At 57.5% G+C, this 69365-nt stretch overlaps 1 protein-coding gene and 1 long non-coding RNA gene across 7 annotated transcripts; one reads left to right on the top strand and one right to left on the bottom strand.

Moving 5' to 3' along the window:
* Positions 1-24928: 24928 nt before the first annotated feature.
* CTBP1 (C-terminal binding protein 1) lies at positions 24929-48386 on the bottom strand. 6 transcript variants are annotated; one of them, XM_027545241.1, is made up of 10 exons: positions 48283-48385; positions 41080-41272; positions 39820-39974; positions 31383-31527; positions 30083-30289; positions 28375-28589; positions 27356-27486; positions 26687-26814; positions 26027-26144; positions 24929-25829 (listed from the first exon to the last, which is right to left on the bottom strand). In XM_027545241.1, exons 2-10 carry the CDS (start codon positions 41084-41086, stop codon positions 25643-25645), a joined length of 1293 nt encoding a protein of 430 aa, XP_027401042.1. In that variant the 5' UTR covers positions 41087-41272; positions 48283-48385; the 3' UTR covers positions 24929-25642. The 6 variants fall into 6 exon arrangements, with proteins under 6 accessions (XP_027401042.1, XP_027401043.1, XP_027401044.1 ...); XM_027545242.1 differs by lacking the exon at positions 48283-48385 and adding an exon at positions 47665-47910; XM_027545243.1 differs by lacking the exon at positions 48283-48385 and adding an exon at positions 46417-46581 and having other exon boundaries at positions 24929-25826.
* A 409-nt stretch (positions 48387-48795) lies between these two features.
* On the top strand, positions 48796-51936 carry LOC113894591. Its single transcript, XR_003511627.1, has 2 exons — positions 48796-49357; positions 50176-51936. It is a non-coding gene; the product is annotated as an uncharacterized LOC113894591 (long non-coding RNA).
* Positions 51937-69365: the final 17429 nt, after the last annotated feature.

Genomic DNA, 69365 nt, shown 5'->3' with positions numbered 1-69365 from the left:
TGCTTTGCGGCTCCCTCTGCCTGGGCAGCTCGTCCCCTCCTGACAGGGCCCCTGCCTGGATTATAGCCAGGGCTCCTGCACAGAGGTCAGTCTGCCCAACATGCAGGGATTTGTCATGAGAGTCCTAGAGCTCGCCACTGGCTTCCCCCGGGACCACCCCCGTCTACTCCATCCTGGGTGCAGACTTCTCAGCACTTCTGGTTGGTGGGCCTGTGCCAGGTCAGGGAATGCTGGGTCCAGGGTATAACTTCAGGGCCTCTGTGGACCCAGCGGGCACTGGAATGGGTGCTGGGTGAGCTGAGCCCCTGAGAGCAGCCGGCTCCCCTCGCTCCTGCAGGGAGGCCCTGGGGGGCCTTGCCGCTGCTCAGCCTCAGGGGGTGTCACCCCTGTGAGCGAGCATGCCTTGCAGGAGGCTTCATCTTCCCGGGGGAGGCCCCGCGGCTGCCCGCAGGCCTCAAGAGACCTCCGCCTCCGTCTGGTTGGAAACCGGACTTTCTCTCCTTGTGCAGCAGCCCGGCCCCTGAACACAGGCCTGTCTGTGCAGCGGAATTTGCCATGTGTCTTCACCCTGGTTCGGATGCCAGGACCGCGGCAAGAGCGAGGGCCTCAGAAAACGCTCCCCGTTGTGGGAGCAACGAGGAACGGGCAAATGGTCCGAACTGACCTCCTCAGACCCTGGGATCAAGCAAAGGCTTGCAGCAGTCTCAGGAGAGCTGGGTTTGTTTCTCAATCAAGAAAATTAACTGAATCTTGGTGAGAACAGCTGTGAGATTTTGTTATTTGCCGTCTTAGCCAGTTCTCCGTGACAGCTCTGGCGTTCAGTACATTCACGTGGTCGAGCAACCCCCATCCACTCCAGAACCTTTGCGTCTTCCGAATCTGACACTCAGTCTTTCCGGCAATAGCTTCCCATCCCCCTCCCTCAGCCCCGTCTGTCGTCCTGACGACTCCTGGAACGTGATCTGTGTGGAATCGTGCAGGGCTTGCCGTTTGGACTCCGGCTTATTTACTGAGCGTAATGTTCGCGGGTTCATCCACTTTGTAGCAGGTGTCAGAATCTCCTTCCCTTTTTTTTTTAAATGTCCCTATAATGTATGTTTTTCTTTGTAAGTAAATGTTTGCAATGTGTAATGTACATAAAGAAAATCACATTTTCCTTTGCATCTGGCTCAGTGGATTTTCAGAAATGGAAGGCATTCGTGTTGTCAGTAATTGGACCAAGGAATAGAAATTTAAGAACATAAGAATTTCCAGCCACTACCATCCCCAAAGTGAACACCAGCCAATTCCCAAATTTATCCATTATTTTTGCCTCTTTTTATACTTGATACAACTAGTCACATAATGTACTGTTGGTGTTTGGCTTCCTTCACAGAATTTCCTTTCTTTTTATTGCTGAATAATATGCTCCACTGTATGGAGACCACATTTTCCTTATTCATTCATCTGACAATGGACACAGGTTTGCTTCTACGGTGGGCTGTTGGCATCGTCAGTTCAATGGACGTGAGTTTGAGCAGACTGCAGGAGGTGTGAAGGACAGGGAAGCCTGGCCTTCCCTGTGACCCTGTGGGTCACAGAGGGTCTCACACGGCATAGTGGCTGAACGGCAGCACTGTGAACCACGGCTACTGTGAGCGTGGGTTAGGGATGTCTCTTCAGGACCTGCCTTCAGTTCTCATGGGCGCCACTGGAATTGCTGAATCATATGAAGGTTCTTTTTTTTCCATTTCTCTGTGGAAGTATAGTTTGTAGTTCTATTTTTAATATCTGGAGGAGCTGCCACACTGCTTCCCACAGCTGCTGCGCCGATTCACAGCCCTGCTAACGGCGCAGTTTCTCCACATCCTCTCCAAGCCGTGAGGGGTTTAAGCTGCCCCGGACCCACCCCCCACCCGCCCCTCTGTAGCCTTGAAAGCCAACACCCCAGATTCATGGTGCAAACCGATCGCCTGTCCTCCCCACTGGAGAGAAGAGTGGGGCCAGCGGCCTCAGACGACATCCCCTGAAACGACAGCACCCAACCGTCTCGTCCTCTGTCATCTCCTTCTCCTCCCACCTTCAACCTTTCCCAGCATCAGGGTCTTTTCCAGTGAGTCAGCTGTTCACATCAGGTGGCCAAAGTATTGGAGCTTCAGCTTCAGCATCAGTCCTTCCGATGAGCATTCAGGGCTGACTTCCTTTAGGATGGGCTGGTTTGTTTGACCAGCTGGTGGTCTCCTGGAAGACCCCACTTGCAAGGCTGTCTGCAATGGACTCTATCCAGAGCCCACCCAGGAATGAAAAGCCCTTTCCCAGCTGATTGTTGAAAATGTGTCCAGGCCATTAATGAGCTGTGCAGTAGCCCGAGGTGATGGAGAACGTAGGGATGAACAAGAGATGAGCCGGGACCTGAGAGGGAAAGCCTGAGGGGCACCGACTGCCTGGCCGAGGGGTGACAGCCTGGCCCGAGACCCGCGGAGTCCCACACCAAAGCCCGGGAGGCTCGCCAGGCATTTAGGGAACTCTCCGTGCAGTCATGAGCTGACCATTAAGCCGATGAAGCAAGACTTAGTGACCACATGGCAAAGAATACCAATTTTACAGAATTAATTCAGAAATACCACTAAACAAACTACAGCAGGCAGCAGCAGCAACAAACCCCGGGGAAACCACTAAGAAAATAACTTAAAAAACATACTGGGTTGGCCAAAAACTTCCTTCGGTTTTAAGTAAAAATAAAAGACACATTTTTCATTTTCTCTTTTTTTAGTTTATTTTTATTTATTTATTTGGCTGCACCCAGTCTTAGCTGTGGCACTCAGGATCTTCAGTTGAGGCGTGTGGGATCTAATTCCCCAACCAGGGATCAAACCCAGCCCCCTGCATTGAGAGTGCAGACCGCAAGGAAGTCCCCGTTTTTTCGTTTTCACCAAGGACTTTACTGAACAACCCGCTCACCGTTTTGCCCACCACCTTCTGCCATTTTTCGGGCTGCTTCATAATTCCATCTTTCCAGACCTTTTTATCAGTTTAAGCAAAGAACTATTCCAGGTGCCTCCTACAGTCTTCCAGGGAATGGAAAGTTTTTCCATTAAGAGAATTTTGTACAGACCAAAACAAACAGACATCCCAAGGTGCAACGTCTGGTGAACACAGCGGATGAATCAGAACTTCCCAGGCAAGCTGTGACAGTTTTTGCCTGGTCATCAAAGAAACGCACTGTCTTGCATTATCCTAGTGAAAGGTTATGCGTTCTCTGTTGATTGATTCCAGACGCTTTTCGTTGAATGCTTTCAGTTGATCTAATTGGGAGCAGTACTTGTTGGAATCATTTGGTTTCCCAGAAAAGCTCATAATATAGGGTTCCCTTACAATCCTATCATATACACAACACCACTTTCTTTAGATGAAGACTGGCCTTTGGTACGGTGGCTGGTCATTCATTTCACTTGCCCCATGATCTCTTCCATAACCCAGACAGTGTATTAAAAACCAGAGACGGCATTTTGCTGACAAATGTCCATATAGTTAAAGCTATGATTTTTCCAGTAGTCATGTACAGATGTGAGAGTTGGATCACAGACAAGGCTGAAACTCCAATACTTTGGCCACGTGATGCAAAGAACTGACTCATTGGAAAAGACCCTGATGTTGGGAAAGATTGAAGGCGGGAGGAGAACAGGACGACAGAGGATGAGATGGTTGGATGGCATCACCGACTCAGTAGAAGTGAATTTGAGCAAGCTCCGGGAGATGGTGAGGGACAGGGAGGCCAGGTGTGCTATAGTTCATGGGGTCGCAGAGTCAGGCATGACCGAGCGACTGAACAACACAAAGGCAGGCAGCATAGAGGAACAGAAGAACAAAAAAGACACAATCCATGTGGACATCAAACAGCAAATGGCAAATCTAAATCCCACCTTACAGTTAAAGATTCAATAGGAATTAAATATCAGTTAATTGACACCAAATGGCAGAGTAGACAAAAATAAAACCTGATCTTATCACATGCTGCCTGCAAAAGACCGATATCAGAGACCCAAATCAGCTCAGTTCAGTTCAGTCGCTCAGTCGTGTCCGACTCTTTGTGACCCCATGAATCGCAGCACGCCAGGCCGCCCTGTCCACCTCCAACTCCCGGAGTTCACCCAAACTCATGCCCATCGAGTCAGTGATGCCATCCAGCCATCTCATCCTCTGTCGTCCCCTTCTCCTCCTGCCCCCAATTCCTCCCAGCATCAGAGTCTTTTCCAATGAGTCATCTCTTCACATTCAGCATCAGTCCTTCCAAAGAACACCCAGGACTGATCTCCTTTAGAGTGGACTGGTTGGATCTCCTTGCAGTCCAAGGGACTCTCAAGAGTCTTCTCCAACACCACAGTTCAAAAGCATCAATTCTTTGGTGCTCAGCTATGTTCACAGTCCAACTCTCACATCCATACATGACCACAGGAAAAACCATAGCCTTGACTAGCCGGACCTTTGTTGGCAAAGTAATGTCTCTGCTTTTGAATATGCTGTCTAGGTTGGTCATAACTTTCCTTCCAAGGAGTAAGCATCTTTTAATTTCATGGCTGCAGTCACCATCTGCAGTGATTTTGGAGCCCAGAAAAATAAAGTCTGACACTGTTTTCACATCTATTTCCCATGAAGTGATGGGACCAGATGCCATGATCTTCGTTTTCTGAATGTTGAGCTTTAAGCCAACTTTCTCACTCTCCTCTTTCACCTTCATCAAGAGGCTTTTTTTTTTTTTTTTATTAAGAGGCTTTTTAGCCTCTTCACTTTCTGCCATAAGGGTGGTGTCATCTGCATATCTGAGGTTATTGATTATTTCTCCCGGTAATCTTGATTCCAGCTTGTGCTTCTTCCAGCCCAGCGTTTCTCATGATGTACTCTGCATAGAAGTTAAATAAGCAGGGTGACAATATATAGCCTTGACATACTCCTTTTCCTATTTGGAACCAGTCTGTTGTTCCATGTCCAGTTCTAACTGTTGCTTCCTGACCTGCATACAGGTTTCTCAAGAGGCAGGTCAGATGGTCTGGTATTCCCATCTCTTTCAGAATTTTCCACAGATTATTGTGATCCACACAGTCAAAGGCTTTGGCATAGTCAACAAAGCAGAAATAGATGCTTTTCTGGAACTCTCTTGCTTTTTCCATGATCCAGCAGATGTTGGCAATTTGGTCTCTGCTTCCTCTGCCTTTTCTAAAACCAGCTTGAACGTCTGGAAGTTCACGGTTCACATATTGCTGAAGCGTGGCTTGGAGAATTTTGATCATTACTTTACTAGCGTGTGAGATGAGTGCAATTGTGTGGTAGTTTGACATTCTGTGGCATTGCCTTTCTTTGGGATTGGAATGAAAACTGACCTTTTCCAGTCCTGTGGCCACTGCTGAGTTTTCCAAATTTGCTGGCATATTGAGTGCAGCACTTTCACAGCATCATCTTCCAGGATTTGAAATAGCTCTACTGGAATTCCATCACCTCCACTAGCTTTGTTCATAGTGATGCTTTCTAAGGCCCACTTGACTTCACATTCCAGGATGTCTGGCTCTAGGTGAGTGATCACACCATCGTGATTATCTTCATCGTGAAGATCTTTTTTGTACAGTTCTTCTGTGTATTCTTGGGAAGACACAAACTGCCAATACTGACTCAAGAGAAATAGCAAATCTGAATAGAATTATAATAAAGAGATTTAATTAATAATTTAAAAAACTTACCATAAAGAAAAGCCCAGGATCATATAACTTCATCAGTGAATTTCACTAAATATTTAAAGGAAAATTAACACCAATCCTTCTCTAAATCTTCCAAAACCAATAGAAGAGGGACTACTTCCCAACTCACTCTATAAGCCTAGTTTTACCCTGATACTGAAACTAGACAAAGTCATTGCAAAAAAAGAAGACAACAGAAAATTTTTCCCTTGAAATTAGGAACGAGACAAGAATGCCTGCTTCTGTTACTTCTATTCAGTGTTGGAGGTTCTAGCCAGGAAAACTCTGCAAGAAAATGACACAAAAGTTGACAAAGATGAAGTAAAACTATCTCTGTTTGCAGATGACATGACCTTGTGTCATGAAATCTATACAAAGATATTGGAACTACTAAGTGAGCTCAGCAAGGTTGCAGACAGAAGGTCAGTCCACAAACATTAGCTGAGTTTCTATGCCCTGTGTGCTAACTGCTCAGCCATGTCCAGCTCTTTGCAATCCCAGGGGCTGTATCCTGCCAGGCTCCTCTGGCAAGAATACCGGAGTGGGCTGCCATTCCCTTCTCCAGGGGATCTTCCCGACCCAGGGGTCAAACCTGGGTCTCCTTCATTGCAGGCACATTCTTCACCATCTGAGCAACCAGGGAAGCCCTTCTATACACTAGCAATGAATAATCTGTGAGTAAAACTAAGAAAACAGTTCCATTCATAATAGCATCAAAAAGGATAAAATACTTAGGAATCAATTTAAACAAGTGGAAAATACATACACTGAAAACCACAGAACATGGTTGGGAATTAAAGAAGCTGCAAACAAGTGGAAAGACGTGTTCACTGATGGGGAGAGTCGGTGTTGTTGAGATGCGGACACCCCCCGACTGACCTCCGGATCATTCCGTGCGGGCATGCTCAGTGGCTGCGGTAGTGGCAGGTCTCTGCGATCCCAGGGACGGCAGCCGCCAGGCTCCTCTGTCCTTGGGATTCTCCAGGCAAGAGTACTGGAGTGGGTTGCCGTACCCTCCTCCAGGGGATCTTCCTGACCCAGGGGACTGAACCCACATCTCTTGAGCCTCCTGCATTGGCAGGTGGGTTCTTTACTACTAATGCCGCCTGGGAAGCCCACAGATTCATTACAATCCCTATCAAAATTCCAACTGCTGTTTTTTTTCCCTCAGAAATGGAAAGGCTGATCCTGAAATTCATATGGAATTGCAAGGGCCCCAGAAAACCAAAATAACCTTATAAAAGAAGCACTAAGTGGGAGAACTCCCATGTCTCAATTTCAAAAACATGACAAAGCTACAGGAGTCAAGACAGTGAGGCAGTGTTGTGAGATGAGACCAGTGGAGCATGACTGACGGCTCAGAAACGGACCCTTACATTAGGTCGGCTGACTTTTGACAAGTGTGCCAGAACCGGCACTAGAAGAAGGGACAGCACCTTCGCAGATGTGCCCAGACACACGGACGTCCCCATGCAGAAGACGGAACTCACTCCCACCTCACACCGAGACAAAAACCCAGACGTGAAAGCTAAAGCTATACAACTCTAAAAGGAGTCTCAGCAGCAAAAGAGACACTGATGTATAGAACAGTCTTATGGACCCTATGGGAGAGGGAGAGGGTGGGAAGATTTGGGAGAATGACATTGTAACATGTAAAATATCATGTAAGAAACGAGTTGCCAGTCCAGGTTCGATGCACGATACTGGATGCTTGGGGCTAGTGCACTGGGATGACCCAGAGGGATGGTATGGGGAGGGAGGAGGGAGGAGGGTTCAGGATGGGAAACACATGTATACCTGTGGTGGATTCATTTTGATGTTTGGCAAAACTAATACAATTATGTAAAGTTTAAAAATAAAATAAAATTAAAAAAAAATAAATAAAATAAAAGGAGTCTCAGGTGTAACCTTTGTGACCATGGATTGAGGCAACGATTTCTTAGATTTGACACCTGAAGCACAAACAAGTAAAGGAAGAATAGATAAATTATGCTTCATCAAAACGAAACACGCTTGTGCTTCAGAGGACACCACTGAGAGGAAAAGACAGCGCGTACAGTCAGTGGCTCCCACGCGCCAGAGTCCCCAGCACCTGACGGGCCAGAGGGCAGAGCCCGGTCTTCAAGACCAGATGCAGAGGAGAGACAGCAGGGAGGAGGTGAGACAGGCCCAGGGGTTCTTCATACACTGCTGGTGTTTGCAGAGAGCATAAGACGCGAGGAAGACTCGAGAAAGAACCACTCCTCCTGGGGAGGAAGCTCTGGTCTGCAGGTGCGCACAGCACCGCCAGCTCAAGTAACCGAGAATCTGGGTGTCTCGGGGGCGGAGGAGGGGAGAGGTACGAGGGCTCCGAAGAGAAAGAACCCAGCAGACCCGTGGGCAACCATTCTGGGGGAGACCTGACTGCCCACACACTTCCCTACAGAATGTTCTGGAAGACACTCCACCTGGGGCTTTGGACTCCTGGCTAGAAGCCTTCTCGGGCCCCTGAGAGCCCTCGGACCCCCAGCGCTGCGGGGACGGCTCAGGCCTCCAAGGGTCCGGAAGGAGCCGTAGCCACGAGCAGGGAGCACCCAGGGCCCCGCTGGGATCGGCTCTGGTTACCGGCTGGTGTGTGACCAGCCACCGGGAACCTGGCACCCGGAACCCATGCTGTCTGCTCTGTCCGCACACCTGCACACGGGCAGGGCTCCACGGGTAGCGGGTCCCGCTCCCCATGGGGTCACTGGGTGGCAGGAAGGCCACTGCTGGAGTCGTCCAGAGGCCCCTTGGCTCACGGCAGGGGTTTCATGCTGGGCTGGGGCCTTGGCAGGGCCTGGAGCCTTTGCCTGCGGGCTCTGCCTGGCCCGCGCTTCCTCTCGGATGGAAGCTGGGGCATCCTGAGAGCAAGAGCGGGGGGAGGCCGCACGGCTGAAGGGACCTGCCCTCATGAGACGCGGAGCCACAGCCCCGGTCACGGGGAGGAGAGCAGACCCCGCCTCTCACGGGGGTGGCGTGGTCCTAGACGACACGGGGCTGGGGGGCTGGCGGCCCCTGGGGGAATGGGGGCTGCCACCCAGGCCTCCAGGCCCCACAGGGACAGGCCAGCTCTGGGATCACCACGCCCAGGGGCCAAAGCGTGGCCTGTTGAAGGGGCTCCAGTGCCCAGGTTTGTTCGCAGCCCCCAGTCCCAGTGCAACCTGCCAGTTGGAGATGGGCTCCCAGGGCGACTCCAGGTAAGCGGCTGACGTGCACCAAGCCGGGAGGGAGTTTCAGAGCAGGCAAGGGGCCAGAGGAAGCTCACCCACAGGACGGGCCCTCACCCGCACCCCTCCACGCCCAGCGCAGGACAAGGGTGCCGGGTGGGGCTCCCGGATGCGAGCTGCCCCTGGCCTCTTCCCGGCTCCCCCAGCAGGACACGGGCGGGTTGAGGCTATGCTTTCCTGTCTGCTCGTGGTTTCGGCCATGAGTGTAGACGGACTGTGCGGAAGGGCTGGCACCCGGGAAGGACCCAGCAGGTCTCCCCAGGAACACTGGCCCCAAGGGCCTCCTCTCAGGCCGTGCACTCTGCCACCTGCTACACCCTCCCTGGGTCCCTGTCCAGCAGCGCTCGGCCTCGGGAGTGGCTGTGAGAAGGACAGGGACGGCCTGAAGGTCAGGGAGTGGAGTGCGGGCTGGGGTGGAGACGGGGGCTGGTGACTGCCACGGATGCAGAGCCCAGAGGGGCCGCCAAGCCCCCTTGTGTGGGCTCCCCACACACGCGGCGGGGTTTGCACCACGGCAGGAGGAGGGGGCCAGGTGCCCGGGACAGCAGCCATCCGGGCCTGGCCGCCCAGCACCGGGGCTTCTGGACTCTGACGGGGCAGTGGAAACTCAGCACCAGGGTGGGCTGGCCCGAGGGGCCCTTGAGCCTGAGTCGCCTCAGAGTCTGCCACGTGTGGGATGTGACCGCTCCCCAATGGCCTTCCAGCCCCTCTGACTGCACCCCCATGCTTCCCCACAGAGATGACCCCACAGGCCAGCCCAGCAGCCGTGCGGGAAGGGAGCTCCATCCAAGCCCTGGCTCAGCAGCTCCCTAGTGGCCAGGCTGGCTGTGGATCCCTGGGAGCGGTTTGGGATTTGGGGATTTACGCTTTAATTTTCACATTTGCTTCCTCCCCTTGGATTTCCTCTTGCTCTCCATGGGGCTGTGGAGTCGTCAGCTGTATCTGAACCTGGAGCCTGTCATGATGTGCTCAGGGAGCCCCCTTCCCAAAGGACACATGGTGGGTAGGGGGCCAACATGGGAGAGCCATCAGAGGGAGTGCTCCCAGGAGAGGGTGCTCCCAGGAGAGGGGGTGCTCCCAGGAGAGGGGGGCGCTCCAGGAGAGGGTGCTCCCCGGAGAGGAGGTGCTACCCAGAGAGGGGCACCCTCAGGTAAACCTGGGGTCCCGGGGCAGAGAGCACCTCCATCTGTGCCTCCCCCTGTAGTTCACAGGACTTGCAGGCTGGGTAGCAGGGCAGGGGGTGGTGGGCACAGCCTGTCCTGCTAAGAGCCTGGATGTTTCTTTGCCATCTGGGGGCTCGGCCTGGGCTTGTTTGTCTCATTGCTACCTGGTCCAGCAGGCGCCCAGGGGCCACAGTACCCAGCCATCCTGTTGACAGGGAGACTGAGCCCCGGGGAAGAGGCTGGCCAGGGCTGCAGGGCAGGGGTGACAGCTGGGGGTGAGCCCCAGGCTGGGCTTTTCTGGGGAGCAGCGTTGGCCCAGCTCCGGGGGAGGGAGCTGCCGGATCAAGGGTTTTGGATGGAGAACATGTGAGTCACGGACCTCAGTGTCTGGCGGGGCTGGGGTCCTGGGGCCTCCACTCCCACCACACCAGGGTCCAGGATGGCACACGTGTGCACACACCCCTCACACGCCTGCCAGGCGCTCCCCATCGGAGACGAAGTCCCAGGCTGACCCTGCAGCTGTTTTTAAGGACACACCTGCTCAGGAGGTCCGACTCTGGACTGACCCCATGGGCCTGCGTGCCCTGCCCAGGCCTGCCCTGCTCCGCCAACCCCATGCCCCGCTCCTTGTTACTCTGCGGGGTAGCTGTCCTGAGATGTGTCCAACCTGTCTGTCCAGGGGGAGAGGCTGCCCTGCAGCTCAGGGACCCGGCCCTTCTCCCGGAGCCCCTGCCATCCCCCCGGCCCGGCCTTGGGGCTGGTAAGTGAGGCTGTGACACCCCTGCTGGCCTCATGCGCCATGGCCCTGAGCATTGCGGGGGAGGGGGGTGTCTACCGCAGCCTCCTTGGGCATCTTGGGGCAAGAGGCAGCTGGGGACAGCATGTCGAAGGGGAGACACACGTCCTGGGCTTTGGGCTACCAGAGAACAAGGAGCCCTCCCCAAGCTGTGGCCTCTGGCCACCATCCACCATCCCCCAGAATGGCCAATGGCCCCACATCTGGGGTCTGGGGTGTCGTGTCCAGGCCGTTCTGTCCAGTCAGGGAGGCAGGTTCAACCGAAAGAGCCCCAGTTGAGGGGCTGTTTTCAGTCCCGTGGACAGTGCCAGATGGGGGCTCCTGGACCAGCCCCGGTGGGGAGGGGCCACCAGGTGGGGGGGGGCTGCAAGGGGCCCCGGGCTCTGCCCAGGCAGCCCCCACTGCCCGCCCCCAGCCGGGCGAGGCCCCTCCCCCGGGGACCCACTTCCCAGCCTGGAAATTCTGAGTCCACAGCCTTGCGGCCGGACGCCCGGCTCCAGCCTCACGGTGGCCTGCTTTGCGCCGGGCGCAGTGGAAATGTGGGTCAGCGTTTGCTCACCTGGCCGTGGGCCAGAGCCACTGGTAGGAGAATCACTGGCACAGCCTGCGGCCGGCGGGGCCCCCGCCCCCAGCAGCTGTCCCGCCTGCACACTGACCCCCAGACCGGGGCTGCCTGTCGGGGGGCCCCTACCACCCAGCACCTGCACCTCTGCTGGGGGCCTGCCCCTGGGGCCCCATCCTCTAAACAGCTCTGCTGTTGGGAGATGCCCCCGGTGTGGTGCCTGCTGCAGCCCCTGCAGACCACGGGGCACAGAGCAGGTGGGCGGCACTAGGAGGATCAAGAGCACTTTGTGAAATGCCCCCCTTCCTTCCGGGACTCCCCAAAGGACCTCTGACAGACGTGGGAAGTGAGCCTTATTCGTGATTTAAGCTGCCCCTTCCCCCAGCCCCAGCAGCCCCTCGTCTGCCAGTGAGGGGTGAGCCCGCCTGGGGTTCCCAGGGCCTGTGTCTGATGAGGAGGGGCTGGAGCAAACACCCACCCTCCGGGGAGCCAAGGGGCCCCGGGTGACCTCTGGGGAGAAGCAGGGGTGGCCAGCAGGACGTGGGTGACAGGCTCCCACAGGCACATCACAAACCTTCACCCCCACCAACCCTACCACAGGGACACTTGTTTAAAAAAGGCTGCTTCTGAGATAATTTTAGGCTTACAGAAAAGTTGCAGAAATAGTCCAGTTGCCTGTACCCTCCACCCTCCGCCCCACATGGTGGTCAAAACCAGGATGCCCAAGCCAGCTCCTGTTGCTAGCCCAGCCGGGGACCCGCCCAGACGTCAGCAGCTTTCTGCTGGGTCCCTCCATGCGGGACCCCCTGGGGAACCCCACACTGCCTGAAGAACCCGTGAGTCCTGGGCAGTTTGAAGGGCATGACCAGGCATGGGGCATGGTGTCCCAGGCCTGGTGTGTCTGCTGATCCAGGTGTGAGGCTGGGTTGGGTGGAAATCCCAGGGGAGCGGCTGCGGTGGCCGTTGCTCTCAGGGGGCAGGCTAATGTGTGGACCCCGGCATTAGACTTCGGTGACGTGTCCTCTGGGCCCAGAGCTGCTGGGGTGATAGCCCAGTGGGCACAGCTCCTGGCGGAGCAGATGGGCTTTGCTTCTCCAGGTCCTCCCCAGGGCGACCCTGTCCTTCTCCCTTCTCTGGGCTTCACCCTGTGTGGGGGGTGCCATCCTCGGTGGGGTAGGGGCTGGCAATCAAGCCCCTGATGTCCCGGATGTCAGGACCACACTGGGCCTGGGAGGGTGACAAGTGACGAGGGCTCTGGGGAAGCCCTCCCTGGGGAGAGCAGTGCAGGGAAGGGGGTACACTGGGGTCCCGCCGGGCCGGGCAGGGGCTGCCATCCACTGCCCTTGTAAGGCAGTGAATGTCCCCTTTGCTGTGGTGGTCTCAGTGGGCTCCTCTGACTAATACAAGAAGGGACCAGCTGGGGGATTCCCAGCACTCTCACCTCTTAGGGGCCCACGGAGGCTGCCCACTCTCCCGCTGACCCAGCCCCTTCACCCACCCGTCCTCTGCCTGTCCTCTCTGTGGGCAGGGAAGGGGTGGCCACAGGGAACCCAACCTGGGATGCGCTCAGGGAAGAGGGGCCTCGGCCTCCCTGCAGGGCCACGCCCACGAGAGACCACGCCCACGGGAGCCACACCCAATCGGACCACACCCATGGGATGTCACGCCCACGAGATAACACACCCAATAGGACCACGCCCACGGGAGACCACGCCCATGAGAGACCACGCCCATGTGGGACCACGCCCACGGAGTCATGCCCAAGGAAGTCCAGTGCTCCAGGGTGAGGGACAGTGCCCTTCGCGCACCAGCTGTGCCCCCTCAGGGAGGCTGTCTGCCTCTCGGGGCCTCCCTTTCCCTTTCTGGACACGGGGTCTGCAAGGCTCTAAGGAGCCCTCTTAGGTCGCATCCTCTCACCTCCAGCGCCAACCACTGGGCAAACACACGATGTCCAGTGGGGGTCACTGACCGCGAGAGCGCAGAGGAAGGTGGGGGACCGCCCGGCGGGTACCAGGCAGAGGCCCGCGGAAGCTGCTGGGGGTTCGCCAGCGCCCTCCTCGCTCTCACAAACCCCCAGGAGGGAAAATTTTCACGCCTGTCATCGGAACATGTTACTTCAAGACAGAAAATATGAAGAGGCCTGGAGTTCTCATCAGCAACCCGGGAGCTGAGGACAGTGCGATGTCATCCCCGCGGGCCACGGGGGCGGGGGACGCCGCCCAGGCTCCTGGCGAGCCCAGAAGCAGCTGCTGTGAGCTTGGCACCCACGTGGCCCATCCAAGGAGAATACCAGAAAAAGGCCAGCGCTGCCTATGAAGCAGAGCGGAGGCACACGACGGTGTCCAGGAGAGGCTGGGGGCGGGATGCAGGTCCAGCAAGGAGGCTGACCCGCCTTTGTTCCCTGAGCTCCCACGTGGCGGGGAGCTGTAAACACACGTGCCGGGGGGCACTTCAGAAAGCCCCCTGAGCGGTAACACAGGGACTGTGGGTGCAGGCGGGGATCCTCCCGGCCCTCATCATGGCCGGGTCTCGTGGCAGCTGAAAACCCAGCAGAAGTGAGCGTAGAAACCAGTCTTCACGCTCCACAGAGAAAACATTGTACTATGAGGCTGTGACGTCGACTCGCCCACAAAGGAAACCTCAATGAGCTAAAAAAGTAGGTTAACAAAAATCTTATTATAATCCAACAAAATTTTAAATAAATTTTAAACACACCCCCAATCTTGATTCCTCAGAAACTAAGAAAGACATTTCCAGGGAAACTTAGATAAAGCAGGAAATGAAATCTGAGCACGCAGGCTCTCTGGAAATCTTAGCATCTCAGCTGAGCCCTTGGGCTCCGCCGACCATCGCTCAGATTCTCTAAGGAAAGAACAGCAGTGAGCGATTTCCTGACCGTCTTTGGGAATTAGAATTCGAACAAGAGACCTTTCAAAAAGTAGAAAGAGGAAATTATGAAGGGAAAAGCAGAAATCAGTGAAGTAGAGAATAAGTAAAAAAGAGAAATGATAAGGTGTTTCTTCTAAAAGAGAATCAGAGGAGCCACTGGTCCCGAGGGCTGAGGCAGGGATGGCGGTCTCGATTTAGACTTTGTGCATGAAATTCAGAAACCGCCTATAATTAGGAACGAGAAAGGAGACTCGGGGACAGAAAAGGTGGGGAGGATGACACACGCCACCGCTTGCCGTCTGGGGCAGCTGTCAGAAACCTGAGGCAAACTGGTAATTTTCTAGTGAATGCAAATCACCAAAATAACTTACAGTAAGGAAACATGAGCAAGCAAACGCAAGGACCTGGGAAGGTGATTTAAAAATGAACGAGCAGGGAAAAGCACCAGGGACGGATGCGCACGGCTGACTGTGAGCTGACCTGAGGTTGCAAGAAAAGCTATTCCAATGTTATTTTAACTTTTCTGAAACACATAAAAACATGGAAAACTAACTCACCTCAGGAAACCGGTAAAATTTAATACAAGAACTTGATGTATTACAGAAAAGAAAACTATAGACAAATATCACTTATAAATGCAGGTGAGGAAAAAAATCTAAATAAGATAGTAGCAGAGAGACCCTGTTAGAGAGTCTGCAGGGTTATGTGTCACAATGGGCCTTGGCCAGGTTTCCAAGAGTGGCTCAATGACTCATTTAAATAACTTCATGGACAAATTAGCACAGAAAATTAATAAAACCAAATCAAAGAGTGCTGAAAAGAAATGTGACAAAGCTTTGCAATTTTATTAATAATGATATTAATTAAAATAGAAAAAGAACAGGTAACAATTTTGCCCACAAGAGGCCAACATCATGCTACATGGAAAACACAAAACTGTCTCAAAAATGTAAGAGAAAGCACTGAACTCCCCTTTGTCTGTTGTAATTCAACATTTTGTTGGAGGTTCTAGCAAATCCATTAAGAGAAGAAAAATAAATGACATTAACCTTAGAAAAAAAATTTTTAGTGTGGCTATGATTATAAATCTAGAGATTTCCACATATCCTCTAGTTTAAAAAATTAAAAATGAATAACAAAATGATACCAGATAAATATGCAAAAGCCAGAAATTTCTTGAACATTGAGCACCTGGAAGCGGAGGCAGCAGAGATTCCATTTGCAGCAGCAACAGTGTGGTTGGTCAGCCCCGAGCATAGAGGTGATGGAACAGGCAAAGGCACGCACAGCTCTTGCATCTGATGGCCTCTCTGCTCCCCCAGGCCCAAGAACAGCCCCCCACCACACCTCCCCTCTGGCCTCTGGGGCTGTGTCCTGGGCTGCAGGGTCCAGCCTACAGGAGGGGAGCGTGGGAGGGGGTGGCTGCCACCTCTTCTGAGGCTGCATGTTGGAGGTGGCCACGCCAGCCCGCTGGGGTCTCGTGGTCACTGCTCGGTCAGCCCTGGCTTGGCTGCCAGGGGCCTGGGCACAGCCTTGCCGTCTGCATGGCGAAGGCATGATGCCACGGAGGGGCACCAAACGCGGTGAGCGACAGTCTGCCCACAGGTCAGAACTGCAGGAGGAGACCCACACCTGCTGGGCGCTGAGCAAACGAGACCTGACCGGATGGAAAGCCCCCGGCTCCCGGAGGCCTGGGAAGCCAACGCAGAAGGTGCACACGCTCCTGGTGGATTCCAGCCTTTCCCGCCGCGGAGCCTATGGTCTCCGTGGAGGGCGGGTGTGGAGGGAGGGAGGCGAGGGGCCGGAGCGGTCCAGACCCAGCTGAGTGGCCTTGGGTGCCACTGAGCCCAGAGCCCCGGGCCCCGCGGCTGTCGAGGGGGTGTGGTGGGCAGTCCCACGCAAGGCGTGCAGACCTGCGGCAGCAGGCGACACCGGGAAGGGCTTGACGAACATCAGCTCATCTTGGGGGCAGTATTCACATGATTCAGAACATACCTGCAACCACGGAAACCCCATCCGTGTGCTGGTGACACGGAGACTAAGTCGTCTGGTGCCCAGAATGGAGCCCAGAGCAGGATTCTGGAATATGTGAACAAAGCCACGTAGAAAGTCAGTGCGTAAAACGGTGTTTGATTCAGTCATAAACACCATCCTTGGAGGAGGAAATGGCAACCCGCTCCAGTGTTCTTGCCTAGAGAGTTCCATGGGCACAGGAGCCTGGTGGGCTACGATCCACGGGCTCACAGAGCTGCACACGACTGAGCCTGCACACGCACACACACGTGTGCATCCTGTACAAGGAGCTGGGAGCAGTCCTCCAGCGGCCGGGACGGGACATGGTGGGGAGCTGAGGGGCCGGACAGTGGGGCTCCCTGCCCCAGGCGGGGGACTGAGGCTGCCGTGAGGAGGTCTGGCCTTAGACTGACCAGCGCTGGGCACAAGCGAGGACGCCGATCAGAGGAGGAGGGCCCTGGTGGCTCGCAGGCGCAGCCCCGCACCGCCAGCTGCCCAACGTGGCGGCCTGCAGAGGACGTGTGAACCGTGAGTGAGCTGCCCGGGGACGAGGCTCCGGCCACGCCCCGCCAGGCGGCCCTTCTTTAGCAGGAAGCCTGAGGCCTGGCAGCTGCAAGCCAGGTGTGGGCGCCCCTCCCGCCCGCCCCGCCCCAGGCAGCCCTCTGGGAGGACACATGGACACAAGGACAGACAGGGCCCTGGGGGGGCAGGGGCGGGGAGGAGGAGGGCCCAGCTCCCCGCTCCCCTCCCCACGCCCGTCCCTGGGCTGGAGCCGCTCTGGGGGGCCTTGCCTTCCACCCAGCTGGCTCTCTGCTGGCCTGCAGTGTGGGGCTGGCCTTCCCCGCCTGGACGTCCCTCTGGACGGGCCGCGGGTGCTTCAGGGCGCAGGCCTCTGCCCCAGAGTCCAGGCCTCAGAAACCACGGGGGAGGACGGAGGCCCTCAGAGAAGAGGGTCACGCCGGCCTGACCGGCAGAAGAGCCGGGGTCCACATGGCCTCGGAGGCCACCACCCTCCGCACGTCCTCCTGGAAGGGGCCGCGCTCGGGACCCAGTGCAGCTTCCGCCCTTCTACGGCCCCGTAGGCCCCTGAAGACGGATGGGGGAAGCGCCCCGGCTTTTCTGAGATGCAGCTCAAGGAACATAGACCCGCCCTCTAAAAGCATGCGCTTCAGCGGCCTTGAGTTTGTTCATAGTGTCAAGCAGCTGTCACCTCTAGCCAATTCCAGAACCTTCCCACTGGCCCCCAGAGAGTCCCCGTGTCCATCACAGCGGTCGTCCCCTCTGGCTGTCCACCCACCCTCCCTGCCCCTGGGGCCCACGCTCTGCCTCGCGGGACCGGCCCATGCGGGGCGTTCACATGCGTGCAACCTGCAGGCTGGCCTTCGGGACTCGTCCTTCACACCACGTCATGCTTTGGAGGTTCCTTTCTCGCTGTTCCTGCAGGCGTCAGGACCGGCCTCCTCGCTAGAGCTGAGTAGTGCTCCCTGTGTGGACGGACCACCTTATGTTTATCAATTCATCTGCCAACAACAGCGTGCTGTTCCCGCCTCCTGGCTGCTGGAACACCTGTGACGGCACCTGTGCCTCACATGGACATCCGTGTGTGCACAGGCCTGCGGGGCTGGGTGGCAGCTCTCTGACATTCCGGAGCAACTCCCTGGGCCCCCAGCGGCTGCCGACCCGGTGGGCGTGCAGCCCTGACCTGCTGACCACAGACACTGAGCGATCGCTCCTGTGCTTGCCGGCTGTTCGTGTAAATCATCAGGAGCCCGTGTGCGCTGTGTACACACTCAGCTGACTTGCAAGAGAGGCCAGTGTGCCAGTTTATAACAGCCTCACAAGTACTGCCTCTGTCCTTGGCCAGAAATAGTCACGTGACCTCTTGAACCCTGCTTGAAGCGGGCACGAGGCGTGTTTGAAGGGCATTAGCTGGGTTGGAACCTCGGAGGGGTGGCCTGCCCCCCGCTGAGAAGGCGCGCCCCTCCCCGCCCCCCGTCCTCCACGGCTGTGAGCCCCTTGGGTGTCAGCTCCACCCGCCTCCTGGGTGCGGAACCGGTGCTGACATCTGGTGAAGACAGAGTCCTCCCTGCCTGTGCCCTGCAGGCCCCTCTCAGCTGTTCCCACCTTGTTCTGCTCTGCGGGGCCCAGTCGCATTTAGAGCAGCTCAGGTGTCTCTGGGTGGCGGGGACTCCTGCCCGGGGCAGCGGGCTGCCGGCCGCCTCCTGGGGTTTTTTCCCAGGAGATCTGGCGAGAAGTTTGAGCTTTGACGATTTGCAACGTGTATCGCTGTCATAAATGCCATGTTCTCCTTGTCAGCGTTTCTAACTGGGAGTTGCTTTGCTGTCTGAACATTCGTTTTGTGTATGATTTCCTCGTGAACTCACCTGTGGCTTCTGACTGTTTCTGCTGGTTCCTGGGCTGCTCGAGGTTGCAGCGGGGTGTGTGTGTGTGTGTGTGTGTGTGCACGCGCGTACACACACACGTCCACATGCTTTGGGTGGCTCGTGGACAGTGCATAGTGGGCTCTGAGGGCTGAGGCCAGGGTCCAGGCTGGCATCACCGGGGGAGGGGCTGCAGGCCAGGCCTGTCCTCCTCCCTCCTCGTCCTTAGGGGAGCTCCACTGGGGACGTGCGGCGGGTGTCAGGATTTGGGGTCATAAACAGGAGCCTGTGTCTCCTTCGGGGAAGCCAGGTCACAGCCTAGCACCTGCCACCCCGGAGCCCCATTGGCACCCGCTGGGTCCACCCCGTCTGGCCAGGCCTCAGAGAGGGTGGGGTGGACCCAGGGGTTGACGCCCCCCCTCACCCAACACCCCTGCCAGAAGCACTCGGGCACCCAGCGCACGGGTCCCCATGTGCCGCCCCCACGGTGGGCCCCGCGGGGCCGCTCCCACCACTCAAGCCTTTCACAGGCTGGGGGCTCAGAGCTGGCAGCCGGCAGGAGCTGGTCCCCAGGCCCCGGAGGGGGTTCTGGGGAGCCCTCTGGCCGCTGGCCCCACCTGGAGCTCTTCTGGGGGTACCAGGTGGACGTGACGGCCTGCCCTGTCCTCTCTACCCCCAAACCCCGTGCCCCAGCCAGGAAGGGGCCGGGGGCACAGAGGCCACCCTGGTCCGAGTGGGGATGTGAGGGTCCGTGGGGTCCACGTGACTGGCCCGGGGTGGGTGGCCCCGAGTGGTGGGCACAGCTGAGCAGCAGCACAGACTGTTACCCCAAATTCCCCCATCAGGGGCCTGGAGGCAGTGGGGTGAAGGGTACCCCAGGCTGTGGGGAGCGGCTGGACGGGCCCAACGCCCCGCACTGGCTGGCGGTCCTGAGGGACTCCCGGGGGCTCCGAGGAGCTCCAGGGGGCGTAACCAGGCCACCGGACACCCCACCATGTCCAGCCTGTGCCCCTCTTCCCCTGCTCCTCCTGTGGGTGCCCCAGCCAAGCCTCATGGGCCCAAGGACGGGTTTTTCCTCAGCAATTTCCAGGATCTTCCATTTGTTAAAACACTCATGGCTTTTGTTGGCAGGCTGGCCCCCAGCCCTGACCGGGGGCTGCCACCCCAACCTGCCTCCGCCTGGTTACAAGGCCCCCAGGGACAGGGCATGGGGCGGCCAGCCGAGGCCTGGGGTGGGGCTCAGATGGGGGCACTGAGACTGGAAGGAGGTGGGGGTGGATGTGGGCGGGTCTGGCTCCAGGAAACCCTCCACGTTCCCCGAGAGTGATGGAGGTGGCCTCTCTCCCATCTCTCATCCCTAAGGGCCCAGCCTAGCCCCCTTCACGGGGACTCCTCTGCCCGCCCCTCCTCCGCCCAGCCCCGGCCTCGTCCTTGTGCTGGGGGTGGGGGCAGGGCTGACTCCAGGTGTGACCCCTGACCACTGCATCTGCAGCAGCGACCCAGGGGACAGGCCCAGCTCACGCCAGACGGAACACACGGGTCAGCCATGGGCGGGGGCAGGCCAGGAGGAGCTGGAAAGGGCTGCTTCCTCCAGCAGGGCCATGGGGCGGGGAGCTGCCTTAGGATGATGGGGGGCTGTGTGTGTGGATTTGGGGGGAACGCCCTGGGACAGCCAGGGGACACACAGACGGCAGGTGGGATCACCAGTGTCCTGTGAGACCGGACGTTTGCCGAGGACAGTGCGTTTTGCTGTCGAGGACAGGAAAGAGGGCTCTGCCCCTTCTCCCCCTCCGGATGCAGGGCTCTGCGCTCTGGGTGCCGCCCACCAGCCCTGACTCAGCTGTGGGTTGGGGGCTGTCTTCCCCCGTGGGGGAAGTTTCTGGACTGAGGAGGACTGTCAGACGTCAGCTGCCCTGGACTGAAGCCCCTCGCCTCCATCCGAGTAAGTCTCCTGGGGGGCCCGCCAGCCTCCCCCTCGGGGCCCTCCTCTGGCCTCCACTCCTGGCAAGCTCCTGGCATGAGGGGAAGAGCGTCTCACCTGAGCCTGGACCCTGGGCCTGGGTGGGGTCAGCTCCCAGGTGAAGACAGCGTGTGCAGGGGCAGCCAGAACAGGCCTCCCGGGCGACCTTTCTGAGGAAAGGCAGATGTGTGTGCACTGAAAATCGCTCAGTTGTGGCCGACTCTTTGCGATCCCATGGACTGTACAGTCCGTGGAGTTCTCCAGGCCAGAATCCTGGAGTGGGGAGCCTTTCCCTTCTCCAGGGGATCTTCCCCACCCAGGGATTGAACCCAGGTCTGCTGCACTGCAGGTGATTCTTTACCAGCTGAGCCCCCAGGGGAGCCCAGTGTGTTTGTAAACCAACAACAAAAGGAGAAGCTACTCGCAGCTCGTGTTGCGGGAAGTTTAGCTCCTCAATATGTGACTCAGCAAGAAGAAGGCCATCCGCACGCTCCCAAACAGGAAATGAACAAAGATGCATCCCAGGACACGGAGCCACGGGCAGTGTGCGGTTTCACAGGAGACAAGCACACACAGAGGTTCTGTGTCCCGCTGTGACGTCTCCGTGAACTGGGAAGTTTGATAACCAGGGTGTCCTAGTGGCTGTGGAGAAGCGGTGCTTACACACGTTTAAACTGGCCAGTGTGGGCGTATCTCCCCAGACTGTGGGATGGATGTTGCATGAGCTATGACACTCCTGGGAATCCCCGGGACAGTGATCCAAGGACAAGCTTCAGGCTGAGCTGCTGTTTGTAACAGCGAAAGGCTGAAGGCACGAGGAGGGGGCGTAAACGGTGACTCATCTCCGCGATGCAGCCCCACGCGGCCATCGCCAGATCCTGGCCATCACCAGAAGAAATAGCTGTGTCGGCTGTGTGGGGGTCTTGGGGAGCAAGAGCCTTCCCAGGAACTCAGTGCGCCTCAGGTCTGAGGTCAGAGGGCCAGAGACACAGGACAGGAATGGGGTGTCTCTTCCAGGGCTGCATGTGGTGAGCCGGTGGCTGGGCTGGTCATGGGGGCCTGAGGTCCTCCGCTAAACGCCGGCCGCCAGCCCAGGGGACCAGATGGTTCTCTTTACGAGGGGAGTGCTGGCGACTGGGGCAGAGAGCCCGGAAGAGCCTGCAGCTGGCCCTGCTCTCCGCGCTTCTCCCTGATGTTGTTTTTTGCTGGAAAATCACTTCTGTGAATCCAGCTGGGCCTGGGCCCGGAGCAGCTGGGGGCGGTCCGGCTGGCGCTAAGGCAAACTCAGGCCCCAGGCCTCTCTGGGCCCAGGCAGGATGGGGCTGGCTGGGCGGAGACTCGGAGGCTGCAGAGAGAGGGCCTGCCCCTGCCCGCTGTCCTGCTCAGGCCGGCCACCCCAGACCGCTGGCTCCCAGCGCCCTGCCCAGGGCCCAGGTCGAGGGCAGAGGGCTGAGGCAGCCACCCTGGGCTCCTGAAGGGACCACAGTGGGGGCAGCTTGATGGAGGGGAGGCTGGGTTCCGTGCTGTGGATGGCAGGACCACCGTCGGGGCGTGCCTGGCCCTCGGCTGTTCCAGCCTCTTTGAGGCTGAACCCGCTGTGGGGGCAGGTGGCGCCAGCCAGTTCCTCCTCGAGCTCTACGCCTTTGCAGTCCTGCGGATGGGGGGGCTGCTCTGCCCACACTCCGGGCACAGAGACCCGCTGTCCTGCTCCGTGCACTGGCGTCCCCATCACGGCGGCTCACACGAGTGCACACGCACACATGCACACCAGCTCTCTCCGGTTGCCCTTCCACTTGGCCCCGTCTGTCTCTGTTGCTATGTCTGCTTTTTGACAAGCCTCAAAGTAGCGTAGTCCCAAGTTTGCAGAACCCTGTGAGCCCACATCCATTTGGAGATAAGAATTTACTGACAATAAACAGCTGGCATTCTGACCGAGTTGCCCTGAACTTCCGTTCCTGGTGGGGAACGCACTGGGGATTTCGGTGTTAAGCCCCAGCCCCACCTGCCCACGAGACCGGGAGGGTATGTCAGACACACACGGTTTTACAAAATCAAGTCCCGAGCCCATTCTCAGGGAGCTACTTCAGCACACGGAGCATGAAAACCCAAGAGGAAGTCGTGGGGGTGGGAAGCGGGCGGCCAGCACGGAGGTCCTGGGCCAACCTGAGCTTCCGGGCTGAGGAAACGCCCCGGTCACTGATGCACTCACCCTCACGCCCTGGCCCCTGGGCGGGCCTCCTGAAACTCACACTTTTGCAAAGGAAGTTAAACCAAGAAAAGCTTGACGTATGCAAAGTTTCAGCTCTGACAGGGGACGAGATCAGAAGTTGTCAGCCCTGCTCTGACAACAGAGAAGTCAATAGGGTTTCCTGGACGCAGAACCAAGATCAGGGGGCCAAGCAACCCCTGCAATCTCGGGGAAGGCTGACGGCCGCGTCTAGACACAAGCCGCTCCCTGGGAGCCGAGGCCAGGGGAGCAGACCAGGCGGGGGTGTCCGGGAGCTGTGGGACTTGCTGGAGGCCGGGTGGGCAGGCGAGCGGCTGGCTCCGGGAAACAGGCCTTGCTGCCCCTGGTCACTGGGCCCCCCACTGACACACGTGCACCGAGCTCCGTGCACACACCCGGGGTCCGGTTCCACTGCTGGGCCAAGCCCACAGAGGCCAGCCCAGGGCAGGGCTGACAGACAGGATGCCCCGTCCGGATCGCTGTGAGAAGCTGCTGCAGAGTCCCTGGGCCCGTCTGCCAGCGCTGCGTGTCTCAGTTCTGTGGTGAAACGGGGTGGGGGGGCGATCACTGGGCCTGGGGGAGGGACGCTGGGTGGCTCTGCACACAGCTCACAGCAAGCAATGCCCGCCCCAACCCCTGCACAGCATGGTGGGAACGTCCCTGGGCCAGGGTCAGAGGGTTCACGGGGACTCAGAGTTCAGGACCTCCCTTCAACACCATCCTCAGTGGAGTCAGAGGGGCAGCATTTTGGAAACAAGCTCCTGTGTTCAGTGCAGCCGCCCTGAGAGCATCAGGCCAAGGCCCCACCAGCCCGCAGCAGCTGGCGCTCCACGGCCGGAGAGTAAGGCCTGGACCTGAGGGCAAAGGCACCCACCTCACACGGTCACCCTCCAACCCATGGAGGGTCCTGAGGTCAGCTCGTCTCCACAGGGCCCACCCCCTGCCTGGGGGAGACCTGAGGGCTGGTCCTCATATGCAGCCCATATAGCACCCAGGCTCATGGTGTAGAGTCACCCCACCTTTCCTCAAGATTTAATAGGAGTCACCCACATGGGCTCACAGTGTAGGGGTCACCCCACCCGGGCTCTCGGTGTAGGAGTCACCCCACCTTAACTCACGGTGTAGGGGTCACCACCCCACCTGGGCTCTCGGTGTAGGAGTCACCCCATTTTAGCTCAGGATATAGAGGAGTCACCCCAACTAAGCTCACAGTGAAGAGTCCCCCACTTGGCTCACTCCTTAAGATAAGGCTGGATTGTCTTTTTTTTCCTCTAAGGATTTGGAAAGTTAATCTCAAAATTATTGGAAAGTACACCTGCTTTTTGTCCTCTCAAGTCAATTGGAAATCAGTGGGTTTTTTCTACTTTTTAAGTAATTTTTAGAGCTAAGGTTTGAAGCCATTTGTAATTTCCTTTGAGAAAGTTTTTAAGTCTAATTTCTTAGGAAGTTACAGAGCAATCCAGGTCTTTTACTTTGTGTTGGTTTACCAAGTGTTCTCTCTTAAGTTCTCATCAGAAAGTTTTCATCACATTCTCTGTGATTTGATTGACATTGGGAACTGTTTAGCAACCTCCTCTTGAGTCCTGATCCTGGTTGTAGTTGTCTTATTCTCTTCCTTTATCTGAAGGGAACAATTTTACTAACATTATTTTCTGAAGTCCGTACTGAGTCCCGCAGTGTTCTCCTAAGCCTCCGCTCCAGCAGCTCCAGGTCACTGCAGGCGCCGCCCTGCCGGCGTGCCCTGCACTTCCACCGTGGCTCAGGACCCCCGGGGGGAAGGGGCGGCACTGCACACAGAGCAGCGAGGACCCCCAGGTTCCAGTGAGGACGCAAAGGGCAAGCGGCTCCAGAAGCCAAAGGAGGCGGAGCCCAGCATGGACCCCCCGGAGCTGCCCGTCCAGCTCCGCCCCGCAGGCGCTCGCGGAAAAGAGGACTGACCTCGCCAGTGCCCGTGAGACAAAGCCGCTAAAACAGAGGCTGGGCGTGCCGGCTCTTTCTGGGACTTTTATTTCTTTAAAATAATTCATACAAATGGTTACGGTCACAAACATGATTTTAACCAAAATATTGCTAGCCTACCACATCAGCAGGACGGCACCGCGGGCCGGGTGCTGCACCCGTGGCTGGATGGAGGCCGCGCGCTCCCACCCAGCTGCCTCATGATGCCGTCTTCGTTGGAAACAAGGGGATCATGCCAAAGTTAGGAAAGACAGCCTTGGTTCTGTTTTTCTAAATTATTCTAAAAATAAGACAAGCAGGTAGAAAAAACAATGCACTGTGTGGCGTGAAAAGAAACCGGGAAGGGTTCATTGTCCTGAGAAGTCTGCCAGCTGCCTGTCCAGGGCGCTTCACACGCAGGAGGAACAGCCGTGCGCAGTGCCGTGGCCGCCCGGCTCTCCTGCCGACAGCTGAGCAAACACACCTGCGATGTTCTAGAGACTGTACACAGACAAGGACATTCGGGGGAGTGAACTACTAACTTCTGCTGCTTAACGAGGGCGCGGAGGGCGCGGAGGGCGCGGAGGGCGCGGGGCGCGGCCGGCCCTCGGGACGGGACAACTACAGTCGACGCGGGCAGCGGCACCAGCTCAGCCCCGGCCCCCGGCCCGTCTCCGGAGACCCGGCCACCGCGGGCACCGCGCCTGCACACGCCCGTCCAGGGCTCGGCCAGCGCCCCGGTTGCAGAGCTCCGCCCCGGCTACAACTGGTCGCTCGCATGGTCTCTATCCGCCTCGGGCTTGACGGTTTGGCCGGGAGAAGGGGCGTGGGGAGGGTGGGAGACGGGGGGCAGGCCGTGGGACAGGGACATCGCGCTGGGGACGATGCCCTCCACGGCGGCCGGGATGCCGCTGGGTGCCACGCCTACCACGCCCGGGGGGTACCTGCTGGGAGAGAAGGCGCCGCGTGAGCCCGGGGGGCGCCCTGTCCCACGGCCGCCTGCTGGGCACCCCGTCCAGCCCCGCCCCGCTTCGTGCGGCCAAGACCCAGGACGCCGCCCCATCCACCACCCTGAAGGCTGCCGCCCGCTCGGGCGCGTGTGCCCCAGCCGCCCAGGGCCACGGGGGCCCAGGGCCCCGCTTACCTGTAGGCGGCCCCATTGAGCTCAGGGTGTACCACGGCGGGGTCCACGCTGGCCCAGTGGGTGGCGGCCGCCAGGTGGTCCTTGTTGACGCAGTTCTTCAGGCTGTCGGGGATCCGGCCTGGGAAACGTGGGGGAGCGAAGGATGGGGCCTGCGTCCCGAAGCCACCAGGGCCTGAGGGGGCTCTGACGGGGGCGGGGCCGGCCGCCCCTGCGGGCGCAAGGCCCTCAGGCAGAGCGGGCCCCGCCTGTCTGGGCAGGGTCCCCCTCGAAGCTCAGGGACCCCTAACCTCAGGTGGGCGACCTCAGCTCACTGGTGCCTGCTCAGACCAGAGGTTTCAGAGCTGACGGGCCCGCCCAGGAAGCTCGCACACACAGAAGACTTCCTCAAAGGTGCGGAGAGACACACGAGCTGACACCCCCAGGTCAGCGAAGGAGCGTCACAGATGCGACGCCAAGAGCCCCTGCGTTCAGAGTATGCCGCGCGGAAACGTCCCGCCCTGGTGGGTCTTGTCTCCTTCCGCTCCCAACCTGTGCCCCGCCCCGCGCCCCGCCCCCAAGGCCCACGACCCCGCCCCGCCCCACCCCGTGCCCCGCCCCTACGGCCCTAGCAAGAGCCTGGGCTCCCCCACTCCCATGCCCCCAACCCCCGACCCTGCCTACCTGTGATGGCTCTCCGGATCTCCCTGGCTGCCTCCTCACGCATCTCGATGGAGGCCTGCTCGCTGTACCAGGCCGCATGCGGGGTGCAGATCAGGTTGGGCGCGTCCTTCAAGGGGCCCTGGCTAAAGCTGCAGAGAGGTCAGAGGCTAAAGATGAGAGCCTGACTCTGGCTGGAGCCCACCCCCACATGTCAGATCTGCCCAGCCCCTCCCTAACCACAGTGGGGAGGGTCTCAACTGGGGACACGCCCAGCCCCCTGCAGGTGATTTGAGCTCTCAGACCTGGGGCCCCTGAACACCCCTGCAGGCTCCAGGGGTGAGGACCCCCCGGGCCCTGCTGCCCGACAGCCTCTCGGCTGGGGCGTCTACACACAGCCACCTGGGGGCCAGCGGCCTCGGACACTTGACAGGGGGCCCTGGTCTCAGCTCTCCCCCTCCCCCAGGTGCAGGACCCAGGGCTGTCCTGGCCCGCAGAGCTGAGCTCCCCTCCCGCTGAGACCTGGCTTGGCCCTGGAGGAAGGTCTACCCTAGGCCAAGCTCAGGCTGCCCAAAGGCAGGGCCGGGAGACCGGGTGCGGGCATGGCCCCACCCCCCACCAGGCCAGCCGCAGGCTAGTGCAACACATGAGCTGCCCGCCCACGCTGGGGGCCCCGGGAGCAGCGGGAGGCACCTGAAGGGCTCTGACTCGTGCACGTCCAGGGCTGCGCCACGGATCCGCCCCTCCTTCAGGGCCTGGGCCAGAGCCTTCTCGTCCACCAGGCCTCCCCGGGCCGTGTTCACCAGGAAAGCCCCTTGTCTCATCTGAGAAGGACAGACGATGGGCCTGAAGACGCCCCTTCCCTGGTTCTGTGAAGGAGGCTGCCCCTGCTCTGAGATGGGGCACTCCCTGTGACCCCAGTTTCACCCCGCTGACGGGCTCAGGCAGCCGTCCGTGGGCGCAGGGCTCTTCCCTGGCAGGCTCCTGTCTGTCCAGGTCTCACTTGGTTCTCACGGATGGCACAGTCTGACCAACCCCCGACCCCCGGAGGCTAGCCCAGCACGTGGGAACGGTGTCTGGCCTCACCCTCCACAGGGCTGGGGGGGTGGGACAGACAACAGTCACGGCTCCACGTGTGCACACAAGAATGTGCAGGCACTCCCATGCACATGTGCACACACAGAAGTATATGTAACCACATATGCACGTGTCTGCATACGTGTGTGAAAGTCGCTCCGTCGTGTCTGACTCTTTGTGACCCCATGGACTATCCAGTCCATGGAATTCTCCAGACCAGAATACTGGAGTGGGTGGCCTTTCCCTTCTCCAGGGGATCTTTCCAACCCGGGGACCAGGTCTCCCAGATTGCGGGCGGATTCTTTACCAGCTGAGCCTCAAGGGAAGCCCAACCATATGTGCATGTGTGTGTACACGTGCAGACAGACACAAACGCAAGCCGTGACTGCACAGGCCCACATCTATACAACCATGTGCGCACGCGGGGAGGGCCATCGGCATCCAAACTTGCCCGCACCCAGCTGTGTGCACTGCACGTGCTCACAACACAGAAGCCAGTGTACACACTGTCACTTGAAAGGCCCGGACCCAAGAGGGGCCGTGCAGGGTTAGACCATCCCGCCCACCCCCCCCCCCCGCCCCGCCCCGCCCCCCGCTCCAGCCCAGCCCCGCCCCAGGCGGTCCTGCAGGCAGACCTGCTTGACGGTGAAGTCGTTGATGAGGTGGTGGTTGTGCTCGTTGAGGCCGCAGTGCAGGGTCACGCAGTCGCTGTGGAAGAGCAGGTCCTGCAGCGTGCTGACCCGCTGCAGCCCCAGCGCCCGCTCCGTGCCGTCCGCCAGGTAGGGGTCGTAGAAGAGCACGTTGAAGCCAAAGGCCTTGGCCCGCAGTGCCACCGCCTGCCCCACGCGCCCTGGGGGAAGACGGGCATCACCCTGGGCGCCTGCCAAGCAGTGGGCGCGTGGGGAACTAGGTTTCAGGGAGAAGGGCCGGGGCCCCTGGAGTACGGGCACCCAGCAGTCCAGTGGACCTCCCTCGGGCGGCACCGCGGGGGCTGGAGCAGCCACTGGCTCTGCAGGCGGGCGATGCAAGCCAGGAGCCCCAGCTCGGCCACTTCACTGCAGCACCCGACTCCTCAAACCCAGGGAAGCCCAAAGAGGACTTCCGTTTCTACGAACAAACGTGCAAAGTGGAATTGTGTATCCAGCAGCTGCCACTGCACAGCTCTTGGGTCCCCGGGAGCCACACACAGCGCCCCAGTGTGGAGCCACCATGGCTGCGACCCTGGCCTCTGCAAGCGACGCAGGCACCGAGACCCTGCTTCAGCTCATGCCACCGGGGCCCTGCTCTGCTTTCAGGAGGGAACCAGAACACAGGCTCTGGGGGTCTCTAGAAGGGCGCAGGGTTGGCCGGAGCAGACAGCCAGGGCCACGGTCCCCAAGGCAGGTCTGACGGCCCCCAAGGACGACCAGGAGCCAGTTAGCATGCAGCCTCCGGGGCCTGTCTGCACCAACACTGCCTAGATGGGATGTGGCCCCAAATCCACCGGCCAGGGACATACAACCGCCCCACCCTCTCCGCACCCCTTCCTCCTCCTCCATCACGCCGAGCGGCCCCACCGGCCCCACCCTGGCTGGTTCTGGGCACAGGGGCCCCGTTGCTTGGTGTAGGGTGCTTGCATGGCTATGGGGCTCCGACCAGCCTTGGTGTCTGTGTGGGCAGTCCAGCAAATCACGTCGGGAGTGGGACATCCCCACGTCCTCGGACGTCCGTGGTCCTGATCTGAGCTAATGCAGGTGCGTCTCTGCCCTGCAGCTCCCCACAGCTGCACAGCGGGTGCCTCTGCCATGGAGAACCCTGGGGATCACAGATGGGGGCACAGGAGCTACGCCCCCAGGCAGGACAGGCTACTCCGTCCACACTCGCCCTCCCCTGCCTCCTCAACCCCCGAGGCCGGACCCACTCCAGTACCTCTGCCCCCAGCACGTCTCTGCTCCCTGGTTTGCTACCTGAGTTCAGGGCACCAGCCTGCAGGGCACGAGGGCAAGCGAGGGGGACAGCGAGCAGCCTCCCTCCACCCCGGACAGGACTCAGGGCAGCCACCTCGGCCCCACTTGGCAGCCCTGAGCGTTCGGCAGGTTGAGCAGGCACAAGTGTGGACGCCCACAGGCCACACATGACCCCGCCACAGGGTACGCGTGACCACGCCCACAGAGCACGTGACCCTGAGGGCACTAACACCCGGGTGGGTGTGTGGCCCCGCCTGCTGTTCCTGGGGCAGCTAAGAGACCAGGCCAGCCAGTGAGCAGCACTGGCTGGACAGCCGTCCCAGGTGGGGAACCCCCCAGCAGCCCGGCCAACCGGCCTCTCCGTCCACAGGCGCGTGCAGGGCGGAGGCCAGCGCACCTAGCCCGATGACGCCCAGGGTCTCCCCGCGGATCCTGGCGGCTCCGGAGGCCACCTCCCGGATCTGCTCAACGCTCTGGACGCGCGTGCCCTCCCGCAGCGCCTGGTGCAGCCACGTGGTCCTGCGGTACAGGTTGAGGATGTGGCACATGGTGGAGTCAGCGGTCTCCTCCACGGATGCGGCCGGCACGTTGCAGACGGCAATGCCTGGAGATGCAAGACACGCAGGGCGGTCACTGGGATGGTCTTGGGCGTCACTGACACGTCCAGGCCAGGAGATCAAGGCAGGTTACCTGCCCCCGCCCTGGACCACTGGCCACTGGCCCTTCCTGGAACGGGTCTTGGCCAGGCCACTCCTCCCCAAGCAGCGGCCTCCCTGCCCCTCAGCACAAGGACGGGCGGGGTGGGGGGACGGGACATGCATGGGAAACTGAGCAAGAAGAGCCGGAGTCCCGGTCAGACCCAAGGCGGCGCCAGAGACCAGGCCCTGCGGGGCTTCAGAGGGGAGGACCACCCAGCACGCCCAGACGTTCCTGGAAGAAGGACGCAGCCCCAGCTGGTGAAATCAAGAGGCAGAGAGGACCAGCTCCGTCAGCAGGCACGAGCCCCAGGGACACACCGGCTCGGAGAGTACCCAGCGTGCCCGGCGACAGTGGGGTGGACGCCGAGGGGAACAGGAGATGGCGGGGTGGACGCTGGGGCGACAGAGCTCAGCGGGCCCAGGCAGGGTGAGCCCTGAGACGCATGGCAGCTGACAACGCAAGCGGCTCTCTCTGCAGTTCTGAGCTGTCAGTGACCAGGTGCCGTGGCTGAGTGAGTCCTAACCTCCCACAAGGCGGTGACCAACACAGAGGAAACGCAGAGGCCACAGCCGAGCGGCACCGCAGGCGGAAAACCACCCAACAGACCCAACAGATTGAGTCTGTTTCCAAGTGTGAGTCACACACGTGTGCTCGAGAGCATGTGCACAAGAGCACAGGCACACCCCCATACGCACACCAGCATGTACACACTCCCGTGTCCTGAGTCACAACAGAAACTTCCTTTCCTGGCCCGTCTAGTGAACAGGGTCCCCGGGGGGTTCTGCAGGAGGGCGGGTGCGCTGCCCGAGGCCCGGGCCTCCTGAGGAACAGTGCCGCCAGCCTGCACCTGGCAGGGAGCTGGCGTGGGGCTCACACGCGGAGAGCCGTGTGGACGCCGGCCCCCAGGCCCCAGGCCCCCTTCGTGCGGGGGACCAAAGCAGCGAGGCCATGCCCGGGACAGCAGGCAGGGCTGCGGGGGAGGGTCCCGAGCGGCCTACCTAGGTCCCCGGCCGACTTGATGTCAATGTTGTCGAAGCCGCTGCCGATGCGCACGATTATCCGCAGAGCCTTGAACTTCTCCAGATCCTCCCTGGTCAGCGTGATGGTGTGGTACATCAGCGCGCCCACGGCCTCGTTCAGGACCTGCAGCGAGAGCAGCATGGTGACCGGCGCTGCCCCGAGCAGCCCGCGCCCCTGTGGGCCCAATAGGCTGTCTGGGTGGGAGGCCACCCGGGTCCCCGCGTGAGCACCTGCCGTGACCCGAGGGTGACGGCAACCCAGCAGACCCGCCAAGGACACCTGCCGGGTCGACAGAGGGGACGGGGCTCGCCTGACTGACACAGGGAGGTGGGAAGGGGGCTGCCCTCTCCCTGGGCACTGGACGCCACAACAGATGGAAAACAAGGGCACTGGGAGGACCCGAGACCCCCAGAACCACCGATGGGGAGGGGAGCCATGCCGCCATGCATGACCCACTCCCCGAAGAGGAGCCGCCGCGGGGCAGTGCACACCGGTCCCCAGGTGGTGAACACACAGCAGTGAGCACGGCACCCTTTCACACCGGGAGGGGCACACGTGGTCACCCCTCACCGTCACCGTGCGGGCCGCTCCCCCGGAAGGGTCGGGAGCAGCTGCAGCCCGAGGCCTCTGTCCTGCGCACCGCGGACCTTGGGGGTGGCCTCCCCCGGCCCCGCACTGGGAGGGGCATCAAGGCCGGGCACAGGTTTTATGCACGCTCGGCCAAGAGGCTGGCCTGGCCAGTGCAGACCCCGCGAGGGGCCTGACAACTCAGTCTCTGCCCCTCGGAGCGTGGCTGGGGCATCACCCCCACCCCGCCCCGCTCCCCACACGGGGGGTCAGGATGCTTGCAGGGACGGGGTGTGCATGTCTCAGCGGGGCTGCCCCGGGTGAAACCCATGTGAGCAGGTAGCTGCCAGGGTCTCCTAAGAGCCTGGCGCACAGACCTCCCCACCCGCGGGGTCTGCTCGCGTTGCGCCCCACGCAAAGCCCCTACTCGTGCACGTGCACGGCCCCACCCACCCCACCGCTGGCTGAACCCGCGTTCTGTCAGCACCCGCCCACCAGTAAGACGTGCCTGGCTGGGGGTGGGGGGCCACAGCCCAGGACCAGGAACGAGGGTCTGCTCTGGATGTGCTCGGAACAGCCAGGAACCTACCAGCTCGACCTCTGGACCCAAGGGCGGGGCCCCGGAGCTGAGCCACCTGGACCCAACGCATCAGACTCCAGGACCTGCTGCAGCTGGGGACCCAGTTCACCCCTCCCTAATGGGCCGGTACAATCCGCGACATCTCAGAGGCCACGGGGAGGCCGCGGGAGCCTGCCTGCAGCTGGGGACCCGGTTTATTCCTCCCTAACAGGCCAGTACAATTCGCGACGTCTCAGAGGCCACCCTCCCCTCCGCACAGAGCATCCAGCGCTGACTCGGGGTCCCCGGGGGGCGGAGGCTGTTGGACTCGCGGGGCTGCACGGCGGAGGCAGCAGCTGGCCCGCAGTGGACATAGCGAGTGCGGGGTGTGGGCGCTGAGGGGGGACCCTGGGCAGAAGCCAGCAACCTCTCAGACGGCCAACGGCCCTGGACTCATCTCTCCTATGATTACGGGGTGTCGAATGGAGACAGACGCAGGGCCCCCCAGAATGCAGTTCCTCGAGGGTGGCGTGGCCTTCCTTCTCGTCCTACGGGCCGAGGGGGCCCGGAGAACACAGCACAGGGGGAGAAAGGTCCAAGGCAGAGACAGCTGTCAGCAGGGCAGAGGGCCCAGGGCCTGGTCCTACACATGCGGGCAGGTGCTGCCAGCCTGGCTCGGGCCCTCCCTGCTCAGAGGACCCAGGGATCCCAGCCCCAGGCCCCCGAACGGGCCAGCGGGACCACACTGAGTCCTGACAGCCGCCCCGGCCTCCTAGGAGGGGGTGAGACGCAGGCCTGGAGAGGACGGCGTGAGGCAGTGGGCCAGCATCAGAGGCAGAGAGATTACGGGTGCACGCGGGGTGGGCAGGGGCACAGGGCAGGGCACGCGGCCGGGGCGGGGTGCGTGGCGAGGCGGCAGGCTCAGCCGTCAGGTCCCTGGGAAGACCCCTCTTGCTGCCCTGTGCTGTGTGGGCGGGGCTGTGAGGAGGCCCCCAAGGCTGTGGGCAGGCTGCGTGTGGACAGAGGTCAGTGCCCACTGTGGGTGGGCAGGCAGGTGCTGGAACCAGAGAGGCGGACACATGGCTGCCAGCGTTGGGAGGGGAGGCCCCGCGTTTAGCCTGGTCAGGCCTGGACAGGGAGACACGTGTGGCCTTCGACTGAGACGGGGGTGTGTGTCGGGGGGCGGGCTGAGGCAGGTGGGATGGGAAGGGGTCCTGGGGCGTCCTGGGCCGCGAGGCAGCGCATGGCCCAGGGCCGTCTGGAAGGTTCTAAAGCTGGGAGACCGTGCGGCTCCCAGTGTGTCCACTGGTCCCCCTGAGGTGAGTGGGCGGCTCCCCACAAACCTCTTTAGGCTCTGGTCCTGCTGCTACCACCCCGGGAACGTCCGCCCACCAGCACCACCCACCCAGCAACTGGCGATCCCACCTTATGTGAGGTGCACGCCAGTGGGCACCATGATTTTAGCTTTAACTTTAGACAGCATATTAAAAAGCAGAAACATTAGTTTGCTGACAAAGGTCCGTCTAGTCAAGGCTATGGTTTTCCCAATGGTCGTGTATGGATGTGAGAGTTGGACTGTGAAGAAAGCTGAGCGCCGAAGACTTGATGCTTTTGAACTGTGGTATTGGAAGAGACTCGAGAGTCCCTTGGACTGCAAGGAGATCCAACCAGTCCATCCTAAAGGAGACCAGTCCTGAATATTCATTGGAAGGACTGATGCTGAAGCTGAAACTCCAATACTTTGGCCACCTCATGCGAAGAGCTGACTCATTGGAAAAGACCCTGATGCTGGGAGGGATTGGAGGCAGGAGAATAAGGGGACGACAGAGGATGAGATGGCTGGATGGCATCACCGACTCAGTGGACATGAGTCTGAGTGAATTCCAGGAGTTGGTGATGGACAGGGAGCCCTGGCGTGCTGCAGTCCATGGGGTCACGAGTCGGACACGACTGAGCGACTGAACTGAACTGATCTGAACTTCTGGTGTGGCTCACCCACACAGGGTTCTGGGTAAACCCCTTTTCCACGCCTGGTCCTGTTTCTGCCGAGCGTCCCTGGAACCAGTACGAGGTGCAGCGTTCTCAGAGGGAAGCCGGGACGCCCCCAAGGGCAGTCCCACGGTGCATCAACCTCAGGGTGAGCCCACCGAAGGGCCACCACACCACGCCCAGGCCCTGGGCCCCACTCCTGTTGGTTCCTCGTGACCCTTTTCCTGGATGCAAAGTGGCCGCAACACCCCTGGTATGCCATCGACCTTCCACGGTCCACTCCCACCAACCTCCACCTGTTGTGTGATCAGCCTGTCACCGACTCAATGTTATCAAATCCACAGGGGCTACCAGGCCTGCCTGGCCGGGCACTGGGAGCAGCGGCACCTGAGGGGTGCTCACCAGGCACCAGCCCAGAGGTGGGCCAGGGCGTAGCTGGGGGGCTGGGCACCTCCTCACCTCCAGGCTCCCCTCCCAGCATCTCACACACACAGACATGCATGCATGCACACACGCACGCACACATGTGGACACCTGCACAGAGAAAGACACACACGTACACACAGACACACGTACCAGACACCTGCACACAAAACACATGCGCACACACACACACAGACGTGCACACAGAAACACATGCACACACACGCAGACACACGCACACACGTGTACACACATACGGACGCCTGCACACAGATAAATACACGCGCGCATACACAGACACGTGCACACAAACATGCACGCACGCACACACACGTGTGTGTGCACACACCCTCAGTGAGGCCCAGGGCTGACACTCCCAGACAGCCCCAGGGGTTTCCGGACGACGGGCCAGGTGGAAGGACGGTGGGCTGAAGACTGCAACCCAGATTCTTGGGGGCCTGCTGGAGCACACCAGATGGGCATGCAGGGGCCCAGCTGCCCTGGGAGTCTCAGGGGCCTGCCAGAGCACCGCCCGCCAGACTGGCATGCAGGGGCCCAGCTGCCCTGGGAGTCTCAGGGGCCTGCCAGAGCACACCAGACTAGTAGGCGGAGGCCCGGCTGCCCTGGGAGTCTCAGGGGCCTGCCGGAGCACCGCCAGAGTGGCACGCGGGGGCCTGGCTGCCCGGGTGTCTGTGAGCTCCCGGGGTGGGGACGGGTCACCCGCTCCTGCAGGCTGCTGGGCCGGGTCTACACCTCGCCCTTGCTCACTCTCCGCTGAGACGGTCGTTCCTGCCCGCTGAGGGGTCTGTTTGCTGCTAACCCCCAGCTGGTGCGTGCACTGCAGACATCCCTCTGTCACCCCCCTCTCTTCCCTGATCTATGTGACTTGTTTTGTGGGGAGACCGCTGGACTGCCTCACGGCCAGACAGACCCTCTTTTCCACACGTGACCTGCAGACCTGCCGCACCTGGTCTGTCGGGGGCGGGGGAGGGGACAGCCTCGCGGACACCCCTCTCACTCCCGGGTTTGGCGTGCACACAGGGCACTGCCCAGCATCCCTCAGGTCCCCTGAGTGGGCCCCCACTGGCACCACTTGCTCTGAGTTTCCCTGCGCTTCACGTCTGCCTCACGTGGTCTCCGCACATCCCTGCTGGGACTCCGCTGACCAGGTCCCCGCTGCAGCCCCATGACCCTTCCCTGAGCGCACCCCCGTCTTCCCCAGCTGGCCTGGCCCTCGATGGGACCCCAGGCCTCCCTCTTCCACGGCCGCCTCCACCTCGTGGGGGCCTGACTTTCCCCAAGAGCCTCAGAGGGAGCGGCCAAAGGGCAAGACGCCCCCTCAGGGTCTGCATGCTGGGGAGGGGGGAGCAATCTCAGCTGAAACCCTTCTCCCAGGAGCTGTGCACCTGCCTGGGGCCACTTTGATTCCTGTCCCCCACCCTGGCGCTGGTGAAGTCTGAACCCTGAACCAGGGCCTCCGGGGGCCCCTGACACTTGTCCTGGCTCATGGTGGGAACATGGGAGCTTCCATTCAGCTCTGAAGTTTCTCACGTTGTGGTGAAAATGTCCAACATCCATCCAGCTATGAAGACGAGCGGGCGTTTCCCCAGTGCCTGCAGCCACGTGGTCTAGGGGCCCCGTCAGCTCCACAGCCATCGGGGTCCTGGACTTCTGTCTTGCTGCCCTGCTGCTCCCAGGCTCCATGTAGCTTCCCCTCAAGGTCTGGGTGGCTGCCCAGGCTCCAGCCGTCACATCTGGTTGCTGCTGGGCTGTGCTCAACTGTGCGGCCCCTGGACTGTGGCCCGCCAGGCTCCTCTGTCACGGGATCTCCCAGGCAAGAGTACTGGAGTGGACGGCCGCTCCTCTCTCCAGGGGATCTTCCCGACCCAGGCATCAAACCCATGTCTCCTGCGGCTCCTGTGTTGGCAGATGGACTTGGCGACACTGTGCCACCCAGGCTGGCAGAGGAAAGACAGCTCTGCACACGCAGGCTGCAGCAGCCCTGGCTCAAGTGGGGGCGGAAACGGGAGCCCCAAGGGCGGCTGCACTGGGGCCCGCCCCCCCGGGGAGTCTGCATCTCTCCATGCTCCTCTCTTCCACCTGCCCTCTGGGCTTCCCAAGACTACGTCTTCCAAGCTTCCTGCTAAAACTTAAACCTTTCGCTCCTGTATTCAGTTTCCAAGAGCTCCTCTAGCCCTCCTGGGACTCCTTCCTTGCTGCGTCCTGCGCAGTGTCCAGCCAGGCAGCCCTCCGGCCTAGGAACGGCAGTCACGCGGTTCTAACACCTCTTCTCTCTGAAGCAGAAGGTTCTGTTCCCCGGACATTTCTTCTGCCTCTTCTCTGACAGGCGAGGCCTCGGCGTGGCTCCCGTGGGTTTCAGGACGTAGAGGGCCGGTTGGGGGAGTTGCCACCTGCCTGGCAGGGTGGGCAGAGCTCGCTGCAGAGCCGAGGGCCCTTCCCCTGCCCAGGGGCCTACTGAGTAGCTTATTTGGGTTTTATAGTAACTGGCTGAAATAGTTTTGGTAACTTACAATTTTAGAAGACACGTTTTATCTTAGTTTTCCAATTCATTGGCAAACTTGTTTTAATATTGCTTAAAATTTTTAATTTTTTTTTAATTGGGTGATTCACTTTTGGCTGTGCTGGGTCTCTGGTGCTGCGTGTGGGCCTCCTCTGGTGGCAGCAACAGGCTGCTCTCCAGGTGTGGTGCATGGGCTCCAGGGCATGTGGAACCTTCCCAAACCAGGGGCTGAACGTGTGTCCCCCGTATCGGCAGGCAGATCTTAACCACTGAACCACCAGGGAAGACCTGCTTATGATTTTTAAAAACTTCTCCCTGTATCATCTCTCTTTTATTTCCACTGGTTTTTCTAAACGTATCTTTTCTGTCTGAAACAGCGTAAGACTCACAGGAAGCTGTCCACGGGTCACGTCCTATCAGAGGAGCCGCCACCTCCTCGCAGGACTGCCGTCGCCACAGAGGAACGCCCTCCCGTCAGCACGTGAACCCGGCACCTCGGCCTCCCGGTCATGGAGACGGGCCAGGGTGATGACTGGCCGTCCCTGCCAGCCAAGGCCAGCACCCGGCTCGCTCTCCCTTCTGCTGGCCAAGCAGGCGCCACAGGCCCGGGCCCCGGGCCGAGGGTGGCTGGGCTCCCTCTGGTTCCAGCCACGAGGCACGAAGCTGCTGGGGGCTCTCGGGGATGTCAGTGTGGCTGTGGGGCTTGCTTCTCGAGTAGAAACACTGGCCATGGGCCCGCCGGGTGGGCAGCCCGAGCCTGCTTGGCTCGGGGGCCCACCCACCTGGGCTCCGGGAGCCGCCGTGCTTCTCTCACCTGCAGTCCGCGCCCCCGTCAGCACCGGGCTCCGGCCCCTCCGTCAGCTCTCCTCCTGGCCCGTCGCCGCCCTGGGTCCCACCTCGGGCCCTCACCCAGAGCCTCTGCCCCAGCTGGCCGCCTCCCCGCCCACGCTGCCCAGTAGCCAGCAAGTCTGCTCCGCGCTCTCAGGTCAGCGCCGCTGTTTCAGCTCCACATCTTCCTGACGTCTTTTCTGTGCTCGGCTCCTCCTGGATTCTCAGACTGTTTCCACATCGTGGTTGTGGCGGCAGCCGCCCCGTGGCCTTGTGGGGCCCCTCTCGTGACTGTCTTTCACTCTGTTTTTTTTAATTCGCTCAGTTGTGTCTGATTCTTTGCAACCCCGTGGACGGTAGCCTGCCAGGCTCCTCTGCGCATGGGATTCTCCAGGTAGGAACACTGGAGTGGGTGGCCATGCCCTTCTCCAGGGCTCTTCCTGACCCAGGGGTTAAACCCGTGTCTCTTAATGCCTCCTGCACTGGCAGGCGGATTCTTTACCACTAATGCCATCTGGGAACCCCCAAAAGTGAAAGTGTTAGTCCTCAGTCGTGTCTGACTCTGCAACCCCATGGACGGTAGCCTCCAGGCTCCTCCCACGGGATTCTCCAGGCAGGAACGCTGGAGTGGGCGGCCATGCCTTCTCCGGGGCTCTTCCCGGCCCAGTGATCGGGCCCAGGCCTCCCATGTTGCAGGTGGTCCCTTCCCGTCTGAGCCACGGGGACGTTCTTGCTCAGTCCTCCCCTCCCCTGAGGCCCAGTTGTCTTTGTCTGCGCGCTGCACTAGCTGTGATCTGCACGATGACTTGGGGCCCAGGCTGACAGCCTCTCCCCACAGAGAACCGTCCCCTTCCTCCTGCCAGCCTCCCAGGCACAGGGCGGGGGCCTCGATCACCCACGTTCAAGGCTGTGGGCGGTCCAGGCCAGATGTGGACACGTGAGGACGGGTCTGGTTCCAGCTCAGCCTTTCCCCAGGGGCCCAGCACAGAGCCGGGGTCCAGCCGGGCTCCATGCTCACTGGCCCATGAGGTGCCAAAGCTGCCCAGCCTCTCAGCTGCCACTGCCAGCCCAACAGGTGTGCCAGCCCAGCAGGCGAGGCTTGGCCATCGCCTCAGTTCACCCTGCAGCATCTGGGCCTCTCCCAACCCTGCGGGCCCTCCAAAGTGCCGAGGTTTTATAAGCCTTCGTCCAGCTTCCTCAACTGACTCGGGAAAGGTGGTTCTGAAGTCTGGTCGGCTGTGACTACAGACAGAAACCAGATTAACGCACTCCCGTCTTGGGGAGCCTGGAGCTTCCAGGACTCGCGTCACGAGAGCTGCAACCACACGGCACAGGGTCGGGGCGTCCCGGTGACCACCACCGCTGTCATCAGTACGGGCTGGGTGGGGGGACCGCCCGCCCCCTGCCAGCACCGTCCACCACAGCTGAGTCCGAGGTGCCACTTTCTAGGGAAGACCTGTTTCCAACAGAGACGTCCCTGCGCCTCCCGACAGGCCAGGAGGCACCTGCTCCCCACCCGCCCGCGTACCTTCTCGTGGATCTCCTGCGTGGACTGCGCGTCACAGAAGGCCACGGTGGCCACGTCCTTCAGGATGGGCATCTCCACCGTGCAGTCCCGGCCGTCCAGCAGCGCCACCAGGGGCCGGGGGTGCATGGGCCCGTTCATGATCGGAGGTCGGACGCCTGCAACGACAGGGCCAGACGCTCAGCTCCCTTCCGGGACCTCAGCCCACCCGCCATGGACCTCGCGCAGCCCACCCTGAGGACTTCCAGCTCCGTGCGTCCAGCCACTGGGATCTTTGTCAAAAATAAACTAAAAAAAGCCAGGGGCAGTTGGTACAGCTCACTGCCACCTGAGCGGCCACTGACAGCAATGACACCCCCACCACAAATCAGGGCCTTGGGGACACAGAGCCCCAGGCCCCCTGCATCGCAGCCAGCGTCAGACACGCAGGCCAGAACATGGGGGGCTCGCGGGCATGCCTCACGTTTCTCTCTCATTCCAGGCTGCAGCATCGCTGCCCCAAACCCGACAAGGACCCAGCCGGCTGCAGCCGGAACCACCTCTGCCTGAAGGGCTGTCAGAAACTCCCTCCTTCCACTTGACGCCCAGGCAGACACGGGAGGGCGAGCGGACATGCGAGGTGGCCGCTTCCACGGCCTGCGTCGGACCCCGGCCCTGCACCCTCAGCAGAGCGCCGGGCCCCTCCGTCTGCAGGGAATACAGTTACTGCCGCCCTGTCTCTCCAGCTCCCCCTCAAGAACAGAGCGTCTCACTCGGGAACAGCACCCACGTGGGTGTGACACACGCCCACCCACAGCTGTGTTCAGCTTCAACTTCGCAAACCTTGAACCACGCAGCCCCGAGAACTACGCCCTAGGGTCCAGGGGCCTCTTAGCCAGAAGGCACTCATGGAGCCTTGAGTGAACCAGCGGGCGGGGCACACAGACCGGAGCCCCAGCAGACACCGACCGGGGGGCACAGACGGGAGCCCCACCAGACACCGAACGGAGCCCCGACAGACACCAACCGGGGGGGCACGGACGGGGGCCCCGACAGAGGACACCAACTGGCAGGGCCGGGGTGGCAGTGACTCCCGGCCATAGCGAGTCTGCCGGGAGGTCGGAGAAGCCTGCTACCTCCTGCGGCCTGGCCAGCACCTCCCCCCAGGACCCTCTCCAGAAGCAAAGCCCAGGGCCCCTGGGGCGTCCCTGGCTGACCCCACGCACTCGGGGACCAGGCGGCTCTCCTCCTCGGGCAGCCTTGCGTTCCTGAGCCCGAACCAACCTGCCATCTCTCAGTATGGGCGCAGCTCCCACGACCATGAATTCAACTGTTCAAAGCAGCTATCTTCAGAATCCCCCGGCAGAACCGCGGCCTGTCACTGCGTCCTCATCCCACGTCTTTTATTGTCTCGAACCAAAGCTCCTAGGCGCCCGTCCACGGCGACCACCGAAGCCCGCGCCGGGTCAAAGTCTGACTAAAAATTAAACACAAGAGACACGTTAAACGCCACCGAGGGCCAACTGGACTCCTGAGCCCGGGTCCCCACGTCCTCGACCCACGGCCACCGGGCGGGACCTGGTGTGGGGGTGACCGGGCAGGCCACAGCCAGGACTCAGAGGCTAGAGGCTCACCCCGAAGGTCACATCCACATGCCCAGGACCCCCTAGACGTCACCCTGTGCATGAGCTGGGAGGGGTGGAGGGTGGACGGCTCAGGGAACACGTCTGTGGCCAGTTCTGGAAGCTTCTGTCTCATGGGGCCCATCACTTCCTGGGCCTGGGATAGGGCAAGCAGACTGGCCTTCCATGGAGGTTGCTGGGGAGAGGCCCCTGGGATGCAGACCCCAACCTGGACACCCCCCTCACAGGCCTGGACATGGGGGCTCCCCAGGCCAGTGGGCACATCAGCCCCCTTGGGCAGCGTCCTGCGGCCGGGGTTAGATTTAGGGGTGGTCTTCCCCAAACAGCTCCGGGGGCAGGACGACCCTGGACAGTGGCCGGGCCGTGACAGGGCCCGCATGCAGGTCACACGCCATCGGGGACATGGGCTGACAATCGGGGGCTGGGGGTGAGCGCAGACCACCCAGCCCCGACCCCGAGAGCCCGGTTCACCGTCTCAGGGTGAGGCCACCCCCAGCATGGGGCAGACCGTGGGTACCTGCCACAGGGCAGGGGCCTCCCAAGGCCCAGGCGCCCTGTCCGCCTCACGGCGGCTGCCAGGAAAAGGGCCTGTGTCCACGGAGAGCGCCGAGTGGGCCTCCTTCCCACCCTACCCTGGGCTGCACTGCTATGATGGGCTGCAGGAGGCCGGCCCCACACACTCCTGGGCCCCGTGGACAGTGACGTCCAGAGGCCCCCCGCCCAAACTCCCATCTGCGCACAGCCCTTCCGAGGGCAGGACGACCCAGCCACGACCTACACCTTGCGTTGCCCGAGTCCTTCCTGATCCGGCCCCTCCCAAGAAGTCCTGGCCAACAGACCAGGCTCAGGCCATGAACCCAGGACATGGGGCAGGTGCAGCCCACTTCCAACAGCCCCTCAGTCAGCAGCCTGCTCCCCTCCGGGCCCACCACCCGATGGGCGGCCAGCACCCAAGCTGATCCCATCACTAGCTCCTGTGTGGCCCAGGGGTCACCCCCACGTGGCCGCGAGGGTTGAAGCCCCCCAGCATCTGGGTCCTGTTTGCCATCTTTCACAGGCCCACGAGCGGGGGTCATGGCGCCTTGGGCCCCAGTGTCCGCAGCGTGGATGGCAGCCCCGTCGTGAAAGGACTCGGTGCCCTGGATCTGTGCTTCCTGAGCCTGAGACGCGCACTGGGCTCCCCTCACACAGAGCAGCAGCGCTCCTCTCTGAAACCACAAAACACGGGGAACCGACGTTTCCATGGTGCAAACGGCGACGCTCCTCTGCCTTAACTTCCCTCTGTGAAAAATGTCCTCAATTAGCCGTCAGACAGCAAGTATCCCCCCAGCACGGCAGACACGGCCCCGGGACAGGAGGCCACCCCACCAAACCGCAGCAACCTCACCGCCAGCCCCCAGGCCTCAGCCTCTCAGAAGGCACTCGGGGACACTGACGGGCAAGGGATGCCCAGCCGGACGGCAAGCCAGCCACCAGGGACGCTGGCCCGCCTTGGGGTCTCCCTGGCTCAGCAGAGCTGCCCTGGGGCCCCAGCTTCACACCCAGTGACATATCACAACCAGGGGTGGGGGGTGTTCTGCTGGCTGCGATGGCCCCTTGGCCCACCCCTGTGCCCCGACGGGCAGGGCCAGGAGAGGGCACTCAGACAGCCCAGACTGCAAGGGCAGCAGGGGTCAGGCCCCAGCAGTCACCTCCGCACGGCCGAGTAGGCCGTCCTGTGTGCTGCCCTCTGCCCAGAGACCCACGTGTGCAGGTGATGGGACTCCAGAGGGGTTACAGCCGGCCTTCTGGCAGGAGGCTTCCGCCAGCCTCCTCCCTAAACCCCAGAGAAACCAGGAAGTGGGTGGGGGGTGCCCAACAGGCCTAAGCGGTCACTCACGGGCCCCCAGTCACCAGCGCCCTGCCCGCCTAGGGCCAGGCTCTGCCCCTCAAGTGAAGCCCCACACCATGCCCTCCCGGCCCTGATATGGCAGCCGGGACCCCGGGCTCTCGTGCCCACCGCTGGCCCACCTGCTGTGAAAACGGTCTCAAAAGAAAGCCCCGCTGCACCGAGCAGCCTGAAGAGGCCAGCATGTCCCCCACTGCGGGGCAGGGGGTGCCCACCCACTGTGGGCCTGGGGGCTCGGGTGCCAGTCTGGACAGGTGGAGGGCCCCGGTCAGAGCTCAGGCCCAACGCACAGACTGGAGGCGCCCTCTGGCGGGCACGGCAGATGGGCCACGTGAGTCTGCTCTGTGCCAGTCCCAGGGCCCTGTGGGCAGGACGGCAGGGTCCAGTGGCCAAGACTTGGGGATTCGACCGTCTAGTCATGCTGGGGATAACGCAAGACCACGGTCGAGAAACTTCCAGGCCAGCGACGGGCACACTCGTGGGGTGAAAACGCTAAGCCCCGTCTGGTTTCTAGAGACAAGCAAACAGCAGCCCGTAAGCGACCTCACTGTTCAGCACGCCCGTGGCAGAGCCCGACACAGGGCCGTAGGACAGCCTCAGGGTCGCGGTCACGTCCAGGGCCCCCCGCCACCCCCACCCTGCACACCCCGCCAGGCGCCTCCCGGCCTCCGGGCAAACAGCGCCTTTAAGGAGGGTGGAGGAGGCCTGCAGGGACCCAGGCACGTGGCCAGCAGGCGTGGCCTCGCGGTGGCACCCAGACATGTCCCATGCCCCCTGTGGGTGCAGGGCCATCCTGCCGGGCCCCCGCCCCCACCCTGACTGGACGAGTCTCAGGGGAGACACGGGGGTCTGCAGTCCTCCCCCAGGGGAGCAGGGGTCGGAGTGACACAGGGGGAGGGGTCGTAGCCAGAGGTCCCTCGCCCTGCAGACTGCAGACACACCCGCCCCGCACCCTCTCCAGAAACTGGGCCCTGTCTGGAGGTGACGCACGGCTGGCTCCTTGCAAATAAACTCTGGGGACAGAAGCGATGGGGATGCCCCCTGCCCCCTGGGTGACTCCAGTGACCCTGGGGAGGGCCCATCTTGGAGGCAGGTGGCTGACAGTCAGGGCACCTGCCAGGGTAGAGGCTCCGTCCCCTCAGTGGCAAGGCAGCGAGGAGCAGGTGGGTCACCTCGTGACAGCCCAAGGTTCCCAGGTACTCACACACCGTCCTGGTCAGCCCTAGACCCAGGACTCTGAGCAGAGGGGCCCGGCCCCGGCCCCCTCCCACCCTGCACCTGCTGACCCCACAGAGGTGCTGTGGGCGCTCGGGGTGGGTGTGCTGGGGGCGGGGGAGGCAGGGAGACAGGCACACCTGCTGGGCGGGGAAGGGCCGCACCTGCTGGGCTGCAGCCTCCCCACTAGACTTCACTCTCCTTTTCCTCCCAGTCTCACCCCCTACCAGCCTCCCTGGTCCCCTCCTGCCCTCTCTGGTTTTGCTCAGGGATGGACATGGATGCCAATCGACCTTTGGGGCCCTGAGACCAGGACACAGGCTCTGCTGGGCTGGGCTTCTGGGGGCACTCAGTGAGCATGTGGGGAGGCAGGGACTTCTGATGACCAGCCTGACGCAGGGACCATGCTGGCCCCACGGCAGGGGACAGGCGCCATGGGCAGCGTGGGTGGCAGTGCCCAGCGTGCACGCCTGTGCCCAGCGGCACAATGAGGGGCAGGGGGACGCAGCGGCCGGTGAGAGAGGAAGCCCCTCTGAGGGCTGGACACAGCCCTGAGCTCCCCCGGCTCCCAGGCAAATGCTGGGAGAGGACGATGGGGCCAAGGCGGACGTCCACGCGAGCCACGGCCCAGCCGGGCCCAACAGGACGGAGGGCACTGGCCAAGGCCCAGCAGGCAGCCGCGTCGACACCCCTCCCAGACCCCGGGACAGGCAGACGGCACCCTGGAACAACACCTCATAGCAGCAAGAGGGGATGGAAGGGACCAGAGGGGACGGCCGGGGACCCGGGCTGCGACTTGACAGCCACGCTGAGGGCGATGCCGACAGGGGGAGCTGCGTGGGGGACTCTCTGCACCATCTCACACTCACTCCCGCCCGTTCCACACACTGGGCACGGCCTGCGCTGGACGGCCATTCCGCCCCGCCCCACCCCAGCCACCATGCACCTGGGCTGCATTCTGGGGCACAGCTCCCCAGGGTGCGGCTGCTCTAGGAGAGACCAGGGCTGTGGCTGGCAGACTCCAGGCTCACCAGAGTCGCTGAGCCCCCAGACTGATCACACTGAGAACCCGGCCCTAGGCCTCACTGCTCCCACAGCACCAGGTCAGGGGCGCGGGCTGGCTCACGCCTCCTGATGCGGGGCTACCGAGCATTGCAAAGTGAACACACCAGAGCTCACCGCCAAACAGCCTCTGCTTCCTCTCCAGCCCCAGGAACTGCCCCTTCAAACTCAAGCTCCAAACTCTGCAGCCACGAACAGGGTCCCTGACCCCACGTCCAGTCCTCCAGCCATCTCCCTGACCCCGCGCCCCGCCACACTCCACCAGGCCTCTGGCCTGCACACTGCGGCTCCTTGGTCACCGCAGTCCCTTGCACACACCTCATCAGCAGGAAACGCACGCGTCACTGCCCCTGGTACCTTCCCATCCTCCTCTGCAAAGCCGGCCCATCGGTCAGGACGTGCCCTTTGGCTGACCACCAGTCACAGCTCTGACACGCCAATGCCCCCTGCCCACCCCCGTGTCGCTCTGTTTGAAGAGCCGGCAGCAGCCACGCCTTCTCCAGCTCACCCCTGCCCCCAGCACAGCCGTCTGAGCAGGGGTCTGGCCACACTGACAGGATGGGTCTGGCTGTGGTGGATGCTGAGCCTCTGTAGGCAAGGCCAGGGGGCTCCCCCAGGCACGCAGGGCTTCACAGCACCCGCAGGACCACCCACCAGAGTCAGCCTCGTTCCGCAGTGTCCTCTCAACTCCTCAGAAACCAAAAGGCGCCCCGCACACGTGCTAGATAAAAGCCGTGCCGAGAGGCGTGAGTGTGTCACGAAGACTCTTCCCCACGCGCGCTCACCTCTCCCACCGTCTTCACTCATGCCCACCTGTGTGCACGTGTCCTGCTACCTTCATGCTGCTCGAGTCCCAGGAAGAACTTCATCCACATCAAAGAACAGAGAGGGGCAGGTTCACTGTGATGCAGACCGTGACTGCGGAGGTCACCTTCCTGCCTTCCAGAGAGAGTCTGCACAGAGCCCCTGGCCCTGAGCCTTGCCCCCTGCCCCCCCAGGGCCTAGCACCCTCCCCATGCCCCACCCTGCCCCTCCACCTGACAGGTGGCACCCGCTCGGTCACGTGACCCCACTTCTCACGCTCCATCCCCACTCTACAGCCACGACACAGCACAAGGAGTCCACGACCATGCACCGGTCAGGGGCTCGGCCCGGGTTCCCTGAGGGCCAGGCCTGTGCTATTGCCTGCTGCAACCACTCGTCCAGAGGCTCAGGGATGCTCCCCATTCAAGAATGGACAGGAGACGCTAACCCACAGGGCACCCCAAGCGTCCACACTGCTGGAGACAAGCTTTCTCCTGAGTATCTGTCTCTGCATACATACATTTGAGACTTGGGTGAGGGGGTCCTGGAGAGGGAGAAGGTGCCCCCATGGAATAAGACCTGGAGACCCCACTCTGGACCCCTCATGTGCGACCCAACTGTCCAGTCATCCAGAGAAGCGGGACGAGTGGTATAACTCCTCGGGGCGGACTCGGAAGAAAACCAATCCCATCGCACGCCCCGACAGCGAGCCTGTCCTAACCAACCACAGAGAAGAGCATCACCGGAAAGGAGGCTGCCCGCCAGGCTCCCCGCTTCAGAGGCTGCCCGCCACAGCCCGCCTTCCCGCAGGGCCAGGGCCGGGGGGCCCTCCGCGGCGGGCAGGCACCGGCCAGAGGGAGCCCCGCCCGAACCCACGGCCGCTCCTGCATCCACAGACCTCAGAGCCCGGGGCCCGGTCTGCGGGCTCCCGGGGACAGGGCGGGCGCGCGGGAAGCCGCGGGGGGCGGCCCCTCCGCAACCGACTGGACGCGCCCCCACCGCGAGGGGGCCCCGGCTAGGGAGCTGGGCCTGCTCGGGGGCGCGACAGGTGGACACGGCCCGGCCCGACGGGGGCGGAGCGCGGCGGCCAGCAAAGCACCACCGCGGGCCGCCCCCCGGTCGCAGGCTCGGGCGCCGCCCGGGCACGGAGGGTGCCTGCTCCCCACACTTGACAAAGCAAGGAGGGGACAGGGTGAGACGGACGCGGCCACAACCGTCCGGTCACTCGGGCGGACAGGGGCCTGGGACGGGTGTCACCTCCGCCGGTGACCGGCACGGCGCCCCCCGCCGCCTCGTCACGTCAGACGTTTCAACAGCGGGTCCGCAATGCCCAGGGGCGCAAAGCCCCGGAAGGCCCAGCCCCAGAGGACGAGGGGCCACCGGCGCGCCCGGCCTCCCTGCGGGGCCCCGCCGGCAGGAACCCCGCCAGCCGGGACCGCAGGGCGGACAGCCCGGCAGGGACCCCGCCTCGGGCGCGGAGTCCCGGCCGCGACGGTCCTGAGGGCCCCGCACCCCTTTGTGTCACCTGCGCGGGCGGGCGGGGCGGCGGCGCACGCGCACTCGCGCACAGAAGCCCGCGCACGCGCGCGGCGCCCCCCGCGGCCCTGACCCCGGCCCCGCCCCCCGACGCCGGCGCGCACACGCACGCAGCACGCGCACGGCACCACCCACGGGCGGGGGAGCGGGGCACTCGCACGCAGCAGCCCGCGCATGCTCACGGCGCCCCCCGCGGCCCCGGCCCCCGGCCCCCGGCGCGCGGACGCCGGCGCGCACGCGCACTCGCACACAAAGCCGGCGCCCGCGCCCGCCCCGCCCGCCCCCGCGGCCCCGCCCCGCCCCGCCCCCGCGGCCGGAAATGCGCGCGCGCGGCCTTACCGAGCGGCAGGCCCTTGTTGAGCAAGTGCGAGCTGCCCATGGAAAGGCGCGGGCGGCCGCGGGCCCCGACCAGTCCGGCGCGCTCCGCCGCGAGCCCGGCGCGTGGCGCGGCCTGGGCGCCGTCCGCCGCTCTGCCCGCTCGCCTGCGCCCGGGCGCCGCCGTGCCGAGCCGCCGCGCCGCGCCAGCAGCCGCTCCACCGGGCGGGGACAGGGCGCGCGCGCGGGCGGGGCTTCCGGCGCGGCGGCCTCCTGTTTCCAGGCGCGGGCGCCGCGCAGACCACGCGGGCGGCTGCAGGCCGCGCCCGCCCGCCCCGCCCGCCCCGCCCGCCCCCGGGGCCCGGCTCCCCGCCCCGCCCCGCCGGCCGCACCTGCCGGGCGCCCCGCGGGCCCCGCGCGTGCTCACGCTGCGGCCCCCCGGCCTGGAGCCTGTTGAGCCCCTCGTGCACCCTCCCGCGTGCTCCCATCCCGCACCCACGCGCCGGCCGCCGAGCAAGCGGCGTCTGCGAACCGGGGTTTTAAGAGTCCTTTTGGGCTCCTTGGGGCCATGAGGTCGGGAGAGGCAGCGGCGCCGCCCCCGGAGGGTTCCTCTGAGATAACCGGCCCTTGTGCTTGAGATCCGGGGACCGAGGAGGGCACAGGCGTGGGCGGGGAAGCTCCCCCTGAACCGGGGCGGTGGAGGTGGTCCCTGGGAAGCGGCCAGGTGCGAGGCCGAAGTCGGTGTAAATCCAACGTCCCCCAGCCCCAGCGAGCGACCTGTGCTTCGTTCCAGAACTCTTCCTGGCACTCGAGAGTCAGGAAAGCTCTCCAGGGTGGGAGGTCTCCCGGCCCCGGGGTCAAGATGCTCTGGTTATGAGCAAGGACGGAGGCTGGCCCTGGGAGACCGTGATGTCTAGAGCAGCGGTGTCCTGGCAGTGGGAGTGCTGTCAGGCGGCCTTGGAGACACGCAGTGCCCCTGTTTTCATAGGTGAGAAGCACTGAACCAGACAGCCGCGGGCTGGTGAAACGTGAGGAACCGTCCTGAGAGCAGCTGGCCTCTATGCATCCTGCAGATCCACAAGCCAGCGAGAAAGTGTGGGTGGGTTTGATAAGCGACGACAGGGGAGCCGGGTAGCTATCCACAGAACAGATGCTTTTAAACTCGCGCTTGGTACTCAACTGTGAGATTACCTCCCAAATTGGATTAATTAGAACATTTAGGGGAAATAAGAAAACAGGGTTAAATGAACATTCAGCAAGTTTCTGAGAGAACTTTCCTGAACACAGACACAAAACCACTCACAAGGAAGGGAAAGCCCGGAACCCCAGACCTGGGCGCGTGTCTGGCCCACACACCCCTCTCGTTCTCTCAGTTAACTGGGGATGGGGCCCCTGAAGCGGCTCCTCCAGCCCCTCCTGTCCGAGACTAGGGTTCTCCTTCTGTCCCTGGTCCCCGGCCCAGGGTCACCTGCCCCTCTCCAGTCCAGCAAGCTGCACAGTGAGTGTGAGAACGGAAATCGGATTCCGCTGTGCCGTGCTCAGAGCCCTGCCGGCTTCTCATCGCACTGGGCGGGTCACAGAGCCCCGGGCCGGCCGCCTGCCTCTCCCCCAGCCTTCCTTCCGCGCCCGGCCCATGCTCCATCCTGGCATCCTCCTCCCTCCTGCCGCATCTGCGGTTTCTGCTGCCTTCCCGTCCCGCTGCTTCCCGTGGTCAGTTTCTCCTACACGCCCCATGCCTGCTTTCGGACTCAGCTTTGTCTGGGCCTCCTTCCTGCTGCCCTGTGAGTGCCCTGAGGACAGGGGGTCTGCACCCCTGCCCTTCTGTATTTGAGGTGGGAGACCACTGGATGGAGGCATGGGAGGAACTGACCAGCCCTCCACACGTCCCTGTCCCACATGTATTCCCTGCATTCTCAGGACCAGTCCAGGGCACCCAGGCCGCAGGCTCCCGCCTCTGATGCGCCAACACCCCTCACCCGTCCCCACCTTGGAGCATGGCCCTAAGGACCTGGAATCGCCTGCAGAGAACTGCCCTGCAGACCAAGGCTGGGCTGGCGGGCAAGGAGGCCTGGAGAAGCTCACCCCTGTCTCCCCACAGCGCAGGGCGGGCCTGGACCTAGGACAGAGCCCCCACCCCACCCGGCCAGCTCTGCTGTCACCTCCTGGTGAAGCCCCCTCCCAGGAGGACTCACCCCCTGGAAGGAGGGCCTGGGAGGAGCCCCAGCCCTTCAGCTGGACCTGCATGTGTACCCAGAATACGTCTTGGGGCTTCAGTCCTGCCTCCCTAACAGCCCTCTACAGAGATGGGCCCAAGAAGACTGGAATGTGTTGGTTCTTTCAGGAAGAGACCAGACCCTGCCACAAGGTCACCAGACGGGTTGCACCTGCAGTCCAGGCTTCTTAAGGAATGCTAGAATTTTTCTAATGCCAAAAGTTAATATTTTACTTTTTCTCTGTGAACAAGAGAAGGTCCTGTCTCTGAGTCACTCTGAATGCTGTTCAGATCCTGCATAATTTCTAAAACAGTGGGCAGTGTGGACACCAGCCATGTGCCCCGTGTCCATCACTGCTGTGGGCCATCCACTCTCCCTGGGCTCAGTGGTCCCTGCAGGCACATCGTGGGCGCCCCCCAAGAAAGCTGTGTCCCCCACAGGCCTGAAAGGCAGCCTCAGATGCAGCTTCTGGCTGAACAGGAGTGGCTCTGGCTGCTCTCACCGGCATCAGGGCATGCGGGCCGCTGCCCACTTTCACCACCCCTGAGGTCAGTGTGCCTGAGGGTCTGCTTGGGTGCGGGCAGGAAGCAGAAATGGCCATGCAGAGGGTTGTGGCAGGTGGGAGGAGGGGGCAGGTGTGGAGTCTGAGGCAGGGAAGGGGCAGCCCCGCAGGGATCTTGGGAAGGCAGTGCAGAAAAGGAGGCAGGGCATGGCTGGGAGAGGCAGGAGACTGTGGCTCGCAAGGGCAGGGCCCTGGGTCCGGCTCCTGCTCCTGAACAGGAGGGGCGGTGCACAAGGCAGGGGCCCCTCCCAGCCCTCCAGGAGAAAGCCAGAGTAGCAGGAGAGGCCGGCCACGGCTGCAGGTGGCAGGGCCTGGAGGACTTGGGGCTGGGACCCCAGGGTCGGGCGGCCATCTGCCTCCACCAGGAGCTGGAGGGCCAGCAGGTCAGCGGGGGAGAAACCGCAGCCCCTGGACGTACAGTGAGGAGAGGGTGGCAGAGAGGGGAGGCTCCCACAGCCTGAGTGGACTTCGGACTCCCGCAGGAGGGGCCCTTTCACCATGGTTCCGTGCTGCAGCTCCGGTGCCAGGGACCAGTTCCAGCTGAGACCGGACACATGTCCCTCCGCATGTCCTGCGCCCAGGGGTACATTCCTGACCCCATCCCTCCGTCCCGAGCACCTCTCCTTGCACCGGGGCTCCGGCCCCAAAGCCCCGGGCTCCCCACTGCGTGTGCCCAGAGCTGTGATCACGAGGCCCTGGTGAACCTCGTGGTTGTCGTGGACATGCCACGTCCACAGCCTTGAATTCAACTTAAGTCCTTGCACCTGCCGTGTGTGGGAGCCGCACTCCCTTCCGGGTCACTTCGCACTGGAACCAACCGGGAGGGACAGCGCATCCTCCCTCCCACTGCCCGAGCAACCTTCCGAGGCCAGCGCCTCCCCCAGGGCCCATCACTGCACCCCAGGCTACAGGTGTCTTGGTCCGTACCACCTCAGCATCACCTCGTGGTCCACTGATGCAGGGCCTGGAAACTTCGATGAGCTGCTGGAAGGGAGCACCAGGCTGCCAACGAGACGCCGGCCAGGTCAACAAAGCGTCGCAGGTGCACCTGAAGCAGAAACGGACGGATGCCGCAGTGCTCGTGATCCAGCATGCAAAGCGCCCCAGAACTTGTGTACGAGCCTCGGGGTTTCGGCCGTGAGAGGAGGAGGCTCGTGACACCTCCCGTCAAGGGAACTGCCGACTGGGGGGGGCTCCAAGGGGGTGGACTGGGGCTGCGGCCACGGGGTGGTGCTCTTCCCTGCCGGACCAGGTCCCATCTCTTTGATCATAAGCGGGGTAAAAGTCGGCGGTCTAGCAGGCTGTCTAGGACTCCAAGAAACACGGTGTGTTGCCCCAAAGCTGCTCCTAACGCCCTTGTGTGCGAGGTGTGTGGAGGGCCCACATACAGCAAGACCCTGCCCAGCTCCCAGCTGAGGAGGCTCTCCTTGAGTGTGGGGATGCCACCTTGGGTGGTGAGGGAGAAGGGGTCCCGCCGTGCAGGTCCTCTTGAGACGCGTCCCGTGGGTGAGTTCAGCGAAAGCCTGGAACTCGTGAGGTATCCGCTGAGTCTGGGTGACAGGGACACTTACGGATGGAACTGTGCCCCAGCCCTGCTGGTCACATGCTGTGGTCCCAACCCCATATACCACCAAGTGTTCCCTTATCTGGAGAGAGGTGAGGTCAGCAAGGTGGGCCCTAACCGTGACCGGTGTCCTCATAAGAGGAGAGGATGGAGCTACCAGACAGATGTCCCGGGAGAAGACACTGTGAGGATGTGGGCGGAGATCAGTGAAGCTAAGGGCTCCAGCATCCCTCAGGGTGAGGGGAGAAGCCAGGACAGACTCCCCTCCTCACACCTCAGTAGGCACCCCTCTGCTGCCACCTTGGCCTCAAGAACCGAGCCACTAAACGTCTGTTCTGTAAGCCAGCCAGTCTGCGGTGGTTTGATATGGCAATGCTAGCAAGCCAATACAGAGGGGAACAGTGAACGTGCTGAAGATAAGACCAGAGAGATCTTAGAAGTAAAGCAAAGGAGACTTGCAGCTCTGGCGTTCCCCATAATGAAGAGCCCCAGACCTGCTGCCACAGAACTTGCAGAGACAAAACATGGAGCCGATTCATGAGGAAGCCGGACACAAGCAGAGTGCATGCGGACGGACAGGCCCGGAAGGCTGGTCTCAGAGCCTCAGGGGTTCAGTCTTGACACCCCGGCCTTCCTGAGACAAGGGCCCTCACGGGGGACACCCTCTGGAGGAACACAGAGCGGGAGGCCCGTGGGCCTGGGCTGCTGAGGCGAGGGGCTCAGGCCCTGCTGGAGCTGCGCACTCGGCCGCTCAGCCGCGTCCCGCTGGGCGAGGTGGGCTGCTGCAGTGTCAGCCGCTCAGCCGCGTCCCGCTGGGCGAGGTGGGCTGCTGCAGTTGGACCACAAAGAGGGCTGAGCGCTGAAGAATTGACGCTTTCGAGCTGCGGTGCCGGGGAAGACTCTTGAGAGTCCCTTGGGCTGCAAGGAGATCCAACCAGTCCACGCCAAAGGAAACTAACACTGAATGTTCATTGGAAGAACTGAGCTGTAACTGAAAGTCAGTACTGTGGCCAGCTGGTGCAAAGAGCTGACTCATTGGAAAAGACCCTGATGCGGGGAGAGATTGAGGACAGGAGAAGGGGACGACAGAGGATGAGATGACGGGATGGCATCATTGACTAAATAGACATGAATTTAAGCAAACTCTGGGAGATGGTGAAGGACAGGGAAGCGTGGTGTGCTTCAGTCCACTGGGTCACAAAAAGTCAGACATGCCTTAGGGACTGAACAAGAGCAACAGCAAGCAATAATCGCATTAAAATTAAACGGAGAAAATTGGCCACTTTTTAAAAAAAATCACTTGCCAAAGTGGTTGAAGAAAACCAAATCCAGCTATTTCCTAACCCCAGTTACTGATTTTCCGTCACCGAGTTTCGACGTGACCTTGTTACACAACAGTTGGAAACTAATGTGAACTACAGAAGTCATAGTGTGGCGAGACTGAAGAAGGAATGAGGAAAGAAGGCTGTACCGAACAACGTTAGGGATGAACGATGAGACGTAACCGCAGACAAAATGGAGATTTTTTAAGTCAAAGAAGACACTGCAACCGACTTTGCCAACAAATTCAAAGCTTAAATCAAATACAAAATATTCTCTTAAAAATTAAACTTACCAAAGCTCCCTCAGGGAATCCCCTGGTGGTCCAGTGGTTCCAGACTTCGTACTTCCAGCACAGAGGGTGTGGGTCCCATCCCTGGCTGAGGAGGTAAGACCTTGCAAGCCACGAGGCCAAAAAAACACTAACACAAACAAAGCAAAAAACTCACTCAAGAAACAATAGAATACCCAAATAGCCCAATAACGGCAAAGAAAATGAACTACCAGTCTAAAGATCTACCCCCACCCAAAAGTGCAGATGGCTTAAAGAAAAGTTCTATCAAATATTTAACAAGCAGGTAATCCAAATCTTATCAAAGTATTTCAGGTAATTAAGAAGTAGGAAGTCTACCCAAATAATCTTGAGACATCAACCCAGATGTTACAATGAAATTTTTAAAAATACAGATTAGTCATATTTAGAAACAGAAATATGAAATTATCAAATAAAACATTAACAAATCAAATCTGTCGATATGTATCAAAAATAATTGCACCAAATTAAGTTTGTTTCAGGGAAGTAAGAGTGATGTATCATTAGAAAACATATTAACTTGGAACACATTAACAATGAATGAAAAATTTTCACTGAATCATCACAATAAATACAAGAAACGTTTATAAAATCTAACAAACATTTTTTTTTCCATCAAGAGGAAATCCACATAATAGAAAATTCAATCATTTTGAAGTGGACAATTCAGTGGCTTCTAGTACATTTGGTGCTATGCAACCATCACACTATACAATTCTAGACCATTTTCATGACCCCCTAAGAGCTGACTGTGGCTCAGATCATGAACTCCTCATTGCAAAATTCAGACTTAAACTGAAGAAAGTAGGTAAAACCAATAGATGATTCAGGTATGACCTAAATCAAATCCCTTATGATTATACAGTGGAAGTGAGAAATAGATTCAAGGAATTAGATCTGGTAGACAGAGTGTGTGAAGAATTATGGGTGGAGGTTCATAACATTGTACAGGAGGTGTTGACCAAAACCATCCCCAAGAAAAAGGAATGCAAAAAAGCAAAATGGTTGTCTGAGGAGGCCTTATAAATAGCTGAGAAAAGAAGAGAAGCATAAGGCAAAGGAGAAAAGGAAATATATACCCATCTCAATGCAGAGTTCCAAAGAATAGCAAGGAGAGATAAGAAATCAATGCACAGAAAGAGGAATCAATGCACAGAAAGAGGAAAACAATAGAATGTGAAAGACTAGAGATCTCTTCAAGAAAATTAGATGTACCAAGTGAACACTTCATGTAAAAATGGGCTCAACAAAGGACAGAAACAGAATGGACTGAAAAGAAACAGAAAATATTAAGAGATGGCAAGAATACACAGAACTATACAAAAATCTCAATGATGCAGATAACCACGATGGCATGATCACTCTCCTAGAACGAGACATCCTGGAGTACGAAGTCAAGTAGGCCTTAGGAATCATCACTATGAACAAAGCTAGTGGAAATGGTGGAATTCCAGCTGAGATATTTCAAATCCGAAAAGATGATGCTGTGAAAGTGCTGCACTCAATATGCCAGCAAATTTGGAAAACTCAGCAGTGGTTACAGGACTGGAAAAGGTCAGCTTTCATTCCAATCCCAAAGAAAGGCAATGCCAAAGAATGTTCAAACTACCACACAATTGCACTCATCTCACACACTAGCAAAGTAATGCTCAAAATTCTCCAAGCTAGCCTTCAACAGTATGTGAACCGAGAACTTCCAGATGTTCAAGCTGGATTTAGAAAAGGCAGAGGAAGCAGAGATCAAATTGCCAACATCCGCTGGATCATGGAAAAAGCAAGAGAGTTCCAGAAAAACATCTATTTCTGCTTTATTGACTATGCCAAAGCCTTTGACTGTGTGGATCACAATAAACTGTAGAAAATTCTGAAAGAGATGGGAGTACCAGACCACCTGACCTGCCTCTTGAGAAACCTGTATGCAGGTCAGGAAGCAACAGAACTGGACATGGAACGACAGACTGGTTCCAAATAGGAAAAGAAGTACATCAAGGCTGTATATTGTCACCCTACTTATTTAACTTCTATGCAGAGTACATCATGAGCAACGCTGGGCTGGAAGAAGCACAAGCTGGAATCAAGATTGCCAGGAGAAATATCAGTAACCTCAGATATGCAGATGACACCACCCTTATGGCAGAAAGTGAAGAGGAACTAAAAAGCCTCTTGATGAAAGTGAAAGTGGAGAATGAAAAAGTTGACTTAAAGCTCAACATTCAGAAAACGAAGATCATGGCATCTGGTCCCATCACTTCATGGCAAATGGATGGGGAAACAGTGGAAACAGTGGCTGACTTTCTTTTCTTGGGCTCCAAAATCACTGTAGATGGTGACTGCAGCCATGACATTAAAAGACGCTTACTCCTGGAAAGAAAAGCTATGACCAAACTAGACAGCATATTAAAAAGCAGAGATGTTACTTTGCCAACAAAGGTCCGTATGGTCAAAGCTATGATTTTTCCAGTGGTCATGTACGGATGTGAGAGTTGGACCATAAAGAAAGCTGAGATCTGAAGAGTGATGCTTTTTTAAAAAATTGATTTGTTTTTTAATTGAAGGATAACTTCTTAATAGAATTTTGTTGTTTTCTGTCAAACCGCAACGTGAATCAGCCATAGATACGTCCCCTCCCTCTTGAACCTCCCTCCCAGCTCCCTCCCCATCCCACCCCTCTGTATCTAGGTTGATACAGAGCCCCTGTTTGAGTTCCCTAAGACATACAGCAAATTCCCGTTGGCTCTCTATTGTACATATGGTAGTGTGAGCTTCCACGGCACTCTCTCCACACAGCTCACCCTCTCCTGCCCTCTCCCCCATCCATAAGTCTGTTCTCTATGTCTCTTTCTCCAGTGCTGCCCTGCAAATAAATTCTTCGGTACCATCTTTCTAGATTCGCATATATGCGTTAGTATACAATATTTATCTTTCTCTTTCTGACTTACTTCATTCTGTATAACGGGCTCTAGGTTCATCATTAGAACTGACTCAACTGTATTCCTTTTATGGCTGAGTAATATTCCATTGTGTATATGTACCAAAACGTCTTTATCCATTCCTTTGTCAACGGACATCTAGGTTGCTTCGACATTCTAGCTATTGTGAATAATGCTGCAATGAACATTGGGGTACATATTCCTTTTCAAATTTGGTTTCCTCAGGATGTATGCCTAGGAGTGGGATTGCTGGATCATATAGTGGTTTTATTCCTAGCTCTTAAAGGAATCTCCATACCGTCTTCCATAGTGGTTGTATCCATTTACATTGCCACAAACAGTGAAAGAGGGTTCTCTCTTCTCCACAATCTCTCCAGCATTTATTGTTTGTAGACTTTTTGATGATGGCTATTCTGACCAGGAGGAGAAGGGGGTGCCAGAGGATGAGATGGCTGGATGGCATCACTAACTCGATGGACATGAGTTTGGATAAACTCCAGGAGTTGGTGATGGACAGGGAGGCCTGCCATGCTGTGATTCATGGGGTCACAAAGAGTCGGACACAACTGAGCAACTGAACTGAACTGATTCTGACCAGTGTGAAGTGATATCTCATGGTAGTTTTGATTTGCATTTCTCTAATAATAAGCATCTGGTCCCATCACTTCATGGGAAATACATGTGGAAACAGTATCAGACTTTATTTTGGGGGTCTCCAAAATCACTGCAGATGGTGACTGCAGCCATGAAATTAAAAGACGCTTACTCGTTGGAAGGAAAGTTATGACTAGATAGATAGCATATTCAAAAGCAGAGACATTACTTTGCCAACAAAGGTCCATCTAGTCAAGGCTATGGTTTTTCCTGTGGTCATGTATGGATGCGAGAGTTGGACTGTGAAGAAAGTTGAGCACCAAAGAATTGATGCTTTTGCACTGTGGTGTTGGAGAAGACTCTTGAGAGTCCCTTGGACTACAAGGAGACCCAAGCAGTCCATCCTAAAGGAGATCAGTCCTGGGTGTTCTTTGGAAGGAATGATGCTAAAGCTGAAACTCCAGTACTTTGGCCACCTCATGCGAAGAGTTGACTCATTGGAAAAGACTCTGATGCTGGGAGGGATTGGGGGCAGGAGGAGAAGGGGACAACAGAGGATGAGATGGCTGGATGGCATCACCAACTCAATGGACGTGAGTTTGAGTGAACTCTGGGAGATGGTGATGGACAGGGAGGCCTGGCATGCTGCGATTCACGGGGTCACAAAGAGTTGGACACGACTGAGCGACTGAACTGAACTGAATTATGAGCAATGTTGAGCATCTTTTCATGTGTTTGTTAGCCATCTGTATGTCTTCTTTGGAGACATGTCTGTTTAGTTCTTTTTCCCACTCTTTGATTGGTTGTCTGTTTTTCTTGTATTGAGCTGCATGAGCTGCTTGTATATTTTGGAGATTAACCCTTTGTCAGTTGTTTCATTTGCTATTATTTTCTCCCATTCTGAGGGTTATCTTTTCACCTTGCTTAGTTTCCTTTGCTGTGCAAAATCTTCTAAGTTTAATCAGGTCCCACTTGCTTACTTTTGTTTTTATTTCCATTACTCTAGAAGGTGGGTCATTCAGGATCTTGCTTTGATTTATGTCATCGAGTGTCGTGCCTATGTCTTCCTCTAAGAGTTTTATAGTTTCTGGTCTTACATTTAGGTCGTTAATCCATTTAGAGTTTATCTTTGTGTGTGGTGTTAGGAAGTGTTCTAATTTCACTCTTTAACATGTGGCTGTCCAGTTTTCCAAGTACCACTTATTGGAGAGGCTGTCTTTGCCCCATTTTATTTTCTTGCCTCCTTTGTCAAAAATAAGGTAGCCATAGGTGCATGAGTTTATTTCTGGGCTTTCTGTCTTATTCTGTTGGTCTATATTTCTGTTTCTGTGCCAGTACCATACTGTCTTGATAACTGCAGCTTTGTAGTATAATCTGAAGTTAGGATGGTCTCTTCCTCCAGCTCCATTCTTTCTCAACACTGCTTTGGCTATTCAGGGTCTTTTGTGTTTCCATAAGAATTGTGAAATTTTTTGTTCTAGTTCTGTGGAAAATGCCATTGGTGATTTGACAGGGATCACATTGAATCTGTAATTTGCATTTGGTAGCATAGTCATTTTCACAATATTGATTCTTCCTACCCAGGAGCATGGAATATCTCTCCATCTGTTTCTGTCATCTTTCATTTCTTTAATCAGTGTCATAATTTTCTGTGTACAGTTCTTTTGTCTCCTTAGGTAGGTTTATTCCTAGGTATTTTATTCTTTTTGTTGTAGTGGTGAATGGGACTGATTCTTTAATTTCTCTTTCTGATCTCTCCTTGTTAGCGTATAGGAATGCAAGTGATTTGTGTGCATTGGTTTTGTATCCCGTGACTTTGCTAAATTCACTGATAAGCTCTAGTAATTTTCTGATGGTGTCTTTAGGGTGTTCTATGTACAGTATCATGTCATCTGCAAACAGTGAGAGCTTTACTTTCTCTTTTCCAATCTGGATTCCTTTTATTTCTTTTTCTTCTCTGAATGCTGTAGCTAGGACTTCCAGAACTATGTTGAATAAGAGTGGTGGGAGTGGACACTCTTGTCTTGTTCCTGATCTTAGGGGGATGCTTTCAGGTTTTCACTGTTGAGAATAGTGTTTGCTGTGGGCTTCTCATATATGGCCTTTCCTATGTTGAGGTAGGTTCCCTCTATGCTCATTTTTTGAAGAGTTTTAATCAAAAATGGGTGCTGAATTTTATCAAAGGCTTTTTCTGCATCTATTGAGATTATCATTTGGTTTTTATCTTTCAATTTAATATGATGTATCACATTGATTGGTTTGTGTATATTGAAGAATCCTTGCATCCCTGGAATAAACCCAACTTGATCATGGTGTATAAGCTTTTTAATGTGTTGTTGAATTCTGTTTGCTAGAATTTTGTTGAGGATTTTTGCATCTATGTTCATCAGTGATATTGGCTGTAGTTTTCTTTTTTTGTGTTGTCTTTGTCTCGTTTTGGTATCAGGGTGATGGTGGCCTTGTAGAATGAGTTTGGAAGTGTTCCTTCTGCAATGTTTTGAAAGAGTCTTAGAAGAATAGGCATTAGATCGTCTCTAAATGTTTGATAGAATTCACCTGTGAAGCCATCACGTCCTGGGCTTTTGTTTTTTGGCAGATTTTTTTAATCACAGTTTTGATTTCAGTGCTAGTAATTGGGTTGTTCATAATTTCTATTTCTTCCTGGTTCAGTCATGGAAGATAGAACTTTTCTAAGAATCTGTCCATTTCTTCCAGGTTATCCATTTTATTGCCATACAGTTGTTCATAATAGTCTCTTATAATCCTTTGTGTATTTCTGCTTTGTCTGTTGCAACCTCTCCTTTTTAGTGTCTAACTTTGTTGCTTTCATCCTTCTCACTTTTGTTTTTTAGTGTCTAATTTTGCTGATTTCATCCTTCTCATTTTTGTTGATGGTAATAGTCTCTTATAATCCTTTGTATTTCTGCATTGTCTGTTGCAACCTCTCCTTTTTAGTGTCTAACTTTGTTGCTTTCATCCTTCTCACTTTTGTTTTTTAGTGTCTAATTTTGTTGATTTCATCCTTCTCATTTTTGTTGACGGTCCTGTTTAGTGTCTAATTTTGCTGATTTCATCCTTCTCATTTTTGTTGACGGGTCTGGCTAAAGGTTTGTCAGTTTTGTTTACCTTCTCGAAGAACCAGCTTTTAGTTTTATTAATCTTAACTATTGTTTCTTTCATTTCTTTTTCACTTATTTCTGCTCTGATCTTTATTATTTCTTTCCTTCTGCTAATTTTTGGGGGCTTTTGTTCTTCTTTTTCCAGTTGTTTTAGGTGTAAAGTTAGGGTGTCTATTTGATGTTTTTCTTGTTTCTAAACGTAGGATAGTGTTGCTATAAACTTCCCTCTTAGGACTGTTTTTGCTGCATCCCATAGGTTTTGACTTGTGTTTTCCTTGCCATTTGTTTCTAGGAATTTTTTGATTGCCCTTTTGATTTTTCAGTAATCTGGTTGTTATTTAGAAATATATTATTTAATCTCCATGTGGTTTTTTTTTTGTTTTTTTTCTTGTAATTGATATCAAAAGTGGTCAGAAAGTATGCATTGATACTATTTTGATTTTGCACAATGCAAAAGCATTGTGGTCAGAAAAGATGCTTGATACGATTTCAATTTTCTTAAATTTACTGAGGTTTGATTTGTGACCCAAGATGTGGTCTATCCTGGAGAATGTTCCATGTGCACTTGAGAAGAAGGTGTATTCATTTGCATTTGGATGGAAAGTCCTGAAGATATCGATGAGATCCGTCTCGTCTAATGTATCATTTAAGACTTGTTTTTCCTTAGTAACTTTGTTTTGCTGATCTGTCCATGGGTGTGAGTGGGGTGTTAGAGTCTCCTATTATTGTGTGACAGTCAATAGTAACTTTGTTTTGCTGATCTGTCCATGGGTGTGAGTGGGGTGTTAGAGTCTCCTATTACTGTGTGACAGTCAGTTTCTCCTTCTGTGTCCGTCAGTGTTTGTCTCGTGTTTTGAGGCGCTCCTATGTTGGGTGCATCGGTTCAGTTCAGTTCAGTTCAGTCGCTCAGTCATGTCTGACTCTTTGTGGCCCCATGGACTGCATCATGCCAGGCTTCCCTGTCCATCACCAACTCCCAGAGTTTACTCAAACTCATGTCCATTGAGTTGGTGATGCCATCCAACCGTCTCATCCTCTGTTGTCCCCTTCTCCTCCCGCCTTCAATCTTTCCCAGCATCAGGGCCTTTTACAATGAGTCAGATCTTCACAGCAGGTGGCCAAAGTATTGAATTTCAGCTTGAACATCAGTCCTTCCAGTGAATATTCAGGACTGATTTCCTTTATAATGGACTGGTTGGATCTCCTTGCAGTCCAAGGGACTCTCAAGAGTCTTCTCCAACACTACAGTTCAAAAGCATCAATTCTTTGGTGCTCAGCTTTCTTTGTAGTGCAAATCTCACATCCATACATGACTACCGGAAAAAAATCATAGCCTTGACTAGATGGACATTTGTTGGCAAAGTAATGTTTCTGCTTTTTAATATGCCATCTAGGTTGGTCATAAATTTTCTTCCAAGGAGCAAGCGTCTTTTAATTTCATGGCTGCAGTCACCAACTGCAGTGATTTTGAAGCCCCAAAAAATAAAGTCTGCCACTGTTTTCACTGTTTCCCCCATCTACTTGCCATGAAGTGATGGGACCAGATGCCATGACCTGGTGCATGGATATTTAAATTGTTATGTCTTCCTCTTGAACTGATCCTTTGATCATTATGTAGTGTCCTTGTCTCTTGTAATATTTTTATTTTAAGGTCTGTTTTGCCTGATATGAGGATTGCTTCTCCAGCTTCCTTTTGCTTTCCATTTGCGTGGAATCTATTTTTCCACCCTCTCACTTTTGGTCTATATGCATCTTTAGGTCTAAAGTGGGTTTCTTGTAGGTGGCATGTATTTTGGTCTTGTTTTTGTATCCCTTCAGCCAGTCTGTGTGTTTTGATTGGAGCATTTAATCCATTTACATTTAAAGTAATTGTTAATATATGTGTCCCTATTGCAGCTTTCTTAATGGTTTTGGGCTTGTTTTTGAGGGTCTTTCTCTTCTCTCATGTCTCCTGACTGTATAAGTCCCTTTAACGTTTGCTGTAAAGCTGATCTGGTGGTGCTGAACTCTCTTAACTTTTGCTTGTCTGAAAAGCTTTTGATTTCTCCATGAATTTTGAATGAAACCCTTGCCAGGTAGAGTAATCTTGGTTGTAGATTTTCCCCTTTCAGTATTTAAATATATCCTGCCGTTCCCTTCTGGCCTGCAAAGTTTCTGCTGAAAGGTCAGCTGTTAATTGTGTGGGGTTTCCCTTGCATGTTACTTGTTGCTTCTCCCTTGCTGCTTCCAGTATTCTTTCTTTGTGTTTAATTTTTGTTAGTTGATTAGTATAAGCCAGGGGTGAGCACAGGGTGAGGATGGAGAGCCAGCAAGTGGAGTAAGGGCCACACAACTGTCGTTTTTCCCCTGGAGTCAGACACATCTGTCTGAGAAGCTGATGCCTCTGAACTGTGGTGTGTTTCTCCTTGCGTTTATCCTGTATGGGACTCTCTGCACCTCTTGGACTTGATTGACTATTTCCTTTTCCCTATTGGGAAAATTTTCTACTATAATCTCTTCAAAATTTTTCTCATACCCTTTCTTTTTCTCTTCTTCTTCCGGGATCCCTATAACTCAAATGTTGGCACATTTAATTTTGTTCCAGAGGTCTCTGAGGCTAGCCTCAATTCTTTTCATTCTTTTTACTGGATTCTGCTCTTTAGCAGTTATTTCCACCATTTTATCTTCCAGCTCACTGATCTGTTCTTTGCTTCAGATATCCTGCTACGGATTCCTTCTAGAGTATGTTTAATTTCAGTAATTGTATGTTTGTCTCTCTACATTTATTCTTTAATTCTTCTGGGTCTTCGTTAATCAATTCTTGTGATTTCTTCATTCTGTTTGCAAGGTTTTGATCATCTTTACTATCATGCTTGTGAATTCTTCAGGTGGTTCACCTATTTCCCCTTCATTTATTTGGACTTCTGTGTTTCTAGTTTTTTCCTTCATTTGTTCAGTATTTCTCTGCCTGTTCATATTATTATTTTTAAAGCTTATTGTGTTTGAAGTCTCCTTTTCCCAGGCTTTAAGGTTGAAATCTTTCTTCCTTTTGGTTTCTGCCCTCATAAGGTTGGTCCAGTGGTTTGTGTAAGCTTCGCACAGGGTGGGATTTGTGCTGAGTTTCTTTGCTTTTCCTCTAATGGGCAGGGCTGAGTGAGGTGGTAATCCCGCCTGCTGATGATCGGGTGTGTATTTTTGTCTTATTTGTTGTTTGGTTGAGGTGTCCTGCGCAGGGTACTACTGGTAGCTGTGTGATGCCGGGTCTTGTATTGAAGTGGTTTCCTTGGTGGGAGTGCTCACTATTTAATATTCCCTAGGGTTAGGAGTTCTCTGGTAGTCTCGGGTCCTGGAGTCAGTGTTCCCAGTCCAAAGGCTTACGGCTTGATCTCTGGTTTCCTGTTGCTAGCGGCTCCACATTTCATCTGGAAAGAACATAAATCTGGCAACCTCACTTCAGGCGTAGGCCATCCACCCAGTGTCCAACATTCCGATGTGCTTCTCTGTAAAAGCAGTGGAATCAGTCTTCTCCTGGGGTCCCTTTGAAGAGCCGTGGTTCTGGCCAAGATTAAGGCCGTAATCCTGGAAGACCGTCCTGGTGCTGGAATAGGGAACCCGCAGCCACGGGGCTTGTGGACAGCCAGCCAGAGCCAGGGGTGAGCACAGGGTGAGGATGGAGAGCCAGCAGGTGGAGTAAGGGGCCACACATCTGTCGTTTTTCCCCTGGTGTCAGACACATCTGTCTGAGAAGCTGATGCTTTTGAACTGTGGTGTTGGAGAAGACTCTTGGGAGTCCCCTGGACTGCAAGGAGATCAAACCACTCAATCCTAAAGGAAATCAGTCCTGAATATTCACTGGAAGGACTGATGCTGAAGCTGAAACTCCAAAACTTTGGCCACCTGATGTGAAGAACTGACTCATTAGAAAAGACCCTGAAGCTGGGAAAGATTGAAGGCAGAATGAGGCGATTAGATGGCATCACCGACTCAGTGGACATGACTTTGAGCAAGCTCCGGGAGTTGGTGATGGACAAGGAAGCATGGCGTGCTGCAGTCCATGGGGTCGCAAAGAGTCGGACACGACTGAACAACTGAACTGAACTGATAAGGAACCCTGTGGCCATTTAGCAGGCACTCCACATTTCCCCCTCCTCTCAGACCCTGACAACTTCAGATTAATCTGCCGGTTAATATCTCCATGGATTTGCCTATACTAATGATGTTGTTCACTCAGTGCTGTCGGACCCCATGGATCCCATGGACCTTGTAACCCCATGGACTGCAGCACACCAGGCTTCCGTGTCCTTCACCATCTCCCAGAACTTGTTTAAACTCATGTCCATTGAGTTGGTGATGCCATCCAACCATCTCATCCTCTGTTGTCCCCTTCTCCTCCCGCCTTCGATCTTTCCCAGCATCACGGTCTTTTCTAGTGAGCTGGCTCTTCGCATCAGGTGGCCAAAGTATTGGAGCTTCAGCTTCAGCATCAGTCCTTTCAGTGAATATTCAGGACTGGTCTCCTTTAGAATGGACTGGTTGGATCTCCTTGCAGTCCAAGGGACCGTCAAGAGTCTTCTCCAACACCACAGTTCAAAAGCATCAATTCTTCGGTGCTCATCCTTCTTTATGGCCCAATAACCTAATATAGGCTATATGGCTTTCATGGCCTATTTAATAACATATCTAAATGCAGTCATGCGATGCGTAGCTCTTTGTGTCTGTTTTTTTCACTTAGCATAATGTGTTCAACGTTCATCCATGCTGTAGCATATGTCAGTGCATCATTCCTTTTTTGGCTGGATAAAATTCCATTGTATAGATACACATTTTGTTATCTTCCTCAGTTGATAGACATTTGAGTGGTCTCCACTTTTTTGGCTTATTTTATTAGAGAATTCAGTACACTTATGTTTAGTGTAATTACTGAGAAACAAGGACTTCCTTCCACCAACTTTGCTACTTGTTTTCTATTTGTCTTAAGTATTTTTGTTCTGGGGAGGAGGGAATATATACATATATTTTTTATTATCTTATTGGTTGTTCTGTGTATTACAAGTAACAATTTATAATAATCTATTCTGAATTAACATGCACAGTTTCCAAAGCTTACAAAACTTTGCTCCCACTTAGTCCCATCCCCACCCCCATATGTTGTTTTTATCACAGATCACAAGTGTGTGGACCACAGGGTCCTCCCAGGGCCAGGGTCAGGGTGCGGAAGGGGAGGAGGGGCCTCTCTGATGCACTTCCTTCATCTGACGTCAAATCTCAACCCCACACAGGGTCACACATGTCCATGGCAAACAGCCCAGTGCCAAAAAGAAGGCAGGACGAGGCCAGAGCTGTCAGCCCCCAGGACCGAAAGCCCTAATGGTTGCTTGCTTCTTCCCTCCGGTGCCCAAGAGCGAAGACCTGGTTGTAATCAGGAGGCATTTATTGGGGGTTGGTTTGGGGTGTGCAGCCCAGATCCAGGCACTGGAATTGTGAGCTGCAGCCTACAAGGTGCGGGCCTAGAGAGGCAGCACGTGGCTTGCTGACAGAAAATGCTTCCCAAGGATCCGGATCGGAGCTGGAAGAAGCTAAGTGAGTATGAGTGGGGGACTTTGAAGCTGCAAGGTTGCAGGTGGCCGCTGCTCACAGGTGTTGTTTTGAACAGGGCTGGTGGTGTCCTTGAGTTTGATGCAGTTCAGAGAACTGCAAGCTCTCAGCGATGCAGGAAGTGTCTGAACCACATCCACACTGGACTCCTGGCTGCACTGTGGGTGCCCGGACCCTGTGTGTGCTTGTGCTCAGTCGCTTCAGTCGTGTGTGACCCTTTGTGACCCCATGGGCTGCAGCCCGTCAGGCTCCTCTGTCCGTGGGATTCTCCAGGCAAGAATACTGCAGCGGGTTGCCATTTCCTCCTCCAACCTGGACCATAGCTACTCCGTTTTTATTTTTTACAAAAATCATGCTAAATATGTCCCCTCCTCCCCCCCCTCCTCCCCCTCTGCCTCCCGTCTTCCTGCCTCCCTTCTGCTCTCCCTCCCTCTGTGACAGGAGTTCGGGGTGTATGAGCGCCCCAGCACTGCGGCTCTGAAGACAGAGTGGACGGTCCTGCCTGCAGGGCGGAGGAGCGAGCACTGTCCCCACAGCAACAGCTGTGCCTCCTCCGGCAGGGCTCATCCAAAGGGAAGGAAAGACTGCGTTTCCTAGTGAGGTGGTGTTTGCAGAGAACTGGGTGGTGGCAGCCGAAGCAGGGGCCTCCTCAGAGCCCAGCCGACCTTGGCTCAGCGAGCAAAGCTCCTCTCCCAGCACAGGTGCCCCAGGAACCCCCAGACCCACTGGGGGCAGGAAGCCGGTTCTCCCCGGAGCCACAGGGTGGCCCTGCAGGCCTGGATCAGCTCAGGATCTCCAGGCCCAGGAGTCATCGGGAGCAGACTGTGGTGCAAACCCTCAGGCAAGAACCAAAGGCAGAGAGCTGCCACGTGGTGGGGGGCGGCGCAGGCACAGGCAAAAGAGAAAGAGCGCAGACCGCAGGAGGGGGCGGGGGTGACGGGGCTCGGGGTGCGGGTTCCAGGCGGTGTGGAAGGCGCTGGCTCACACCAGAAACTCGCTCTGAGAGGGACCCAGAATGACTGGTGTGCGTGGACCTGCGTCCTGCCCAAAGGCATGTTCTACCTAACGCCATCTGGCGGGTGCAACCTGCTTTGGAAGCGGGGGTCTCTGCAGATGTCAAGTTAAAACGAGGTCCTTAGGTGGGCTTGAGCCAAGCTGACAGACGTCCTTAGGAGCAGAAGGGAACGTGGACACAGACACAGAGAAGCCACATGGCGAGGGAGGCGGAGACAGGAAGGCCATGGCTGCAAGCCCAGCACTGCCCCAGGCCGCCAGGCACCTGGAAGCCAAAGGACAGGAAGGGCCTGCCCCGGGGCCACTGGGGGCCGTGACCCCTGGGCTCGGGGCTGAATGAGCACCCCTGCTGCGTGGCTTTGCTGCAGGGAGCCGGCCGAGAGCTCACCCCCCTGTTGCCTTTCATCATCTTTATTCTTAATTTGGAGGGGCTTTGGGGAAACAAGTATCTCTTGTAGTAGAAAACCCACATCTGCCCTTCACCAGTCTGTTCCATTCTCCCTGCCTTTTTTCTTCTGTTACTTTGAGGAAAACGAAAATGAATGCTATGAAACTAGCGCCTGCCTTGCCACAGCCTTGTGATGGAGTCACTTCTGTTTTTATCTGCCCCTTCATCCTCCTGTTTCCTCAGCATTACTCGCCCCCTGAACATGGGCTCTCAGTTCAGTTCAGCTCAGTCGCTCAGTCGTGTCTGACTCTTTGCGACCCCATGAATCGCAGCACGCCAGGCCTCCCTGTCCATCACCAACTCTCGGAGTTCACTCAAACTCACGTCCATTGAGTCGGTGATGCCGTCCGGCCATCTCATCCTCTGTCGTCCCCGTCTCCTCCTGCCCCCAATCCCTCCCAGCATCAGAGTCTTTTCCAATGAATCAACTTCACGTGAAATGGCCAAAGTATTGGAGTTTCAGCTTTAGCATCAGCCCTTCCAGTGAACACCCAGGACTGGCCTCCTTCAGGATGGACTGGTTGGATCTCCTTGCAGTCCAAGGGGCTCTCAAAAGTCTTCTCCAACACCACAGTTCAAAAGCATCAATTCTTCAGCGCTCAGCTTTCTTCACAGTCCAACTCTCACATCCATACATGACCACAGGAAAAACCATAGCCTTGACTAGATGAACCTTTGTTGGCAATGTAATGTCTCTGCTTTGGAATATGCTATCTAGGTTGGTCATAACTTTCCTTCCAAGGAGTAAGCATCTTTTAATTTCATGGCTGCAATCACTATCTGCAGTGATTTGGAGCCCCTCAAAATAAAGTCTGACACTGTTTCCACTGTTTCCCCATCTATTTCCCAGGAAGTGATGGGACCAGATGTCATGATCTTAGTTTTCTAAATGTTGAGTTTTAAGCCAACTTTTTCACTCTCCTCTTTCACTTTCATCAAGAGGCTTTTTAGTTCCTCTTCACTTTCTGCCATAAGGGTGGTGTCATCTGCATATCTGAGGTTATTAATATTTCTCCTAGCATTCTTGATTCCAGCTTGTGCTTCTTCCAGCCCCACATTTCTCATGATGTACTCTGCATATAAGTTAAATAAGCAGGGTGACAAGATACAGCCTTGACGTACTCCTTTTCCTATTTGGAACCAGTCTGTTGTTCCATGTCCAGTTCTAACTGTTGCTTCCTGACCTGCATATAGGTTTCTCAAGAGGCAGGTCAGGTGGTCTGCTATTCCCATCTCTTTCAGAATTTTCCACAGTTTATTGTGATCCACACAGTCAAAGGCTTTGGCATGGTCAATAAAGCAGAAATAGATGTTTTTCTGGAATTGTCTTGCTTTTTCGAAGATCCAGCGGATGTTGGCAATTTGACCTCTGCTTCCTCCGCCTTTTCTAACTCTGGCTGGAACGTCTGGATGTGCCGTCCCGAAGGACGCTCACGGGGTGAGAGATGGACGGCGG

This window comes from Bos indicus x Bos taurus, chromosome 6 (assembly GCF_003369695.1).
Source record: "Bos indicus x Bos taurus breed Angus x Brahman F1 hybrid chromosome 6, Bos_hybrid_MaternalHap_v2.0, whole genome shotgun sequence".
NCBI classification, from domain to species: Eukaryota; Metazoa; Chordata; class Mammalia; order Artiodactyla; family Bovidae; genus Bos; species Bos indicus x Bos taurus.
The sequence above is the reverse complement of the archived record's forward strand: the minus strand, read 5'-3'. Positions and strand labels throughout refer to the sequence as shown.

What these genes read in the sequence shown, in the direction of transcription:
- CTBP1 (XM_027545238.1), bottom strand. Translation starts at nt 48,322, where the DNA reads ATGGGCAGCTCGCACTTGCTCAACAAGGGCCTGCCGCTCG. An exon ending in CGCAGGAGATCCACGAGAAG is followed by an intron (nt 31,528 to 39,819) that starts GTACGCGGGCGG and finishes CTCTCGCTGCAG; the next exon opens with GTCCTGAACGAGGCCGTGGG. An exon ending in ACGACTTCACCGTCAAGCAG is followed by an intron (nt 27,487 to 28,374) that starts GTCTGCCTGCAG and finishes TGTCCTTCTCAG; the next exon opens with ATGAGACAAGGGGCTTTCCT.